The sequence below is a fragment of the Tympanuchus pallidicinctus genome, unplaced genomic scaffold, assembly GCF_026119805.1.
Source record: "Tympanuchus pallidicinctus isolate F22 unplaced genomic scaffold, pur_lepc_1.0 scaffold6, whole genome shotgun sequence".
NCBI classification, from domain to species: domain Eukaryota; kingdom Metazoa; phylum Chordata; class Aves; order Galliformes; family Phasianidae; genus Tympanuchus; species Tympanuchus pallidicinctus.
Window position 1 is genome coordinate 4,252,717 of NW_026294780.1, and position 72,089 is coordinate 4,324,805.

Genomic DNA, 72,089 nt, shown 5'->3' on the forward strand with positions numbered 1-72,089 from the left:
TATTCTTTTACATCATTGTCTCAAAGCTTGCTGGGGACACAGATGAACAAGTCCAAGCAAGTCCTGGGCAAGGGTTGTGAAATCCTTTGTCTAAGGAACATAGATGGACAAGGCCAGGGGCAATGAGAGAGAGAGAGATAAACTGAGAATAAGATATGAGATTAAGATTGAGATTAATGGCCAGCAAGCAATCTTTTGTGTGGGCTTATCTCGAGGAAGATGGCCATCTCAGGAGTTGCTGCACATGACTCTTACCCAAGCGCCCAGGAATGCCATGCTGGCAGAAGAAGAAGGATAAAAAGAGGACCTACAACCATGAGGTTGTGTTTTCTGGCAACAGATTCCTCATGAAGAAGAAGAGGTTTCTGACATGAGAAGCCTCACAACCTGCCTCTCTCCCTCGTGGACTTGCTCTGCGCTCTACCAGCATGCTGAGGAAGAACAAAGGTGTCTGACATCAGATTTCTCACTACAGAATTCCTCTCCTGGGCCTGCTACCTGAGTCCTGCTGCTTCCTCCCGAATTGGCTCTGTGACTTCTTCCCACTACCTGCTTGCTGCCCAAGGCTGGTCATGCTGCTGCTGCTCTCTCCCTGCTGCTTTTGTCTTGAACCTTCAAAACGGAGTGCAACGGGACCGCTGCTGGATCCTGGTGGTGACTATCCCTGCTTCTTTCCTATCTTTTCTATCACCCTCCTTCCCTTCCCTGTCACCCTAATTCGTAATAGCCACTCTCCTCCCCTTCCCCATCTCCCTGATTAGGATTTGTAATAAAATGGTCGGACCAACATATTTGAATCATTGTTTCTTAATCTCACGCTGGGTATGTTATATTAAAAGAACCTCCTCTCCCTCCTATAAATTGGAGCGAGACACATGGGAATGCATCCAGGTGGGTTTTGAATGTTTGAACCCATTGCTCCTTGTCCTGTTGCTGGATGGATGTCAGTGAGAAAAGCATGCCTTCATCCTCCTGACACATACCCTTTACATATTTATAAACATTAATGAGGTCACTCCTCAGTCCCCTCTTTTCCAAAATACAGAGATCCAGCTCCCTCAGCCTCACCACATAAGGGAGATGCTCCACTCCCTTAAGCAATTTTGTGGTTATGTGCTCGACTCTCTCAAGCAGTTCCTTGTCCTTCTTGAACTGAGGAGCCTAGACCTGAACACAGTACTCCAGATGCCATCTCACCAGGGCAGAGTAGAGGTGGGGGAGAACCTCTTTCGACCTACTTAACCAAACCCCTTCTAATACACCCCAGGATGCCGTTGGCCTTCTTGGCCACAAGACACAGTGCAGGCTCATGGTCATCCTGCTGTCCACTAGGACCCCCCAGGTCCCTTTCCCCTGTTCTTCTCTCCAACAGATCTGTCCCCTACCTACACTGGTACCTGGGGTTGTTCTTGCCCTTGCCTTTGCCCTTATTATATTTTATTAAATTTCTCCCTGCCCAGCTCTCTGTCAGCCACTCCTCCCAGTTTTGTATCATCAGCAAACTTGCTTACCGTGCACCAAGTACCGATCCCTGAGGGATGCTACTAGACACAGGCCTCCAATTAGATTCCATCCCATTGACCACCGCTCTTTGTCTTCTACCATTCAGCCAGTTTGCAATCCGTCTCCCTGCCCAACTGTCCAGACCTCACTTCCTCAGTTTAGCTGTGAGGATGTTTGTGAGATGGCATCAGATGCTTTACTGAAATCAAGATAGACCATATCCACTGCTTTACCATCATTTATTCACCTGGTTATTTCTTCTTAAAAGGCTATCAGTTTGGCCAAGCATTACTTCCCCTTGGCGAAGCCAAGATGCCTAGAGACAGTACCAAGGATAAGTTGTTCCACCACCATTTAAGGGATGGAGGTGAGGCTGACTGATATATCGTTACCTGGGTCCTCTCTCTTGCCCCTTCTGAAGAGTGGGTCACAGGTTTTTAAGGGATGCTGAAATTTAATTGCAGGAAGTTGTTTAGTTTAGGTCTTGCATATGACTAGTGTGACTTGATCCCAGAGATTAATGAAGACCTAAATAACTTACATTTTATCTTCACTCAAACAGCTTATCTATTTGAAGATACATATACTAAGACCTTGTAAAAACCAAATATGCTTCAGTTCTGTATATTAAGTAAATACTAGACAGCAATCAGAGCAAAACTCTCTTATGCATAAATATTCATATTAAGATATTTTTGAACTCTTGTAGTACTTGGCAGAGTTCTTCTTCCAGTAGTGCTTCATGTTCCCCAAATCCCATCACTATTTCATATGACTGACAAACACCTCAGTGAAGCTTTATAAAGCAACATGGCAAGTTTTGCACTTTATTACCCTTAAAGTAGCAGTGAATCTGTACAGGAACAGCTAGGTATTTTCCACACAGTTACAGCACAATGAATCTAGATGTACCTCTATATTTTAATGGATACATCTGTTCTTTTTTGGCCTATAAATTTCAAACTGATTCTAATGTTGAATTCAGATAAAAATTGTTTTTAACACATTTATGTGACGAGTTTATGTAACTTAACAGCGGATTTCATTCTTTATAACTGTTTTTGAAAAGATGATTGCTGCTACAGTGACATGTCATATACTGTTTAGCTTTTCTGTTGTTAACTCTACCTGATCCTTACAATTACTATTATATATAAAGATGTATGTATTTCCTCTTTCAGCATATTGAAAATATTCTGTCCGAGATAATGGAAATTATCCACTGGCAATGAACATATTTTATTCTTCTCATAAACGTTGGGCAAAAGATGAAGATTTTATGACAAATTCAAAAAACTTTGTCCCTCACATTTATAAAATGCTAATACAACAATGTATTCCCAAAGGTTCTGAAGGAAATGGGTGATGTGGTTCCCAAGCTGCTATCCATCATATGGAAAAAAGTAATGGTTGTCAGACAAAGTCCCTAGTGACTGGAAACAGGCAAAGAGCACTGCCATTTTTAAGGGAGAAAAGTAGATCTGTAGAACCACAAGCCAATGAACCTCACCTCTGTGCCTGGGAAGATCATGGAGCAGATCCTCCTGGAAGGTATGTTAAGGCACATACAAGATGAGGAGGTGATTTGAAACATCCAGCACAGATTCACCAAGAGAAGATCATGCCTGACCAATGTAGTAGCCTTCTACAATGGAGTGACAGTATCTGTGGACAAAGAGGAGGCAAATGTTGCAATGTACCTGGATTTCTTCAAGACTTTTGAACATGGTCCTACACCACATACTTATCTCTAAATTGGAAAACTATGAGTTTGAAGGGTGGACTATTCAGTGGATGAGGAATTGGTTGGAAAATCACAGACGGAGGGTTGTGGTCAACAGTTCTGTGTCTCAGTAGTGGCTGGTGATGTGTGGTATCCCTCAGGGTCTGACTTGGAACTGGTGCTATTCATTATCATCATCAGTGAGAAATATGAAAAGACTGAGTGCACCATCAGCAAAATTGCTGATGACACCAAGCTGTGTGGTGCAGTTGATAAGGAAGAAGGGATGCCATCCAAAGAGACTTAGACAAGCTTGAAATGTTGGCCCATGTAGACCTAATGAAGTTCAACAAAGCCGTATGCAAGATGATGCACTTGAATCGGGGTAAACTCAAGTATGTCTGCAGCCTGGGAGAACAAGAGTAGCCCTGCCTAGAAGGACTTAACGGTCCTGGTAGAAGAAAAATTTAACATGAGCAAGCAATGTGCACTTGCAGACCAGAAGCCCAAAGGTATCCTGGGCTGCATCAGAAGAGGGGTGGCCAACAGGACTGTCGCTCTCTACTCTGCCCTCCTGAGACCTCATCTGGAGTACTGCATCCAAGTCTGGGAACTCCTACACAGGGAACAGGTCAGGTTTTTGGAGGGGGTCCAGAGGAAAGTCATGAAAATGATTAGAGGACTGGAGCACCTCTCTCTCCTGGTTTTCTGCTCTGGAGAAGAGAAGGATGTAGGAAGACATCATTACAGCCTTCCAATATTTAAAGGGAGATTACAAATATACGGTATACAGGCTTTTTTTTTGTTTTTTGTTTTTTGTTTTTTAATGTTGCCAATTTGTTCAGTACATTACTTTTAGTGTAAGCATTTCCTGATGTATTTAAGCTTACATTGTAAGGGAAGTAAGCAAAGGTAAATAAACATTGAAACAATTTATATTTTACACCATTGTATAAAACTAGGTTAAATTCATATGGAGCTGTTGATGGTAGGAAAGGATCTATTTGGTTACTTTCCTATAAAACTCAAAGAGCTCCTTGCAGGTGTTTATTTTCAAGCTAGCTGGGTACAAAGATTTTTATAAAGTAAAAATAGTTCTCTTCAGGGCAGCCTTCAAATTTCCAGCTTCTAAACCCAGTTTTGCTCTTTGTGCTGAAAGTCACAATTAGACTTCCTATAGAATAAAATACTTCTTACGATGCCTAACATAAAAAGAACCAACCTCTCTGTGTTTCAGACAAAAGATCATAAATAAGTAACTGTGCCTTTTATTTGCATTTGTTTATAGATATTCAATTTGACTTTTAGATATATTAGTTGAGTTGATCAGTATTAATAGATACTTGATTCAGAGATTAAGCTTTGAACAGCAGAAAGTAAGATCTTCTGGAAAGTAATTTCTTGAAGAATTTTCTAAACAAAATATCAGATAAATTTACAGACCACATAATAGCCTATGTTTACTTACTTTCCAGTCTTGACAGAACACATTCTTATTTGAAAAGAATAGCTTACAGTACATTATATTAGGAGGGGTGTTTGTAAATACAATTACATACACGGGGTCACAATTGCAGCTGCCCTTAGGCCTCTTTTTTCCTTTTTTTTACTCCATCAGTCTGTTCCTGCATAAGGAACATATAAACCTCTTTCAATTCCCTGGTTTCCAATGGGGATAAATGGCTTGATAGTTCAAAGCAACTCATCTCCTTTTCTTTGTTCCAAAAATTCCTGACTGAAGCTTAAAGATACTGAGGATGGCAGTGTGGGAGACTGTTATTTCCCAGTGTAGATCCATTAGAGAAAACTAAAGCCACCCAATAAAATAGGCTCCTTTGTTCAAAAATCTGTAAAATAAATATTTCAGAATACTTCCTTTTTCTTCTTTTAAAGAGATGGCTGAGGAGAACTAATAGATTCCTTTCTTACCGAAGACACATGCAATTTAGATAATGTCTAATGTATGATCAATACTCATCTCTCAAAAATTCAGAAACTGAGTTAGTAGATTCTTATTTCTTCAAGGTATGTTTTATACTATAGAGCTGTAAAGATATATTATGATTCCTGTAAGCATATATTTCCTTATTGACAAAGTCAATTTAAGTTTTTATTCCAATTGTCTTAGATTGTAATAAGATGCTGTGCCACACTATCCTGAGAAGACCCTGATATTAAAAATACTAATAAAAATGTATAGTCTACATACTTTTGTTTCTTCACTTTTTTTTTTTCCTTCCCTTTCTACTCCTCCAAAGATACAAAATTATGCTCAGCAAAGTGCATACTTTCATACAATAAACTGGATGGAGTTTGTGTTTCCCTAGCTTGATCTCATGTCCTTGAATACTGTGGAAAATGACGTGGTGAATACACTTACATGGGTAATTCTTCATTAGGCCTATCAGTACCTGAAAGAGGTGTCTACAACAATGTATAAAACTGTATTACTACAGAGGTTTTCCAATTCACCTTGGATATGTCCTTTTGTGTTGATAGTTACATGAATAGCCAGCAGTGCTTTTATGTGGATGATATATGACTTACATATAAAACCATGCCAGCTATGTATCTTATATCTACTATAAATGAAATATTAGGCAAGTCTTCAAAAAGTTGCTTTTTTCCTTTTTTTTTTTTTTTAACCTGATCTTTCATAAAACTATTTTACTGATAACTTGAAAGTGCAGTCGCATTCTAAATGCAAACTTGCATCTATCAGAGAGTTTTTACTGGCTCAAAATCGTATTAAAAGATACTCATTTTTCTTTTATCATATTTCTGGTTGTATGGCAGCTGATATGATGAAATGTTATTGAGGGCTTATATATGGAATTAAAGCAGTAACAGTTACTGAGCAACACTTTTTTTTTTCCACCCAAAATTAGTCTGGTTATCAGTTTTTTTATAACATGATGATCTGACCATGAATTTTCTCTCTACTGTCAAATTTTGAAATTTTTGTAGGAATTGTGTTTCTTTTCAAAATGTTCTCAGTGGGAACACAATGAAGCTCAACAATTTCCTATTTCATCTTTCAAATAATTACTCATTAATCCAAAGTTTTGTAGAACTTTGGCAACTTAATAGCACAAAATTTTCAAACTAAATATTAACACTCATTGAAACTTCTGCACAACATTTATCTGCATGAAAATAGGTTGTAATCTCAACATTCCATTTTAAACTAATTTCTAAAACAATGGAATTACTGAAATTGATGGTCTTCTATGATGGGGTTGCAGCATTTGTGGATAAGCAACAAATGTCATCTACCTGGAATTATACAAAGCATTTGATTCTGCTCCACAGAACATATGAAGAAACAAAATTGAAGAAATGTGTATTTGATGAATGGACCATTTGCTGGATAAATAATTGGTTGGCTGGTCATACTGAGAGATTTGCAATCAGTGGCTAAAAGTTTCAAATATAGATCGTGACAAGCAGGATTCCCCAGGGGTCGGTATCCTGCCCTTCCCCCTTTCCTTCCCCCCATTTCCCCTCCCCTCCAGCTCCTGCCAGGCTACAGGCACTACTTAACATGTTTGCTGATGATATAACAGTGGGTAGGTTTGCTGACTTCGTCAAGCTGAATGGTGCAGTCAACACAGTGAAGGGAAGGAATACAAGCCAGACAGACACTGAAAATCTTGAGAAGTAGACCCATTAAAACATCACAAGTTTTCAACAAGGCCAAATGCAATGTTCTGTACTTGATCCATGGCAATCCCAAACAGGACTTGGTTGGGCAGAGAATGGACCGAAAGCACTGCCACATATTGCCTGTGGGAAGGGCACAGTGACCAAGTTTACAAATCTCCTCAGATTAAGATGAAACAATACTCAAGGTTTATACAAGAAATGAACAAAGAAAAAGGAAAACAAAAAACAAAAAACAAACAAACAAAAAAAACTCCACATCTTCAGTAGATCTCTATAAAACTATTATCCTATATGCACCGGTCCTCTCACAGTAATATCTACGTAAGCTATGTGGCGTTATTGGAAACTGAAATAAACTTTGTGTTACTTAACAACTTTACTTAAAACTTTTTTTCTCTCTTTCTTTAGGGAGAAAGAGAGAAGGAAAAGGAGAGAGAAAGAAAGAGAATGAGAATCAGCAGGCTGTGCAACCTAGCCCCTATTTATAGTAACAAAGATAAAGGGAAGGGATGGTCTCCTCTAACCCGTAGTTATAGTTGGTCCCAGTTCCAGGATTGGTTGAGACCACAGACACAGACCAAATCAAAGGAAGTTACACCAACTCCCCCATGACTTGACTGTTTCTTGGGTTCTGTACTCTCCCAGGAGTGGCTGAGACATTAGTCAAATTAAGAGAAGAGACACCGTGCTTAACTCTCTGTGGCTTAACTCTCTCTCTGGGTGTTGTCCAGGCTCACGTTACTGTCACTTGTAGATCTTCCTTTCAAGCAGCTCTGAGGAAAAGGACTTTGGGGTTGAAAAGAAGCTGAAATCTATGTTGGATACTCTGCCTAATGTTTTGAATGTGGAATGACTTCTGGACATAGCCAAGTCTAAGACATGATTGCTACCAAGAAACTCACTTCCAACCAACCAATCAACCCACCAATCAGAAAAAATCCCCAGAATAGGATCAGTTGCTGTACTTGTATGAGAAGGACATGATATAGCTCTTAACATGGCAGAACAGTCATGGATACTGGAACCAACTCCCTAGCTCTATTGATATTGGGTTGGTCCAAATCAGTAAGAAACAAATAAAATTTTGAGCTCTCAGTGGTGGTAACTAATAAAATCTGAGATGAATTATCTTCACTGTTCTGTCAATTCTTGTGAATTGAAACTTATAGTTGTTTCATTTATATAAAGAAGAGAACACACAAACACATCCATCCCCTATACAAAGATTCTTCTTTTTATTTATAAATTTTATCAGCAAACATTTGGAACGTTTATGTTTACATTTTTATTTCTTTTCCTCATATTTTCCCCTAGTTTAGCTGTATTCCTTTGTCTAAAACTGCTTTAGAATGACTGTTTTCTTGTCCAGAGTTTGGAAGCTTTTGAAAGACTTAAGACCTTGAATTGAAAACCAGTGTGTATCTTCCTAATATTAGACACATAATTTTTTTTCTATTCTTAGACATATAATGTTTTTTATAATATTTCATATATGTAGGCCTTTTTGTTTGTATAGTATCTTCTTTTTGTTTCCTGAAATTGGAATAAGGATAGCACAATTTTCATATTCCAAGCTCTTTAGCTTTAGATGTGTATCTTGAAATATCCTTTGACTATGCTCAAGTTCAATCACATCCAATCATCAACTTGAATCAGACATGCAGGCGTCAACACGTCTGATATGGTCCTTGATTTCCCAGGTGATGCTAACATACTACAAGATATCAAACCAACAGCAAATATGCTGCAACAGATGTGAATAAGAAAGCTAGCTCTCTTGCCAAAAACCCATGAATGAGGTTCAACAAGGCCAAGTGCTGGGTCCTGCACTTTGGCCACAACAACCCCATGCAGCACTACAGGCTTGGGGATGAGTGGCTGGATAACTGTGAAGAGGAAAGGGACATGGGGGTGTTGGTTGATGCTCAGCTGAACATGAGCTTACAGTGTGCCCAGGTGGCCAAGAGGGCCAACAGCATCCTGGCCTGCATTAAAATAGTGTGGCTAGCAGGAGCAGGGAGGTGATCATCCCCTGTACTCAGCACTGGTGAGGCCACACCTAGAATACTGCGTTCAGTTTTGGGCCCCTCACTACAAAAAAGACATTGATGCCCTGGAACGTGTCCTGAGAAAGGCAACAAAACTGGAGAAGGGTCTGGAACACAGGTCTTACGCAGAGTGGCTGAGGAAGCTGGGATTGTTTAGTCTGGAGAAGAGGAGGCTCAGGGGAGACCTCATTACCCTGTACAACTGCCTGAAGGGAGGTTGTGATGAGGAGGGGTTTGCCCTCTTCTCTCAGGCAACAAGCAGGACCCAAGGAAATGGCTGCAAGTTGTATCAGAGGAGGTTTAAGTTAGACATAAGGAAAAAGTTTTTCTCTCAGAGAGTGGTCAGGCACTGGAATGGCTGCCCAGGGAGGTGGTGGAGTCGCCGTCCCTGGCAGTGTTCAAGAGGCATCTGGATGAGGAGCTACGAGAGATGGTTTAGTGCTTGTGGTAGCAAAGGTAGTGGGAAGACAGTTGGACTAGATGATCTTATAGGTTGTTTCCAACCTTGTGATTCTATGATTCTATAATTCTATGAATAACAGAAAATGCAGATTGATAGTACTTTCCTCCTCCTCTTCCCCTCCCTCTTCTCTCTCCCCCCCCTCCCAGGATTTAAATCATAATTCTTTTAATAAAATGTCAAATTGAAAAATATTTTTTTTCATTCTACAATAACATAGGAAAATATAAATTGAATTTCCACAAGCCAGTTTCAGTGCAGGGGGGTATAAAGAAGAATCTTCATTTTTAATTCATCCAATACTTTCATCCAAGTAAATTTCCTTTTAGCAAATTCAGAAAATTTGCTGATCTGTATTCAGTGCAGGAGTAATTCATAGTTTAATATTAATTCATGCAGTTCGTACTCATCAAGAATGTTGGAATACATTTTCCAGAGATGCCCCTGAAAAGAAAAATAAGCTTGTTTTACAACTTTGCAGGCACATAGGTTACCTTTCTGAAGACTGCATTCTCAGTCACTGGTATGGAGAAAGGAAAAGAGGGCTTATGTTCCCCATGTTTTGCCTAATGTAAAGGTTGTCTTCAAAGTTTTTCAATGAGCATAATCAGATATTTCCTGTGTATGATTTCCTTGGCTTTATAATCTAGCCTGTGTAATCAAGGGATGGTTTTTCCATTAAACTGGCTCTGTCTACACTTTAAAGCAGGCATAAATATGCAACTTGCAAAACAAGATATATCAGGCACATGTGTTTTTTATGTTTTACTGCAGAAATCTATGCAAGAGTGTATTTACTTTGAATGAATAGAAATGGATGTTTTTTTCTAGGCATGAAATGAAGAACATACGGGACCAGATGATGCATATCTCAGTGTCCTGAAAGAAGTGGCTGATAATCCACTTTGCATCACATTTTAAGAAGTTACCTTCCAATCCAAGTCATTCTATGATTCTATGAGAAGTTGTGGCGGCCCCTCACTACAGGAAAGATGTTGAGGTCCTGGAACGTGTCCAGAGAAGGACAACAAAACTGGTGAGGGGTCTGGAGCACAAACCTTATGAGGAGCGGCTGAGGGAGCTGGGATTGTTTAGTCTGGAGAAAAGGAGGCTCAGGGGAGACCTTATTGCACTGTACAACCTCCTGAAGGGAGGTTGTGGTGAAGAGGGATTTGGCCTCTTCTCCCAGGCAATGAGCAGGACACGGGGCAATGGCCACAAGTTATATCAGAGGAGGTTCAGGTTGGATATAAGGAAGAACTTCTTCTCTCAGAGAGTAGTCAGGCACTGGAATGGCTGCCCAGGGAGGTGGTGGAGTCACCATCCCTGGCAGTGTTCAAGAGGCATCTGGATGACGTGCTGCGTGATATGGTTTAGTACTAGTGGTGGCAATGGTGATGAGGAGACGGTTGGACTGGATGATCTTATAGGTCATTTCCAACCTTGTGATTCTTGTGATTCTGTCAGGAGCTGTCCCTGAAGACTGGTAAAAATCAAGGACTTTGACACAGTCCCCCACAACATCCTTATGTCTAGAATTCCTCTCCTGGCCCTGCTACCTGAGTCCTGCTACTTCCTCCTGGGTTGGCTCTGTGACTTCTTCCTGCTACCTGCTTGCTACCCAAGGCTGGCCATGCTGCTGCTGCTCTCTCCCTGCTGGTTTTGCCTTGGACTTTCGAAACGGTGTGCAGCAGGACCGCTGCTGGATCCTGGTGGTGACTATCCCTACTTTACGGAATTCTTGCTTCTTTCCTATCTTTTCTATCTCCCTCCTTCCCTTCCCTGTCACCCTAATTCATAATAGCCACCGTCCTTCCCTTCCCCGTCTCCCTGATTAGGATTTATAATAAACTAGTCAGACCAACATTTGTACCACTGTTTCTTAATCTCATGCTGGGTATGTTATTTTAAAGGAACCTCCTCCCCTTCCTATAAATTGGAGCAAGACAGTGATCTGTCAATTACTATTACAGAATTATACCCTGAAATCATTTTAAAAACAAAACAAAACAAAACAAAACAAACCTGTAAGAAAATCATAAACTTATTTATAAAACATTCAAAAAACAGGCAAAGTGAAGAAATTAATGATGGAAGCTATGAAGAAACTAACCAAATTTGAATGGATATTGAACTAAATATACACTTATCCTCAGTTTGAGTACTCATGCTAGACAAAAACATACAGTTGGCTGATTGATCAGGTTCAAAGTATTATAACAAATAAGTTTATTATAACAAATAAGGTATCCAGTCACTAGTCAGGTTTTGCAGGGCTCCATTTTCGGGCCAGTTCTCTTTAATGTTTTCATAAGTTTCTTATATAGGACTTGAAGGTACACTAAGCAAGTTTGCGGATAACACTAATTTGGTGTTGTGGTTTAACCTGGCAGACAGCTCAGCATCACATGACTTCACTCACTCCCCTCTGACCCCTCTGGGATGAGGGAGCAAACTGAAAACAAAATAGAATCTGTAGGTTGAGGTAAAAACTAAAGCAAAAAATGCAGTATTAACTCTATATGCAATTACCAGCCACTCATCTACCAACTAGCAGCTTAACAGGACAATGACCTGACCAATGCACAATAGCTGATAATGTGATATCTCACCACCCAGCAATTAATGCGTGGCCAGATTCTGAACAGCTTCTTTCTTCACCCAAGTGCCTACATCTTTAAAGTCTTGTCACATAGTTTCAAGTGGTTTGGAATAACCCCTTGCCTAATTCAGGCCAGCTGACACCACCTTAGCACTTAATGGGGAATGGGCTCCCCAGCTGAGTGGCCTAGACTAATCCTGGGTATGCTCCTATTACTAAGCAATAACCAAATTAATTTTATAAATATATTTTCCTTTGAGGTGGCTTAAAAGATAAATTTAAATAAAAGATAAATAATAAATTTTCCTAATTGCCTAATTCTGCTATAAACTACAGAAAATAGTTTATGAAACATGTCAAATTTGTGTGTTAAGCCTAGTTTCTGCTTACCTGCATAGAGCATCTTGAAAACTGCAGAAGTGAAAATGGTATTATGAACCTCAAAGTGAGGTAGAGTTCTCAGTCATAAATATATTGAGCTGTAGTAAGACAAAATAATTTGGCAGAAGATTGTTTGCTATTGTCTGCAAATGCTCTTTCTGCTATATTGGAAAACTAGGGCATTTCTCTAAGCTTCTAAAAAAAATATATATATATATATATATATATATATATATATATATATATATATATATATTAAACACAGAAGGAGAACCTTCTTTTTCCCCTGTTATTCTCAATTAGTCTTGCTATATAGTTGATGCACTTCTAGGTCCAAAGAGACCTACATAATAACAGAGCTCTAGGGGCCAAAAAAAAAAAAAAAAAAAAAAAAAAAAGGGCCTGCCTGTCCCAGTCCAGCTTACAGAACACTTCTCACCCTACAACAGCTAGGTTGTAGCAGGGCAAGTCTTATGCTGAGCAGGTGATGAAAGTAACACAGCTGAGAGAGAGTTTGACACCTGGTTGTCCTGGTGGATAATAGGGCAACCATGAATAAACAGTATTCTTAGGGCCAAGAAGACCAATGATATCCAGGGGTGCATTCAAAAGAACATATTAAGCAGGTTGAGAGAAGTGATCTTCTCTCTCTCTACTCTGTTCTGGTGAGACCACATCTGGAGTACTGTGCCCAGATCTGGGTTCTAGACTCAATAAAAACTGGAATTTCTACAGAGAATCCAGAAAAGGGCTACAAAGATGATTAGGGGACTGGAGCATCTCCCTTAAGAGGAAAGGCTAAGGGGCTGTTTAATTTGGGAAAGGGGAGACTGAGAAGGGATCTTATCATTGTGTATAAATATCTAAAAGGGAAGTATCTTTTGGATGGGGCCAGGCTCTTTTCATCAGTGTCCATGACAGAACAAGGGATAATGGGCACAAACTGGAACACAGGAAGTTTCATACAAGCATTGGAAAAACTTACCTGCTTCGAGGGTAACAGAGAATTGGAATAGGCTTCCCAGAGTTGTTGAAGTTTCCTTCTCTGGAGTTATTTGAAACCTGCCTGGATGCTTTTTTTTGTGAAACCTACTGCAGGGAACCTGCTTGAGCAGGGGGTTGGACTTTGTGACCTCCAAAGGTCCATTCCGATACTTACAATTTTGTAATTCTGTGAACTAATCAGAAAAAAAAAAAAAAAAAAAAAAAAATTATACTTTCAAGGCATATTAGCTAAGAATATTATCAGTTTACCATTTCTGATAATCATACACAATTCAATTCTGTTTCAAACTGAATTGCTTAATATATCTTCTATTTAGGAAATGTGGCAGTGAGGTTCACATAGTAACACTTATTTAAGAAAATGGGAATCTATTTCAGGAAGAGAAAACTCAAAGAAAAAACTGTTATGTGAACAAGCTAGAATAATTGAAATTGTAATCATGATGTTTTACAGAATTAAAAGAGTATCTAAGTAAGTTTCAAGGTGAACAGGTCAAACAAAATTAAGCAGCATACATATTGTCAGACTGTAGAGAACATCAGATAATTTTATCTGAAGAAGTGCTATAAGCAGCTATGCACAAGCTCAAAGTAACATTGTAAAGCTGTAGCTAATGCATACATATAAAAAGAAAATAGAGAAGTATTAGAGTTTCAAATAAGTAGATTAATATTATGTGAAGAACAGATACAGTAAGACTCCAACTATAAATTTGGATCGAGATCTGAAGAGATAATTTAGAAAGCAAACTGAGAAGTTGGAATAAAAACTCTGAGAAGAGCTACAGTAAGAGTTTTCACCTGTATGATATTTATGCATGAAAATGTTACACCTTAATGATATTTTATAAGTATATAGAGCAGAAGAATATCAGCAGAGAACTGTAATCTCAATTTCTGGCATTGGTGAAATGTCAAACCAAACAAAAACAATATGACTGTTGATAGAGCACTCCTTTATCTTCTTTTTGCAGTGACAGTAGTCTAGAAATTTCCTTAGGGCTACGATTAGTAGAAGATTTTTTTTATTATCTTAAATTGCTTGTTGCAGAAGTTACTATCTGAGGTTCTCTGAAAGAAGTTCCAGTCATGGATGTCAAGTAGCTGAGTAATACAAAAGTTGTTTTATTGTTCATAGACAAACGTCTATAAACCCTCTGTGGCCAATATTGCAGGCGATTTCAGAAACAATTTTTTCTTTTTGAGAACATAAGCAGAAAAATAAAAAAGGCTCTTGAAGATAATCAATCACTTTTGTAAGTGTACATAAGATTATTTAAAAGCATTAATGTTTATTTAAGTTTGGGGTTATTTTCCATCAATATCCTGTGTAAAACATGGTCAAATTATATATATATATATTTAAATAGTTCAGTATTAAGAATTATCTACAAACCTAGACAAAATCTATCACATTGTTCCTAACCTTTAAATATGAAGCTGGGGCAAAAAAAAGAACAAAACAACTTCATGTAATGCAAGGTAAAATCATACAGAGTTACACAAACAAAAACATATATTTGCACAGTGATTAATGTACAGAACACCATTCAGTTCAGCTGTCCCAGAAAGGATATCTATCTTCTTCTAAACAACATTTAAAAACATTCTTTCAAAGCCAGCAAATTCCTAAAGAAACTCAGGATCTTTAGCATAGGCATCTTATTTCCCACTTCCTATGCAATGTATGTATTGATTCACACTGAAACACTTATTAGAAACATTAGAAATATTATCCTCATTACTATATCATCAGTAAAGCCTAGCTTCTCAAACTAGATAAAAGAACCAAAAACATGACTTATGAAGATAGAGTAAACTACATAATAGAGGAATTCTGTATTTTTTGTTCTTGTTTTTTTGTTGGTTGCTTCTGTTTTTCTCTGGAAAAAAATAAAAGCTGTCCTGAGACAAAGTCATCAAAAAAAAAAAAAAGAAGACAGTGTCCAGAATGTAATCAAAGGGAATATTTTATGATCATTAAATAAACATGAATTTAGTTTAGATATTGTCTGCAAAGTAGTTTAATAACGAAAAGTATTTCAGAGAGAGGAGTCAAACAGAATATGTGTGAGAGAAAGAGCCCTGCAGACACCCTGATCAGCACTGAAGTAGGACAGGAGGTGCTCCAGGCATGGAGCAAAAGTTCCCCTACAGCCTGTACGGTACCACCTGGAGCAGATTCATCTCCTGCTGCTGTGTCCCTGAGGCCTTAAACAATGAACAAATGAAGTAGGAGACTACACTTTGTGAACTCATAGGGGTTTTATTGTATATGGACAAGTTGTTCAGGAAACAGTGTTCTTGATTTTCTCTGCTCCCTGAGAACCTGTAGTAATTTTATCATATGGAGCTAAAACTTTAAAACCAAGCACTTTTTGAGTTTACCAAATATGGAATCATCCAGTAAGATACATCTATTTATCTATCTATCTATCTATCTATCTATCTATCTATCTTTTTTTTTTTTTTTTTAAGCTAGGAATCATATTGCCAAAAAATAATGAAACCAGTATTTTCCTGTGCCAGTAAAAATATCAGATTCCATAGGGAAAAAAAGGAGTGAGCATGAAAGGATATATAATATCGTATAAGGACGGGGCCAAAGCTGAGTAAGGCCCTGCAAAGACATTATTAACCAACTATGAACCACAGAATAGTAGTGAAGAATGGAATGGAAATTGGAAGTGATCTGTGGAGTTCACCTTATCCAATCCTCCTGCTCAAGCATGGCCACCTGTTGCCCAGGACTATGTTCAGGGAGACTTCAGCACTTGACTGGATAACCTGTGTTTGGTCACCTTCATGGTACGCCATTATCTGATGTTCAGAGGAAAGTTCATGTCTGTTGTCTCTCATCCTGTCACTGGGCACCACTGAAAAGAACCTGGATCTGTCTTCTTTGCATCCTCCCTTCAGTTTTCTTAGGGCATGAAAGCCCTTAGTTCCAACACACACTGGGAAGAGCAACTGATGACATCTGCACTGACAAATGCAAAGCCTTTGATATGGTCCCATACAATGCCCTTGTGTGTAAAATGGGCAGACATACATCTGATGAATGGACTGTTCAGTGGATATGGAGTTGGCTGGATGGTCACATCCAAAAAATTTCAATCAATGACTCAGTGTTGAGGAGGAGACCAGTAATAAGTGGTGTCCCTCAGAGGTCTCTATTGGGCTTAGTATTATGTAACATTTTTTTCAGTAGAACTGAATGTACCCTCTTCAGTTTTCCAGATGAGACCCTGCTCTCATGGGATCCCACCTGAAGTACTGCACATAGCTCTGGGGTTCCAAGCACAAGGGAGACATGGATCTACTAGGTCAGGTGCAGAAGAAGGTCACAAAAATGAGAGGACAGGAAAATTTCTCCTGTGAAGAGAGCCTGAGAGAGATGGACTAATTTATCCTGGAGGAGGTTCCATGGAGACCTTACTGTGGGTTTCCAGTTCAGAAATGGGAACTCTTTAACATGGTATGCACAGATAGGACAGGGTATAATGATTTTAAAGTAAAAGAGATTTAGATTAGATATAAGGAATAAATTATTTGCTATGAGAGTGATGAGAAAATGGAATAAATTGCCTATAGAAGTTGTGGATGCTCCCCTCCTTGAAACTGTTCAAGGTCAGGTTAGGTGGGACTTTGAGCAACCTGATTTACTGGAATACATTCCTGTCTGTTATAAGCGAGCTGGAACTGGATGATCATAGAAGTCACTTCCAACCCAAACCATTATATAATTCTATGAGAAACACCCAGAGCCTTCTTTTCTGAGAGTCCCAGCTCTCCAAACCTTTTCTCATAGGAGAGATGTTCCAGTTCCTTAACCATCTTTGGACTTTTCTCCAGTAACTCAGTATCTCTCGTACTTAGAAGCCCAGAACATAGTGCAGTTCTGTCCACATATAACAGGTAGGTTATTTGTTGTATTTCTGATCTTTCCATTACATCTGAGAATGTGGAAGACAGATGATCCCTTGCTAATTAACATCCAAACACAGTTGCATCCAGTGTAAATCCCAAGTTGCAAGATGCCCTAGCTCTGGAAGCATTCAAAGCCAGGCTGGATGTAGTTCTGGGCAGCCTGGTCTAGTGGTTGGTCACCCTTCATGTAGAAGGGGAGTTAAAACTAGATGATCATGATGGTCTGTTCCAACCTAGGCCATTCTATGATTCTGTGATTCTTGGATCACAAGAGGAAAACTTTACAAGCAAAGTAAGAGCAGTCTATATAATGTATTGGTCTTTTCAAATGTATTTATAGCATTACCAGAATATACAAGCAAGAAACCATTTCTTATTTTTTGAAAGATTTTCTCATTCAGAGTAAAATGAATCTTGTGAAATAATGAGTCATAAAAATCTTATGGCCACATTTTGGTAATCAAGTATGTAATATTAATAAAATAGCAAATGCTAATAGTTGACCAGAAATACACTGTTTGTTTATAGACTATATATACGTTTTAGGCTAGCAAAAATCTGCTATGATACATTATTATCTTATCTATACAGACATACTGACCAATTTTCTTAATATTTTATATTATTATCATGAAACATCACTGATTGAATTGAAAATGATGAGCCAAAATTTACAGAGACCTAAACGTAGGGCTTCTAAGGCCTTTTATAATGCCAAGAGAAATATAGGCTCTTATTACTTTGATAGTGCTGAACATTACTGATGGTTACTGTCAGAGGACAATTGACTTAATGGAAAATTCTAGTTGAAATAACAGATTACTATATGACTTAAATATTTACAAAGATTGATTACATTCTTACAGCTGAATCATATTGCATATATCACTGCTTAATCATGAAAAAGCACTCAAAAACAGCTGTTCAGGTCTGTCAGGTAAATAGATAGTGCATTTGTTCAGGACTTTTAAAAAACATTTTAGGAGAGGATTTCTTCTTTCTCATTAGTGCAAAGAAAAACAATACTGTGCACAACATCTATCAACTCTTTCAGTGCCTGATGAATTATCAATGTAGAAACAATGCAGTAATAGAATATCATACTTACATTTTCCAAAGGGAGTCCTTGCAGTGTTCATTCAGTTATATCGAAACAATATATGAGAGTAGAGCGATGCACTTCTAGTGGAGTGTAAAGTATTGAAAAATAATCTGAATTAGAAGTTATAACATTATCTGCAAAGTGCTAACCTGTATGTAATTTCTATACTTTGTATATAGTAAGTATCTTTTAACTTAATTTTTCAACTCTGTGTACTGTACCCCTCTAAAACTTTCAGGTGATCTCAATTCAAAGGCAATATGGTGTACTACATCAGAATGCCTTTAGTTAGTTTAAATAAATAAAAAAATAAAAGTACTACATTTGGTGTTTGCTCCTCTCTAATCTTGTATTTGTTTATCATGTTTACATGCTGCAATATCTGTTTTTCTGATCTTCATTTGCCTAATGTTTCTTAAACGGCGAGGCTTCTCTCACATGAGCACTCAGAATTTGTAGAAATGAAAAGTACTAATAGAATTAGCATTCCATCATTGGAACACTGGGATAAGGACACTATCCTGTGAAGCAGTGGTTATTAGACTCTAGAAGCTTCCCTATTTTTCAGGTCATCATCAACACTGCTTTCAAAAAAGTATTTCTGATATCTGTGCTATGCCTTATTTATTATAACAATAAAAAATACCATATTATCAGATCTCTTGTAACAGTCTTACAGATAGGTATTATTACACAAACAGACCGATTTCATTCCTGAAATTAAACCACAGAGGTTGTGATATGTTTCATATCTAAATCTCTGTTTTTTAGAAATTGAATTTTGTCAGAAATGTTATAAGTAAGCATTCTGTATGCCACAGAGTTCAGGATGAAACCCCACACAGAGTTCAAGATGAAACTGAAGATATTATTATAAGTAATGTAAGAATTCAGCTGAAATTGAATGTGTAGGATTATATAGAGTAATCCATAGTTATTTATGACACATATAGGACGACCTTATGCATATAGGGACATAGAGATGACTTGGATAGTTTTGACACCCAAATTTCAACAGTGTAAGATTACGGCAGACTGTATCCTACTTTTCCAGTTTTATCAAAGCTTAGAAAGTTATTTGTCTTCTGTAAGGTCACACACAACGTTAAGGTCAGATGCTATCAGAGTAAATAAAAGTACTATTTTTGTCCTGTTTTAACTTAAAATTTTGAAAAATATTGATGTGTTTTATCATTAAGAAGATAAATTAATTCAAGTAAATCTCCCTGGATTCCTTTTGTGAGTCTAATAATGTATTTTTAATTGGTAATTAACCCAAATAATTTGATGTAATATTAGTTGTTTCATCACTGTGTTTTTCTCTTGATTTCTTCTTTATTTCTTGTAGAGTAACTCTTTAATTTCACTTACTTATGAAGAGGAAAGCTGTGTCATATCAGAATGTATATCACATCAGATCAGAATCAGCAATTCCAAGGTTTTCCCTTCCTTTTTAGCTGATCAAGACTGAAAACAAAAAAACAAACAAACAAACCCAGAATTCATGCATAATTCAGCTCCAGAATTTAAGTATTTTCATTAACTCTCTAATTTAGTTTGTCAGCTGAATTTTTATTGATGTCTACCAGTGGACTTCTTATTGCTATGCAGTGGCATAAGTAGTTGAGAAGCTCACTACCACGCTGTGCAAGGGCAATAGTTGCTGTATTTCTAATCAAAAGTCTTGACAGTTCATTATTACAAACTATCATTCAAATTAAAATTATATAAAAGAGCATAGCAATTCTCAAAAATTGTCATTTAAGCATATCCTTGTTAACATAGAAAAATGTTCCTGCTTGAATTACATTAACTCATTAACATGTCCATTAAATAATTTCATGATTAATATATAGTAAGAATAGTTGATTTACCTAATTTGCAAAAAAATAAAGTGAGTTTCATAATGCTCTGGAATTCATTCTTCAGAGTCAAATGCTAAATCTGTCAATTAAAATTCATAGTTTTATGTACCAAATTCCTTTTGTTGCACTTTCTATTCAACTTGTAAGTCAGATTTCTAGTACAAAGAGATATATATAATGTGTGATTTTCAGTGAATCCTGTCTTCCATAGCCACTCAACCTCAGCAAAGTGATTGAAGCATATCCAAGTAGAAAAAGAAAATATATTTAAATTTTATCAAGCAAAGGAAAAAAAGCAACAAACTCAACTACCAACTAAATTTAGTTTTGTGCTTCCTGTGTAACTGCACTATCCAGTGGGAGATATAGTGAAAAGCAAATTGTCTCTTAACTTTCTAGATGTCTTCTGGAACTAGTAATAAAAGCTCTGATTGCAGTCTTCCAAAGAACACTGGCCTGCCAAGTCAGGTTCTTCTAGGTACTTAGATGTACTTTTTCGCTTTAGCTCCTAAATCTGTCCAAAGTGGAGGTGGTTGTTATTCAGACTAAGCTAGACCTGGACATGGATCCTTGGCGAAAAACAGCAAGAGTGTTGTCAAAAGGGGGAGGTGATTTTTAAATTCATCTGCCTTTTAGAGTTTACTCAATCCAGCATCTTGATAGTTGAAAAGCTGCGCTAACTCCATGTCCCCATGTATAATGAGCAATGATGCTGAGCATATGCTAGCAGTAAATATACACATGCACATATATGTGCATTTAAATATATGAATTACCACTGTGAGATGAAGAATATGCTAATTCTTTGAAAGAAATGGAAGCATGGAAAAAAGATATGGAGGAGATATGAAAACAAATTGTGCTATTAGTTACAGAGATGTAAATGTGCAAAACTTCAATGAAGTCAGATGTACTGTAGTAGATTTATGTGATCAGACTAAAAGCAGAATGTACCTGAAAACTTTGCAAAAACAATAAGCTGCCCTTCTATCACGTTCTGTATGCACTGTATGCCTATTTTAAAGAAATACCAAAGCTTCCTGATTTGATGTACTAGTTAGATTGCAACCATCTTGGTCAAGCTGCATTAAAGAACACAGACAAGAAAGTCACATTAGATTTCAACAGAATGAAGATAAATGACTTGGTGCATTTTAGAAGGAAGCAACTGTGGAATGGGAATGTGGAATGCACTGCTGATAAGCATAGCTATGGCATGTGGTCAATGTAAAAAATGATAGAAGATAAATCTTCATCCTGGTTTCCTTAAGGATACATGAGATGGCCTACATGATATTAGACAAACTGAAAAAAAGGACTTCTAAGGAAAATGAGTTGTCTAACTCTATTCTTTTCAGAAGAGGCTAAAACGTGTAAATCTATACCTGAGAAAAAGAATGAATGCTAAATCAAGCACAATAATACAATGGATATAACTGGAAAAAAAAAAAATCCATGTTTATTTTTGTATTTATTTGAAGGCTTACATGCAACAGACTCTGCAACAACAGTGATGCACTTACATACAGATTCATTGCTAAAGTTAGAGAACATGCCTATTTTATACTGCCTGTGTAACTTGCCCTGTTGCAAAACATAGGGTAATAGTAAAATGGAAAAATGTTGATACAACTTCTACAGCAGTTATTTCAGGCCATGGTTCACAAATGGCCATTCCCAGAACAAGAGTTAGATGTGACTTGGGTTCTAATATTTTCTAATAAAAAAATGTTTGTAAAGTCATTTAGAAGAGATGAATTTCAGAAAGGTCTACATTGTATGACTGATTAATCCCATTATATATAAAAGTGTTTTTGTTTCTGTTTTTGGTGCTGTGAACCTGTTCCCACATTTTTCTGCTAATTTTATTTATTTATTTATTTATTTATAATTAGAGAGAGAGAGAGAGAGAGAGAGAGAGAGAGAGAGATGTATATAAATGTACATATTTGTGCTTGACCAATATACTTTCTTCTCTTTTTCAATCTGAAACATTTAGTAAAAATACTGAAATAGAATGTACTTCAATCTGGGGAAAAGTACACTGGAATTTATTTAGAAGCAGATTTTTTTTTTCTTACTACATGAACTGTTCAGTAAAATACATTAACAGTGAAATAAATGTATATATGTATAGATTTATATGTTCCATTAACTCCAGTAACATTTATCAGCCAAAGAGCGTAATTGTAAGTAACGGGATCCAAGATATGGAAGTTTTGTAACATGATTCATCCAAAGAGGAAAAATAAAAGAAAACACACAAAACAAAACACCCAATACCTTCATTCCAATCAGTTGTGTTCTTACTGCCTTGTTTCTGCTTCTGCATTCCTCTTCCATCTTTGATCCATTTGACCATTTGTTGTTAGATTTCTCTGTGGAATGATAAGTAGTTTTGGATTACAACACAGTCTTAAAATTTTAACTCCAATTTGTGCTTGATTTGTAGATTTTGGCTCTCATTTCTAGCTAGAAATGAGAAATTGCACTTCACCACAGATAGATGTGAGCCACACGACGCATCCTGTTTGTCATGGTTTTGTGATTTTTGGTTTTCAGTATTCCACATCATAAAATCATGTGGGGCACTGGAAGTTTAACTGTCAATGCTCAAGTCCTGGGAACCTGCCCAGAAGAGAAGAACTACATTCCCCAGGGGACTTTGTGGTCACAGAGAGGAGATAAAACTCCAGGCAAGGTCACCTGATGTGCTCTTCTTTGTCTGCTCTTCTTCGTCTGCTCTTTTTCAACTCCCTGCTGCTCAACCAGGCTGCACATCTCACCTCAGTGTTGTGGTGAGGCCTATCCACCTTTCAGACATTCTCTCTCTCATTATTAGCTTCAATTCTGATTATAGTTTTATTATAGTGTGTTATCTTGCATTCTGATACTATATTTATTAAAGTAGTTTGTTTCTCCTCAGATTGTTGCCATTGTTTTTAATTATTTTGGAGTCCCCTGTTCCCGTTTTTTTTTCCGGAGGTGCGGATTTTGTGAATTCCCTCCACTCCACTAGTCACAGAACTCGGCCAAACCAGCCCGTAAAACCATTGACACTGTTGTAAATTTCCCCATCCCAGACTTTGCAGTTGAGAGAAATTTCACATTTCAATTCTATTGATTCTGTATTCTGGCTTTCCTCTTATGCCACTGTTAATTTACAGCCTACTTGTCTGACATGTGTTAAAGTGGTGCATCAACCTCTACCAAATATTTCCAGTTTGCTGATATTAAATTAGTGTTTGGAAGCATCTCTAGATGATTAATAACTGCAGTTAAGCATGATAGTATCACTTCTGTAACTTGCAAATGACATATTATATATATATATGTATGTATGTATGTATGAGTACATACATACATATATATGTAATTGAGAGCATCTGGAGAAGATTATTAGCTCATTTCCATATCTCAGCCAAGTCAATATACAGTTGATTCCAAGTTACTCTCAGAACATGTTTTTTTTTCCTCCTGCGTGACTTATAGTTGTTTCTTATAGAAATGCAATACCGTCTGAAAAAGACTGTAATTTTTAAAGGCAAACCTTGGACTTTCTAACCTTTCCATATTTATGAATTATGTTCTTCCATCCTGCTGCCTGGTATTTTCAGATTCTGGTACTGAAGTCATCCTGGCCTTGGATCTGAAAATGTGTTTTGTGGTGTATTTTCTCATTTTCATGATTTTGTAGCATTTCAACTTGAGATCTACATATTTCAGGCAATTTTCCCATGTTCCCATAATCTTAGCATTCATTTGATGCACATTTTCAAAGTTTATGTCCACATACAATATTTAGCATTTTCTGGTGCTTTAAAACCTTTGGATGCCTTTTTCCCTAATTGCTGTGATTCTCACCTCATCTGTCATAACTTCCTTTTCTATAGAAGTTTGTATTTTCCTCTATCAGAAGTTATCTAAGCCTTTTGAGTGAACTTTCCAGATATTTTTTCCTCTCTTGTCATAGACACAGGCAGCACAGATGCCAGGACCACAGCACATCAGAACTGGAAGTGGGTACCGTGACACAAAGTACACTTGTTTACATGTGATCTCCACTCTTAATTGGAGCTAGTGTAAACACTAGCTTCTGCTTATCATCAGTGTATGATCAGTTCAGTTTCTCAGTCATTACAACTATGTAAAAATTGATTAAAACTTCTTGAGAAATACAGAAATAGAAGTGAAACAAGACTGAAAATAACAGAGCTTACATTCCTACTTGGAGTAAAATACATAAGAATTTTGGGAATAATGTAAGAATTTTTAATGTAAAAAGAGTCAAATTATTCAGGTAGGAATAGAGATATCTGAGCGAGGTTAATAAGAGGGATGAAACTCACTACTGCTAAAACCAAGTATCAATAAATACTAAAGCAAACTAGCCTTGAATCCTATTAAGGAGTACTGACTGTAACTGATAGCAGTATTTTGTAACATTGTGATGGCATTGCCAGACACAGTTTTACAGAAATATGTGAACAATGTGAACACAAAAGGGCAAAAAAGATGGATGTAGGTGCCTTTAAGAGCCATGCAATTAGCAAAAAGTTGCCAGACAAAAAGGTACTCACCCCCACCCCCCCCCGACTACCTGAACCTCAGCAGCTGACAGCCTCCAAGATTTATAGAGCCCTCAGCATGGGATGTAGTCACAGCTGTGGTAGAACATTATTAAAGTCTAACAGTTTTGCAGATGTAGGGATGACAATAATCAGCACTGTAAGACTATTAGCAAGAAGTGCATTGCTGATGGACAAATGTAACGAACTTAACTTTGAAAAATTAAAACTAGCCTGATCTGTCAGTGATAGTTGATCACAATGAACTCTAATTTCCTCATACACACAAATATATAGCATTGCATTTACGTATATTCAGTGTCAACATTCCTAAAATATCCAAATGTTGTAAACTACTAGACTACAGATACAGAGTATTATTTTTATTTTCAATTTTAGCATACAGTAAACCTGTATTTAGACTTTACAACATTCAAGGCAGAAGGAACTTATCAACACAAGTCTCCACAGGCAGCAGCTCCCCCAGCCCTTTTTCCCCACTTCATGTCTGATCCATGGGTGCAACTCCATGGGCTCCTCCATGGCTGCACGGGGAGATTTGCTCCTCTACAGGCATTTCCTGGGCTGCAGGGAACTGCTGCTCCAGCCTGAAGCACCTCCTTCCACATTGATCTTGGTGCCTCAGGGCTGCTTCTCTCCCATCTCTCAACCTTCTCTCCCATGTAAGCTCTGGCAGTGGTGGGTCACTTTGGAACAGCTGGAGCTGCTCTGCTCTAACATGGAGCACTGCTGGGCTCTGTTCATAGAGGCCTTTCTGCAGACCCTCACCTCATTAACAAAACCTTCAAGATATAAATAGTTCTAGATGGAGTTTTAAGATTAACATGCCTTTGAAAATATCATTAAAATGCTTTAGTGATAAGTTTTATCTTTATGTAATTAATCAACAAGGTGAACAGCTGTTTGGTTTTAAATTGCTGAGAAGTCAAAATGTTTTATTTGTGAAGGGCAATTAAAAAATTTGCCACTGATTAACTCAGCTCTAGGAAAATGATTTATGAACTTTTAAATTGTTATAGAAATAAATTAATTTAATATATATGGTGCAAATTCATGAAAAAATGAAAATTGATCCATGATACATTAGAAATATAAAGACTTTTCTAATAATGTATGAAGCAAAAATTAGAAGATCTTTTAATTTATTTTTTCTTCATTTTTGCTGAAGTCGAGAAAAAAAAGACTGACTGAAAGTTACTTCTCTCTATTGCAGTATGGTTTCCACATACATAAACTAGCATAATATAATTTACCTTATTCTATAAACTTCTTAGAGTCTGGTTGTTAAAAATTAAAATGCCTATAGCATACTCCTAAACATTTCTGATAACATCTTTAGTCAGAGGTGTCATATGAAACTGGTATCTAGCTTACAAATCATGCAGTCAAATTTACCTGCTAAAAATAACTCTAATAAGAACACTGATAACACTAATAATTACACATGTAGCCATACAGCACTTAATTAAAATCTGTCAGAATTTGTAGATATATAAACGTATTTGTATTTATACACTTATATATGTGTTGTATGTGTAGTATATACGTATACTTCGCTAGTATAGTCAAAATTCAGACCTGTAGAAAGGAAGGAACCAATTTCTTATGTGTCAATAGATCCTAACTCAATGATGACTTCAGTTTTTTGTTTGTTTGTTTGTTTATTTGTTTGTTTTCTTTCTGCTACACTTTGCATTGGCTTAATTTAGTATAGTTTAGTTTTCTTTTCAATTGGTCCAGCACAATGTTACAGTAGTCATTGAAAATATATTTTCTAACTAAATAAATTCCCAAATCAATGAGAATGATTCTGTGAGAATAATTTAAAATGTATGTATGTATTATTTCTTTTCTACTTATCTCAGAATCATTGCACACTATTCCAGAGCCTCTCCAAAATTTGCAGAAAGCAAAACACTGCAGATGCCCAAGATATCTGCAGGAGTGTAAGACATCACCAAGGAAAGTGCAACATTTGAGTTTCTCTGTTCTTTTATTTATAACTTTCATCTATTTCTAAACTGTCTTACTTTCCTAGGTCTTCAATGTCCTCACATTTCACAGAATGTGAAACAAAACTTTCATCACTATAGCCTCTGATTTACAATTATGAATTAAATGCTATTGAACACAAATAGAACATGTTTAGATTCTTTGCATTTCAAATCCATATTTTTTTCCTTTTATGCATTTAAGCTATAAGTAATTTTGACTTCCGTAAATCCAGAAAAGCTGTTTTAAAGTCATTTATAGAAGATAGGTACTTCTGCATCTTGAAGTACATATTACAACAGAGTTGTATGTCAAGAAACTTCAGCTGCTATGAAATATCCCTATTTCATTACTCCTGATGAATTCACTGGAGAGTGGAAATCATGCAATTGCAGAATTATTTAGATTGAAAGGGTCTTTAAAGATCACCTAGTTCCAAGGCCCCTGCCCTGAGCAGAAACATCTTTCACTAGATCAGATTGTTCAAAGCCCCATATAACCTGGCCTGGAAACTTCCAGGCATGGAGCACCCACAGCTTCTCTGGGCAACCTATTCTACTGCTATACTACCCTCGTGGTGAAGATTTTCTGCTTAATTTCTGATCTAAGTCTTTATAGAAGGTATTTATCCACAATACAGCCCAATGGCCAACCTGAAACTCTGAGTATTATCATGTTGGTGACAGGGTAAGTCAAGATGAAAAAGATTAAAAGTAGTGATGGGGACAAATAAAAGTGGAAAATCTGATCTCATAACATAGACGTTTTCAAATACGAAAATTTTTCTGGAATTGCTTTCCTGATCTGAAACATTAGTCACAAAATGTTGCTAGAGTTCAGGGTTGATGATAAGACCTACTTCTCCTATGCCTCTTCTTCGTGTATGAATACTTTGCCATTCTGTATTAGTAGCATTATGTCCATCAATTTCTAGCATTATTTTGTTACAAATCCCTATATATTTCAGTTTACTAGATTAATCCAGCTATTTTCAAAATATGCGCATGCGTTACTTATATACTATTAGGTGGCAGCCCTGCTCATGGCAGGGGGATTGGAACTTGATGACCTATAAGGTCCCTCTAACCAAAGCCATTCCATGATTCTGTAATGTATATGTCTTCTATTTCGATCCAGGAAATTGTACATATATATATACGTATAATAGTTCGTTAATAAAAATAAATATTTCATCTCAGAATGTGATGATTTTCCTTCAGATTGAGCTGAAATATTTTCTGCTTGCATTATTTTACTAGAGATAAACAAACATAGATTCTCCAAAAACTATTTTAAATTAAATGATCAAATTATTCAATTCTGAAAAAAATATGAACAAATGTGTTTGGTTTTGTTTTGTTTTTGTTTGTTTGTTTGATTGTTTGTTTACTTTGTACAATGTTTAATTTAAAAAATATCATATGTTGAATTCTGACTTAATTTTTGGGACCCTGTTACTCACTAAAATAATAAAGTTAAGTTCTTGCTCTATTCATCTTCTGCAATTCTTACTTCCAATGTTTTTTGTTTGTTTGTTTGTTGTACATTGCCAGTAGGGTCTTCTTTTTACATTAATGGCAATACTTCAATGATCAAAATTTCTTTGGCATGCAAAATTAAGCTGGTATTCTATTCTGAGTTTAGAATGTAATCTGATGAATGAGTGAGCACCAGGCAAAAAGGGCTGTTTCCAGTGTTGTTTTCTCAAACCTCAGGCATATATTGGAAAAAGACTGAGTCAAGTAATATTTTCTCCTCGTCATATCTGATGTGAAATTGTGAACTGGCCAGCAGCTATTCAAAGTATTGTCAAAAGCCATATTTTAAAGTGACAAGTCCCATTTGTAAGCACTTCCTCAGGGTTCTTCTTGACATTCCTATATTTTGAGAACTTGGCCTACCATTGAGATTCTCTGTAATCAAATATTTCTCAACAGATTCTCTGTTGGATTGAAACTTATTCTCACAAACAGTGTGAACATTTGAGGAGAAGCCGTAGAGGCTGCCTTGACTAAATGTGTTGAGATGGAAGGAATTTTAATGAAGGCTTCCAGTTGAATAGATTTTTGAACCACTGAATGTTGTTAATATTGAAGATTTCTGGAGTACTTAACCTCAAATCCAAGTAGATGATACTATCAAGATTTACCTTTTATTTTCATTGTTGACAGTGAAAATATTATTCACTTGATATACTACCGAAGACACAATGTTTGAGGGAGTGAAAAAGATTGGTATTGTGTTAGATTTTTAGATTTTTGTATAGTATAGAAGTTGAAACAAACTGAGATCACTGAAGAACTGTGTTTAAATTACTGTTTGGAACTTCTGGAAAGTCACCTTATGAGTCAACCAAATTACAACTAAACTTAACACATTATCTATTGACCAGGTGCAAAGCATTCAATTGATAGAAAAGTTGACTGCCAATTGGTGCAACACTGAAAATAATTCCAGAAATTAGAAAATAACATTATTTGAAAATTATTTGAAAATACTTAGCTCACAATGGAGAATAGGTACCATAAGAGAAGTTCATTGAAAAGGTAAAACTGTCAATAAATCAAGTTTACTAAGAAAATTATATGTTTTTCAATTTTATTTTAGTTTTTATGTCATGTTAATGAATTATTTTCATTCAAAATATTATTTATGGACATTTTGTCCATAGAGATAAATGTCTGATTTTCACATCTATTAAACATTACTTGCATTACTTCATTTCTCTAGCTGGACAGAAAATTGGATTAGAGTCCATATACATATTTTTATATTCAAATTTTGAGTCTGCAACCTCATGTGGGATGTATGAATTATTATTGTTGTTGTAATGAATTAATAACGAAATAAAAAAATTGCAGTGTAAAACACAGCATCAACATCTGTAAGGAATCAAGTTTCACTTCAAAGAACAAAATTTGAGTCTTTAGGCCAGAGTTTTAGTTAATATTTTATCCACAAATAAAATGTGTAAAGGGTAATGCTCAAGTATGTAAGTATGTAATGTGTCACACTAACAGCTTCAGTGGCTTCATAAAGAGGTAATAATCTTAGAACGTTTTAAGCATCCCAGAGGTAATAATTTTAAATTATACGTAATAGTGACCTGGGTAATCTGTACATATTTTCCAATTGTAAATTTCCCATAATAATAAAACTTTTCTGCTTTATCTTTTTTTCTTGCATGCTGATCTACAAAATTTCTCTCATCTAAGCATTGCTGCCAATTAAAAAGGGAGATTCTAAGACGCATTAATGAAATAAATCACCAGGCGCGATTTAAAGTAAGCTGTATAACACCTTCTACCACCATGTACTTGCTCCATCACCCTAATATAATAACCTTCACCTTTGTTCTTCAGCTTTTTTGAGCAGACATCCTGAGCTAAATTCAGTAACTCAGGGCTCAGAGATCAGCTATTGTTAGCTGAGCAAAAAGACTTTGCTTGCGTATAACACTACGGTGCTTTTCATGCAGTGGAAGACTAATTAAATGATAATAGACTACAACTGCTATGGGCAAATTTCCTTGCATATTAGTTTCTGAAATGCAAATTATGGTTATAATTGGCAGCAACATGACCACTCAAATACCAAAATTGTTCTCCCTCTACCACCAATTCAGAGTATATCTTTTTTCTTTTTTTTTGGTCAAAAAGATATTGCTACTTCCTTGTTATACATGCTGCATAAATTACTAGCACTAGGAGAGTAATGAGTAGCTTGCAATGTCAGCTAGAGATGAAACCGTGCAAAATCAAGTGGAAGCCTGTGAACATGAATCTCAAGATACCTTGGTAACGCTTAGAAGTCCTACACCTCTTAAATCTTGACAGGAAGATTAATGATTAAAAGCTCAGTTGTGACATTCATTTATTACAAAGCCAACACTTGTGCACCCATATACACTCTAGAATATTGCACTCAGAAATGTCAAATTGAACTTTCCATTTCAGCCTCCCAATTGGTTTATTAGTAAAGTCCTGTAAACGACAGGAATTTGTACTTGTTTTTAATTAAGGTAAATTGGGTGAATATGAATTTTTAATGTAGTTTTTCTCTTCAACTTCTATACCTAGTTTTGCTAATTTTGATACATAATATTGAAACAATTTTGGTAACATGATATCACTTTGGTATATTCACAGACACAGAACAGAAAAAAATAGTTGGAAAGAATCACCTGGTCCAACTGCTTGACCACTTCAAAGCTAAACAAAAGTTATTTTTTTAATTATTATTACTGAGGGCTTTATTATTTTAGGGCATTATAAGTGAGGACATTATTATAGTATTATAATATACTATAATATTATCCAGTTCTCTTTGATTAGTGGCAGGCATGGGACATAAACCACCCCTCTAGGAAACTGTCCCAGTGTTTAACCACCCTCACAGAAAAGAATTTTTTCGTCATGTGCAGTCAGAATCTCTGTTGGTGCAGCTTTCTGGCATTTCCACAAGTCCTGTCGTAAGTTACTAGAGAGAAGAGACTGGCAACTCTGCACTTCCCCTCTGCAGGAAGTTACACAATAAATGCTTTAGCAAAAACTTTGTCAAATTTCTAACCTTTGGAAATAACTGTGAATGACATAATAAAAGTTAACATAATATTGAAGTATTTTAAAAATGTGCTAGTTTCTCAGTAATATTTCTGAACAAATAAGAATAATTTTGTTTGTAGGGTTTTTTTTTTAATTTGTTTTTTATCAATGACTTTTCTGATTGTTGTTTTAATTTCGTGTGTTGTTTATTTGTTCGCTTGTTTGGTTTTTTTCCTGTTTCTATTTTACGGAATGTTGTCAAAGTGAAAACCTGGAATTAAACAAGATCCAAGATTTTGTGGTGGAGTAATATTGATGATGCTGAAAGCACATTGTCCTTTCTGGAGACTAATCCTTCAAGATCAAATTGCTAGATTTCCCTTAAATACATAGGAATGCTTTATGATAAACTTGTTAGTTTATATTCAAGTGATAGACACGGTCTTATTTCTGGCTACTGTGGTGCAGTCTTTGAGAATTCATTAAAGTTATGTGTAAGAACCCAGTACTTTTTCTAAGCTATGTCAGGAAAAAAGTACACTTTATATTTGCAAGATTTACCCGCTTTATTTGTCATTAGCTTAACACTCACAGGAGTGCCTCTTCCTTGATCAGAAAGATTTTGAAAAATAGAAAATGGAATCAGAACTAGTAGATTCCAACAGACCAAGCAAGTAAGCTAAGTATATTTATAACTTAAAAAGATATTTATTATTTGCAAACAGTAATATTGCCTGCTGCTTCTAGTTTCCTTTCTATGGCATAAACATCTTCTAGGCAGAGGCCTATATGAACTAATATTATTACACGCAAGAACCCAAATTGTTGTTTAATCGAGAATTCAGCTTAGAGCTATGAATACATGAGAAAAATTAGTCTTCATTCCACTGCAAGATTTTGTTTACAGAATTTAGATATTGAGCATTATGGAACTACTCAGGAATAGAAAAGAACTCACATACAGCCAGTTTAATGAATCATATGCTTCACTTGGCTCTCTGAGTTTATCCATAGCTCCACTAGATCAAAATATGATACTGCCCAGAGGTAATTGTTTGTTGAGAATTTTTGTGCCAGGTGCAATAGAGGTTTAGCACTGCTGCTTTGCAGGAGTAATGTTTTATAGTAAAATTTTTCATAATGTCCAATTCTAATTCTGTATCAGTAAATGACATAAAAAGAAATAAAACATTATCTTCAAGTTGTTAAAGTTCTTTAACATTTCTCTTTTTTAATAATTATTCTTTATTTGGTAACATCTACTGAAGTTCCAAGTTGAGCATATTTTGACATTAGCAATCTGCAATGTCAACATTGATTCACTGGTCTCCTGTCTTTCTCACTGCCTTTACTAAAATAAATTAAAAGCTTTCTAAGCAAGTTTTCAGCTTTTTTTTTTTTTTTTTTTTTCTTAAATAGAAATAGCTTATGCATTTGAACCTTCATTACCTTTATTAAAGTGTTCACTTCGTTCACCTCCCGTACTCCTTTGTTCAGGTATCTTTAGCCACACGCAGGCTGTTGGCAGAATGCATAAAACATGTTGTAAATACAAGAGCTTACCTGAAAATAATGCCTCCTATTTTATTTTGTTTACCCGTGGCATCAGAGGCAAATGTTGGTGATATGACAGTAGAGGTTGAACTTTTCTGATAGTATTCCATCACACGTTATTGCTATGTGACAGATGGCAGCAGAGGGACAGTCTGAAAAAGTGGAGTCTGACACAGAAGTATGTATGAAGCAAAGGTGTGTCACTGAATTCCTCCATGCAGAAAAAAGGACACTCACTGACTTTCATTGATGTTTGCTGAGTGTTTCTGGAGATCAAACAGTGGATGAGAGCACAAGAAGGAGATGGGTGGTGTGTTACAACAGTGGCAACTGTAACAGTGGGTTACCTCCACTGGTGCAGATTCTTATGAAGCATGCAAGTTCTTGTTCATTACTGGCAAAAGTGCATATCTAAATATGGTGACAATGTTGAAAAATAGCATTTTGTATCTGAGAATTTATCAAACAATGTTACTGTGCTCTCTTTATCTGTTGTGTTTCCATGGAGATAAATACAAAAGCGCTACTTTTGGAGCGACTTACATATGTCACTCATTTATTGGCTAGCTCATATGTGACATGTATGGTGAACACATAAATTATACATATATAAAAAAATGTAAAGGTATTGAGACTTCAGCAAACTAATGAAACATCAAAGCTCCACATTCAGACAGTGTACTTGGTACAACTCTGGTAGCGAAGCAGCATCAGTCCATGCAGAAAGGCCAGCCCCAGGGTCATTTCACAATGCTATGAAGCTGCCATCAGCTCTACTGACATGAGTGCTGATAACTTGATTTAACAATGCCTTACTTGACATTCTTTCATTTTTCTGTTAAGTTTTTTACGTCTTTCCATGCTGGTGTTTTTCCTATTGAATCATCAATCTACTAATGACCAAATATTGACAAGATATCTGCTGCAATTTTAATTTTTTTGACATTTCTGCAGACCTTCTCAAACCTGTTTCTCATAACTGAAATTCTTTTTTGCTGTTTGAGCCAAGGTTGTGAACTTGTGTGTGTCGTATACAGAATCTGGGCCGTCAAACCTTGCTAAATAGGAAACAAAATATTTATATTTAGTATGTAAAATAAAGCAATTTACTTCATGATTAAAAATATACATCTCTATGGTAACTAATTGCTACCCCCTATTTAACTGATAACTGGTTTACTGTCATAGATACTTCTTAGTTTTACTTTTAAGTAATATTCTGGAAGATAATTATTGCATACAAACCTCTAATCACTTATTATGAATTTGTAGAGATACAATTTGAAAACAAGTCTCTAGGAGTTTTCTTCTCATGTTAAATACGGTTAATATAGCAGATCTGAAAAACTGTTTTTTTCTTCATTTGTTCTGTTGATTGCAGTAATAATAAAACTAATTGCCTGTAATCTACTAAAGTATAATTATACCTAGCTTAATTTAGACAAAGATGTGGATATTGTAGAATTAGATAGCATGAAATATTATATGAATAATTCATAAGGAAAGATGATTAATGAGACCATTTTGTAGACTTAGTTTGAACAAATATTCCAACTGAGTTATGACCACATTGTGTGGGATTAAGTTTATCTCACTTTATCTGTCTAACAAGCAATAAACTAAAGCTAAGTTGACATCTTAGATTGTCTCATCATAGCTGAGAAAAAACCAGCAACAGAACAGGCAGGGTAAATTATCTACCAGGTCTTATGGGTAGTCTGCCTGTGAGAGCATTAATCACCATCTGAAAATAGCTAGAGACATTGGCAGACATAAAAATAATCTGTCAATACTGGGCAGCAGACAATAAATAGCATTTTCCAAAGCTTATGGAATGTTCTTCAAAAACTGGAAAAATATCACTTAACCAGCATTCAGAACATAAGGCTTTTTAGATTCATCAGTTCTATGATAGGTTTACAGGTTCAACTAAATGAAAGAAACATCACTTATACAGGTCCTGTATTTGAATCTAGTGATTAATAGTTAACTGAAATACAAATGAAGAAATTGTTTTAGAAGGATATTGGATATAAAATATGAGATAATTTGATATAAAATTTATAAATTTATAAAACTCAATTGCTTAAAAACATTCTTCTTGAATACATACATAGACAAACAATATGTCTATGTTTAAAGAAATAACTAGTTTGCTTAGTTATTTTCACTGTATTTGAAAAACTGTCGTGGTTTTGTAATTTTTTGGTTTTTGGTATTCCACACCATAAAATCATGTGGGGCACTGGAAGTTTAACTATTAATGCTCAAGTTCTGGGTACTTGCCCAGAAGAGAAGTACATTCGCCAGGGGACTTTGTGGTCACAGAGAGGAGATAGAACTCCAGGCAAGGTCACCTGATGTGCTCTTCTTTGTCTGCTCTTCTTCTTCTGCTCTTCTTTGTCTACTCTTTTCAACTCCCCGCTGCTCAACCAGACTGCACATCTCACCTCAGTGTTGTGGTGAGGCCTATCCACCTTTCAGACATTCTCTCTCTCATTATATTTGATTTATTAGCTTCAATTCTGATTATAGTTGTACTATAGTGTGTTATCTTGAATTCTGATACCATATTTAGTAAAGTAGTTTGTTTCTCCTCAGACCGTTGCCATTGTTTTTAATTATTTTGGGGTCCCCTGCTCCCGTTTTTTTCCAGAAGCATGGATTTTGTGAAATCTCTCTGCCCCACTAGCCACGGAACTGGGCCAAACCAGCCCATATACTGTTGACAGAAATTCAGAAGGAAAAAGTTGCAAAATCTGTTTTGTTTTATTTTTACTCTCTAAATTAAAATATATATATATATATATATTAAAGTTAAAAAAAATAAAAGAAGATAATTTGTTATCTATACATTTATTTCCTAAGGACATTGAAAGTCAGAAAAGGAATATAAAATATCAACACATTGAAAGCATAATTAACAGATTAGCCAAATATAAAATAGACAAAGAAGAACAGCATAGTGTTATCAAATGTATCCATTGTAATACTTTTTCTCGAAAATTGCTTTTAAAAAATAGCTTTTTTTGTACTTTTTCTAAAAAGACTCTTCCTCACCCACAAAATACATTTTAAATTCCAGAAATTGTAGAATGGACTGGGTTGAGATAGACAATAAAGATAATCTAGTTCCAAAATCCCTGCTGTGGGCAGGGCTGCCACCCATCAGATCTGGTTTCCCTGGGCCCCTTCCAACCTGGCCTTGAGTGCCTCAAGGGATTGGGCATTCTTAGCTTGTGTTGGCAATTCATTGCATTCACTTGTTTTATTTACAGAATCACAGAATCATAGGTGTTTGAAGTGACCCCTGGAAATCATATAATTTAACTTAGTTCAACCCCCCACAAAAGTAAGCTCTGTACCGTAGGCTAATAAGGAAAGTGTCCAGGCAGCTTTTGAATGTTTGCAGAGAAAGAGTCTCTATAACCTCTCTAAGCCACCTGTTCCAGTGCTCCGTTACCCTCGAAGTAAAGATATTTAAATGGAATTATGTTCCAGTCTGTGCCCATTACCCCTTGTCCTGTTGCTGAGCACCTCCAAAAAGACCTGGCCCCATCCTCTTGACAAAAATCCACAGAAAAAACATTAAAAACAAACAAACAAACAAACAAACAACTTTGTTTCAAATGTGATGAAAAGTTAGACATGTTTGATTCACATCTGTTTTAAGAAAAAAATATATCATTTCAAACCATTTGTAATAGAACCAACATTAGAAGTTAATAACCAAGTTTAATAATGTGTGGCAGAAACACTGAACACAGTGATAGTTCATCCTTCTTTTCTGGTCTTTCCAGATCAGGAGAAAAATGTGTCTAATCATGTGATAAATTGATATTCATAATGATCATCATGTTTGATGTCTTACTAATGACTTGCGCTGTTAATCTCAGTATTGAAAATACACTGATCAGGAGTTGCTGAAGTCACCAAGCCAACAGAAGTGAGTCTGCCACAGCACTCTGCACTCAGGTTGAGGTTGAGCACATACTCTCAGCAGGCACATGTACACACAAAAAACATAGTTACAGATAGACATATTTACAGCTGATTTCACACATTGTTCTGCAGACAAGAACAGCATCTGTGGCTCCACACCATTCCTCTTACTGCATGGGATGAAAACTTGTCAGTAGGAAATATTTAAATATATACGCTTACTTACATATATCTATACAAGTAATATGGACCCCTTCAGTATGGAGGGGTGGCTTTAAACCATCTACCAAGTAGCTGATCTCTTGACATGAGTCCCTCTGTCACCTCTCAAATGCAGACACACACATGCACAGAGGTCTTGCTGGTAGCAAGGATTATTTGTCAAACAGCCCAGCACATTGCCAGGCTGAACACAGCTAGCTGAACACGTGAAGCATATGTCTGTCAGGGCACTGTGGCCTTTTCAAGGATCGTTTTCATTGGAGCTACACAAATAAGAGGACACGGAAATAACTGGGTGTCACAGAGTTATCTCTAGATCTGTGTCCGTGATCTGTGCCTTGTGGGCACAAGCCCAGAGGAGACAAAAGAGAGAGGGAAAAGAAAGGGTACTAGCCATTTGCATTTGCCCAGCCAGCCTTGGCCCCATGACGAATGAGGCAAGGCACTTGCGGGCTATGCACTTCAAAAGAGAAGAGGGGGAAAGGTAGGGAGATAGCAGATGGATCTAAAAGAGAAAAACAGTGGCAATGATCTGAGGAGGAACAGTAATTTACTAAATCCAACAAAATCAAACAAAATGAGAGTGAAAAGAGTGTCCAAATACAAGGTCTTATGCTGGTAGACTACATTGGAAGCACATGCTTTTCTCCACAGCAAGCCGAGTGAGCGAGAGGGAGAACAACCGATGTTCTGCCAGGAGCTCCACCTTTCTTTCTCTGTGCACCAGGACCTCTGGGAATGCTGCTCATCTCCTCCACTCTCAGAAGCCAAAATGCCCAAAAAAGGTACTCCATGGAACCAGAACATTAATTCCCACTGTTTTACATAATGCTATGATGTGGAATAACAACACCAACACCAACAAAAAAAATAATCACAAAGCCACAATACCAGGGAAAAAAATAAAACAAGAAATAAGGCTGTTTACTTGCTTGTTTTCTACCACAAATATTTTTCTTTCTCGTAAGAGGAAACAACATACTAAGATTTGGAAAAATGTTTGTTAACAGATTTATTCAGTTTTCAGCTTTGGTTCATCAGGTTTAAATTCCTGTTGAAAAACACACTTATTTTTTGTTCATATCATTCTTTACTTGATTTGATACCTTCACTATAGAATCAGCAGATGCCTCCTTCAGGAAAACTCATGGAAAAAATCTTGTAGTTAGTTGTGTTAATTCAACACTTGCTTTGAGGTTTTGTTCTGCTAGTACATAAACTGAATTTAGGAGGCTTACTTTTAGATAAGGAGAAGCTTACCTTCCTGTCCCGCTCCCTTTCCACTTCCAAGCTTCCAAAGCAAGTGCGTGTGCTTTTTCTTGAGTATTTTTGCTATGTGTATTGAAAATTTATTTTACAGAGTCTGCTAACTTTATTAAGGCATTTCTTTTATCCCTTTGACACTGTCTTCAATAGATTCCTACTTATGTTCAATAAATACAGTCATAGCTTTACACTGTATGATGTATTTAAAAATATATTCTAAGTAGTGTGTACATTAAAAGTATAAAATATCGGTACGGCAAAATGTGAAGTAACATATATTGCTGCATACTGATAGTGTCTCCTGTTTATTTTATAGGTATTAAATTCCTTTTACCTCCCTGGTGTTTTAGCTGTTCAGTTTTTTTACAGTGCTTACAAATCATACTCTTTTCACTGCCTCTCCTTCATCTAGAAACCACTGTCTTTTATCTGAAATGGCTTCTCAGTTCAGAAACTTGTCAGTCTTATATCACATGCATCTAATTTGCAGGAGTGTGAACATGGTTTTATTCACAAAATTGAAACTCCTATCAGTATTATAGGGTACTGACTACAAGACCTCTTTCCCCAGGAGGCCTTTATTTCTCTCACATAATCTTAGATTGGATTCCAGTTATCCTTCTAAATCAATACAGCTATCACAGTAAACTCTAGCAGCCTTGGTTAACAATTAGTCATTAAGACTAAAGGACTATATTTAGTGATTTTATAACTGATAAGTCTTGCCATGTCAGAATGAGACAGATTGGATTCAAGTTAGTTTCAGACTACTGAAAAAAAAGTGACTTTTCCTGCTCATTCTTTATTCTCACAGGACCTTTCTAACTAAGGAGGTAGCATTTCCTTTTGGGTTTCCCTTGCTTGAGAAATTCTTCATTCTAATACTGATAATATCTTTCCATGCTGAAAACTCCAGATTGTCTTATTTTGATTAGACTTATCATTTTGTCCACTAGAAGACTAATTGGCTTTTCATTCCTTTCTCCTACTCAGAGAGTAGGAGAATCTGTTAGAGTTGTACAGTGCTCAAATCTCACCCAGAGACAAGCTTCTGAAACAGTCGAATCTCTAGTACGAAATATTCATTTTTTTAGTTGATGCTATATTTGTGTTCCCTTCCTTTTGTTTTCAGATGGGTTTCTGTTTTTGTTGGTTGGTTGGTTTTGTTTGTGGGTTTTTGTGTCTTTTGTTTCTTTCTATTTTTTTTTTAAGCAGACTTTAGTAGTATGAGAGTTTGCTATCTCTTGAAACAATCTTACTGTCATAAAACAACTATGATGGTAAAATTCCAAAATTATACAACTTAACCCTGAATTCTTCAGCAAGAACTTGGAGAAACTTCTACAATGATTACTTTGTGTAAATACTAAGTATGAAGTAAATATCAATTATAGTTGTCCACAATATCACCTCCCATTACAGCATATCTGTTACAGATTCTGTGGTTGCAGCAGGACACTTCCATGGACTTCAGCATTATGATTACATCAGTATTTGAATGAGACTGTTCAGTTTTTAATGTGTCAATAATTATTGTCAGTAGTGGTATGTACACAATAAGTACTTATGGTTAATTCTGCTTTGTTATCTTCCATTTTGAGAAATGCACATCTGAATGTCCCTAAAATGACTCTGATGAGTGCATACTGAGAATATTTGCCTATTTGTGAACTTACTGAGATCACTTCCCTTCCCAAGTGTGACTTATTCCTGATTTTTTTTTGAATGAAAAACTGGTATCATATAAGCAACATCTCAAGTTTGCAAAAAGCAGTAAGCTATTTTCTTTCTGCCCTTCTGGCAAAGATAAGACGTATTAGAAAGCATCAAAGAAGAAATAAGAGATTTCAGCAAAACAAAAAAAGGAACAAAGTAGGAACCCAGGTAAAGCCTTATGGATAAACAGAAATAATCCTTTCATAAGGATCTTATGAATCCTTACTCCTTCCTCCAAATCCATAAAAAAATTCCAATATTTCCCTAAAATGGAATTCAAAGTAGTCCCTGTAGCAACCTCTATGAATCTTGTCTTTATACACATGAAGAAGAATTTAGCTCTAAATCTTGACGCTTCAGACCAGACCAGATGCCTAAATTTAAACATCACACTAAGCAGAAAGATACATACTATCATATGACATATTGGGACTCTGCTTAGTGAACTGACAAATAAATAGTAATTAAATAAGAATAGCAGTTTAGAGACTTAGCTTACATAGGTGATGCTTATACTGAGCTTAGGGTGATGATTATACTTCAATTTGCTGAATCAGGAGCTCAATCCTTCCAAATTTTCCTCCAATTTCTTCTGCAAGGATGTTAGTATATGATGACCCTAAAAATATATTTTCTCAGATTCTGAAGATATCTTAGGTCTTTTATAGGACGCATTCAGAACACAACTATTGCTGTTTCTAGCAGCTGAACACCAAACTTTTCTGAACATTCAGATATTAGACTGATAAATTAGTTTCACTTTTGTATCACATCTCAGCACGATTACTAGCCTTCAATGAACTCAGTGAGAATAGTCGAGATTCTGTATTTTGTTGAAAATACTATGATAATATTCATACTGAGTGTTGGTTGCTTATATTAATTCCCTTTTCTATCTGGGCACATCAAATATAGAATTCTAGCTGATGTGGTTGCTTTCCTTGTGATTTTTTTTTTTTTTTTCATTTTTAATCACCAGACCAATCTGGAGGTAAGACTAAGTTAAAATGAGAGTCTTACTAATAATATTTCACCGATACTGAAACAGAAAAATTAAAATGACAGAAAAGTGACAGAGATTGTTAACTAGGGCATTCATCTATGAGGAAAGAAGGAAAAAATCTCTCTAATATCTATTCCCATTAATATTTAAATATCTCACTTGAGTTATAGAATGATTTCAAGTTGCAAATATCCTGCCAGCAGCAAGGACAACTACCAATAACTGAGGCTGTCCAAAGCTTCATCCAACCTGGACTTGCACAATTCCAGGAATGAAGCACCGACAGCTTCTGAGTGTAGATGAGAATGTAGATGAGTGTAGCTTCTCTCTTTTAGTGCCTTACCACTCTCTGAATAAATAATTTATTACTGATGTCTTATTTAAATCTTCACTATTATTAAATCTTCACTATTTAAATCTTCACAGTTGAAAACCGCTATCCCTTGGTGTTATCACTACTCTCCCTTATAAAGAGTCCCTCTTCTGCTTTATTGTAGGCTCCATTTGAGTACTGGAAAGCCACTACAAGGTTTATGTGGAGCCATCTCTTCTCCAGGATGATCAATCCCAGCTCTTTTAGATTATTCATAGGACAGATGCTGCAACCTTCTGTTCCTCTTCATGACCTTCCTCTAGACCCACTCTATCAAATTTATTTTACCTTGGATCAAATGCAGTACTCTAGGAAAGGTCTCACAAGAGCAGAGTAGAGGAGAAAATCAACTTCCTCTCTGTGCTGGCCACTCTTCCTTTGATGCAGCTCAAGATGCAATTGGCTTTCTGGACTACAAGTGAATACTACTGGCTCATGGACGGTGCATGAAAGATGGTGAAGGGCCTGGAGCATCTCCCCTATGAAGAAAGGCTAAGTGAACTGGGTCTGTCTAGCCTTGAGAAAAGATGACTGAGAGGGGTTCTAATCCAGGTTTATAAATATCTGAGGTGTGGGGGCCATAGTGGTGAGGCTGGACTCTTTTCAGTGGTACGTGGAGACAGGACAAGGGAAAACGGACATAAGCTGCAGCATAGGAAGTTCTGCACAAATGTGCGCAAGAACTTCATTATGGTGAGGATGACAGAGCACTGGAACAGGCTGCCCAGGGAGGTGGTGGAGTCTCCTCTGGAGATATTCAAGACTCGCCTGGACGCCTACCTGTGTGACCTGGTGTAGGGAACCTGCTTTGGCAGGGGGGGTTGATCTCGATGATCTCTGGAGGTCCCTTCCATCCCCTACACTTCTGTGATTCTGTGATTCTGTGATGTTCAGTTTTTCATTCACTAATACCCCCAAGTTCTTCTCAGTAATGTTTAGCCTTGTTGAACTTCATGAGGTTTACATAGACCCAACTCAAGACTATCAAGGTCCATCTGAATGGGATGACATCCTTTCCTTGCTGAATATCAGCAGCAACACTCATTTGGTGTCATCTACAGGCTTGCTGTTTGTAGATATTAAGTAATATTAATCTCAGAATAGACCCCTGAGGGATAGCACATATCCAAGTACACCTGGGTTTCCAGGTATCAAGCTGTTGACTACAACTCTTTAACAGGACAATCCAACCAATTCTTTATACACTGAGTGGTGCATCCTTCAAATCCATGCCTCTCCATTTTAGTTGCTTTGATTCGGGATAACAATTTGTTACGTGAATCACTGACTGTTGAATAAAGAAAAAGGATGCAGGTATAATAATAAAAACATTGATAACTATTAGTATCCAAACGAGGGCTATGAAGATGATGGTGAAGGTTCTAGAGGGCTAGATATATGTGGAGTGGCTGAGGTCACTTGGTTCATTCAGCCCAGAGAAGAAAAGGGTGAGGGGAGGCCTCATGATGACCAACAGCTTTCTCATGAGGGTTGTGAAGGGGCAGATAATGGTCTATTCTGTCTGTATCAGGGATAGGACCAGAGGGAATGGCATGAAGCTACACGAGTTACACTAGCTACATGAGATCTTGTAGTGTTATCTAAAGACAGATATTTCTCAGTTTTAGAGACATAATGAAAGTTAATTTTGGAATGTTGTTACTTACAATAAAACAATTTTTTATATATTAGAATAACTGATAACAAAGGGAAAAAGTTTACATAGATCTTTTTTAGATTATTTGGTTTGCTTGGTTTAAATTTCTTTTCCATTCTGACTCTTTTGATTGTGATTGAAATTGGAATTCTTCCAATTCTGAAGCCAGTAGCAAAAATACATATGAATTTTCCATTCTGTCAGGTTTCCAAAGCTCAAAGATTGAAATTAGACGCTTTTTTATTCATAGTTTTCTGGGTTTGTTTTCTTTTTCATAAATAAGTGCAGTGTAAAAATCTTTTTCTATCCTATGGAAATATGACTCTGTAATCATCTTGCTTTGAGATCCTGAGTTTTTTTTTTTTCTCTTGCCCTCTATATTTTTTAACTCATTTCAACTACATATGGCAACTAATTGAAGGTTTGTGTGTGCTTACCTCTGAAGATATTTTGTAAAAATTACACGTGTATCATAAGATGAGAGAATACAAAAAATAAACAGCATTAAAGTCCTAGTCCTAAACTCATACCTTGGAAGACAGTAGATAATTTACATGATAATAAATATGTTTTAGATGTCTTAGTCATAAGAAAAATCTTTACTTGGGGCTTTTATTTATCCTACAGCAGAGAATACAGGGGAAAAGAAAATAAAATGTCTAGCAGATGTTACTTGTGGCTTTAGTTGCATAAAGAAACAAACATGGCACTTGTCAGTAAGTGTCAAATCTAGATTTTTGAGCTCCTCTTACTGCCTTATGAGAGTTAGTCAAGAAACTGAGAACTGTCCCGTTAGGCAGATGATTTATGTTTTGTGTGTAAAATTCATCACTTGCTTTTGTTTTTTCCTGTCAGTTCATGACAGCTATATTCCTAAATGTTTCACTCTTGCTCCTGTCTTAATTTTTATTTCTTTTACTTTATCCTTGCAAAGTGTATCTGTAGTATCTATAGTTTCTGTCTCCTCCTCCGTTCATTTTTAGACTCTTGTTTGATTATTGTCCTGGTTGCTACAGATTTCTTACTTTCCTATTCCTTGATATGGGAATGAAGACAGGGCTCCAACAGTATTGTCTTTTCCTTCAATTAAGTGGCCTTTTAGTTTTTTTTCCTTAGGATCTTGCAACTTTTTCCACTCTTTTTGTATAATTGTTTGCTTGATATAGCCATTGGTCATTATCATTTCTTTTGGTCATTATCCCGCTCTTGTATTACACCAGACTGTCATCCCCTCCCTTAATTCCAGTCCAGCCATAATAGCTTGGAAGTATAGCCTGCAAAATCCATCTCTGCTTAGAGGAATTGCTTCTCAGCCATCTGGACGTGCTGACAGAAGTCTGTAAGTGTAGGGAGAAGAAGGTAAGAAAATGATACAGGTATCTTGGCAATAGGAGTTGGACTCTCATGAAGGCTGTGTCCCAAAGAAGTTTCCTATTAAAGCAGAGGAGCTCAAATCGCGCAGTTGTTAATAAGTGAATAGTTTTTTTTTCATTGTTTGTTTGTGTGTTTTTTACTTAATACATTAAATATAGAATTCAACTATTTAGTAACCTAGAAAATTATTTGACTATAACAGTATAAAACAAATGAAACAGTACAAAAGTAATAAATTCATGAGGCACAAATACATAAAACCAGGATTCAGAATTTCAAGTTAATATATGACTTATTTTCTGTGTATTTCTCATGATCTTGTGTAGAAAGAAGCTGCCTCTCAGTTACATATAAATTTGTAATTTGCTATGTGAGAAGAATATACTCTTTGCATATGGGATCTTCCTCTGTATATTAGTATTCAGACTGAGCTAGAAATCCACTCTAGAAATTTAGCTCCATAGTGGCCTGTTTCTTTGTCATAAACAAAGGGTTTTAAAGATGAGAAAATGTGTTTTATATGAAAGGTTTTTTTTTTTCATTTTTTCATTTTTTTCATTTTTTTTCATGTTTGTTTTCTAACTTTCAGTTAGAAATTTTGGGTTTACTTTGATTATGCAGCCAGCAAGCATAATTAACTATTCAACACTGATTAACTACTACAATGATTTGATAACTCTAGGCTGGGATGTAGAATCTTGGCTTGCATTAAAAACAAGAGATATAACATGTTCGTCATTTCCTTAATCTTATACTTGAAATAGGTTTCACCAAAAATAATGCTTTATACTTATTTCCATGGAAACTACAACAGATAAAAAGAGCACAATAACACTGTTTGATAGAACAAATCCTTATGTAAAAAATGCTAGTTTTCACCATAGTCACCATCATTATGTGTGTGTTTTTGCCAGCAATGGGCAAGAGCCTGCACACCTCATAAAAATCTGCACCAGTGAAGGTGACGACCAACATTGCTTTCACCACTGGTTAAACTTTGCCATCACTTCCTTACTGTACTCACATCCACTGTTTGGTCTCCAGAAACATTCAGCAAGCATCAGTGAATGTCAGTGAGTGCCATTTTTTCCTCATGGAGAAATTGTGTGACACACCTTTGCTTCCACCCTTTGGAGGGCGGACCAATCCCCCCCTTCCCCCCGCCCTGGATTTGGGAGGACATAGGCAGAGACCTACTACTCCAGCTGGACTATCATAAATGGGGCTGGATAGGATTCACCTGAGAGTGCTGAAGGAACTGGCGGAGATGATAGTCAAGCCGCTCGCCATTATCTATCAGCACTCTTTGCTGACTGGTGAGGTCCCAGAAGACTGGAGGCTTGCCAGTTTGACTCCCATCTATAAGAAGGGTTATATAAGGAGGATCCAGGGAACTACAGACCTGTTAGCCTGACCTCGGTGCCAGGGAAGGTTATGGAGCGAATTGTCTTGATGGAGATCATGCGGCATGTGTGGGACAACTGGGGGATCAGGCCTAGACAGCATGGGTTCACGAAGGGGAGATGTTATTGCTTCTATAACTACCTGAAGGGAGGTTGTAGTGAGCTGGGGGTCGGCCTCTTCTCTCCTGTGACTAGTGATGGAACTAGAGGGAATGACTTCAAGCTGCGCCAGGGGAAATTTAGGCTGGATGTCAGGAAATACTGCTTTTCTGAAAGAGTCGTCAAGCACTGGAATGGGCTGCCAGGGAGGTGGTGGAGTCACCGACCTTGGAGGTGTTCAAGGAACAGTTGGATTTTTTTTTTTTTTTTGTAATGAATAGGATAGAAATTTTGAAATATATCTGAGCATGAAAGCTAATGTCTCTTATTAAGCAGTATATATTTTGTTTATTTGCTTACTTTTGTTAAATAACTGTAGCATCTGAAACTTGACTCTTTTAATCAACCATATTTGGACTTTGAATGTAGTCTGGCTTTATTTTTTGCAGACACAACCATTAAGTCTTTCTATAGCAACTATAGAATCTGAGACTACACAAATTTCTATCTTGTCCTCAGTGAGAATGGTCAGCTATATTATTGATTCAAAAAGTGAGAATGACATGGAAGCAAGGGATGAGCTTATCAGATAAGATTCTGTTACCCTGTCCCACAGAAGAGCAAAAAAACTGCCTGACTTCATCTCCTATAACAAAGATAAAGAGATACTAGGGCAATAAATTGCCAAAGATTATTGTTCTGTCCTTCCATCTGTCTGTGGTAAAAGATTGAGAAAGGCTAGAATGAAGTTTCAACACCATACAACTACTTGATTCTCTGCAATTATCTCTCATTAACTCATTATTTTTAAATAGTGAAATTAGTGTCTTAAAAAAAAAATTGGACATTTCTTATTTAATTTTTTTTTTGTGACTTGAATTGAGAACTACTGTAATTTATTTTGACTCATTTAGATTTCTTCCATCTTCAGGCAAAATAAATAACCTTTTTCATAAAGTATTTCATCTTATCCTCAAAAAACTTTTCTGATAAGGGCAATGAGTCTTCTCATCAGTGTCTGTTCAGGGAGCCAAACTGCATAGTCTACGTGAGACCTTTAATTTTTAGGTAGCAACTGTGCCTCTCATCCTTTGATATAATAGTACTAATGTTCTTTTAGTGTTTAGTGTAAGATCATCTTCTCAAGACAAATACATACTAAAAACCACTAGTGTCTCTCTGAAACAGTATGAACAATTTCAAGTATTATCAAATATGACTTGGAAATTGCAAGAAATATTCTTCTGATTTTTCCACATTTCATTATAAATATTCTAAAAGATTATGTATTCGATTTTTTATCTTGGCACCATTCAGGAACAACTACTTGATATAACAACCTCTTCTTCTGAGTCATTTTACAGAAGTAAAAAAGTTTTCTGATGGACCTTCACAAGAAATTTGATTTATCTTTGCTAAAAGGTTTTTGTCACACTATTTAATTGCAAGTATGCCTGATCAGTGTATGATATATACTGTTGCTGATGAATAGGGCTAACTGTGTGTAACATTCATGTTTCATCTAAAATACAGAGTTTGTGTCATAAGTATGAAATAAGTAAAAAGTTCCCAAATTTGAAAATATAGTCAACTGTGCTTTTTTAATGCAGTTCAATTATTTTGTGCTATGCACAGCAGCAAATCAGTATTTGAAAAATTCAACACATCATGCTAAGAACTGATTTGAATCCTTAAAAGATTATTTAGAGGCTGCAGACCATGCTTATAGTTAGACCATCAGAATTATGATAAAAAGGTAACAAGAGAATGTTCCAGAATAGTTTCAGTTCTAAAGAACCAGTTCTAAAGAACCAAGGTGACTGAATAGATGATGAGAAATAATCAATAATCACTAGGAAAAAAGAATTGTTCTGAAAAATATCCTGAAATTCATGTCCCAGGAAAAAAAAAAAAAAAAAGAAAAAAAAAAAAGGCAGATTTATTTAAAGTAGTTGAGATCAGAGAAATGATTCTGAAAGTATGTAATGCTGTACAAAATTGTTCCAGTATTGTTCATGTTGCCCTAGCACTCAAGATCTCTACCAAGCCAATTGCACATAGTAGCTGATCACAAATTGATATGCAATAGAAATAAAGTAAATTATAGTGCTGAAGTTGAAGAAAAACTCCTTTCATCAGATACTAGCTTTTAGAAATCAGTTCTGTTATCTTCACTGCTGAAAAAATTAAGGTTAAAATAATTTCAGGATTTGGGGGAGGTGTGTTGGGGAGGGAAGGGATCAGAAATACAGATATTCCTGCAAAATCTTTTATAAGAAAGAAGACAGATTACCTAATAGATCTGTAATTTGGACAAGTGTATAATCAGTCAGCAAAAAAATGGTTGCTTAGATCAGACCTAGAAAAAAGGCTGAATGACCTGTTATAACTGTAGTGAAAGTCATGCAAGGGGTTTCCACTAGCCAGGGCCAGTGATGAAAGAAAACACATCAAAAAGTGTTTTGTTGATACAATTTTATAATGTTCTCATTTGTTGTTTTCTGTCGGAAGGGAAAAATGAAGCAAAACTCACAGCAGGACTGCCAACAAAATCTTAATACAAATTGCCTGCAGTAAGAAAAAATCCCTGTCACAGAAAGAGGTGTGTTTAAATTTGAGACATCAGGGACCACTACAGTTATAAAGACAAATGCTGAAGCAATACAGTATAATGTAATTTTCAGTGATTCACTCAAATGCAGTATTTTTTTTTTTTACCATGAGCCAACTGTGAAAGTATATCATGTACTTATCCCATAAGATAAAGCTTAGATAAAATGCAGGTAGATTCTCATGGAAACTGGGTGATTACTCTGTAAATCTTTGTATTACCTGGAAAAATATTCCAGCAAAAACTGTAGCAAGAATAAAAGTTACATGGAAAATAAAATTTTACGTTGTGTTTGTTTTTTTTTTTTTAATTTTAATTTTAATTTTTATTTTTACTTATTGGAAGAGATACTTCACGAATTTTCTGTTTCCTCAAGTCTAACTTATTCTTTTGCTTTAAATTATGATACCTTCATAGGTAGCTAATAATAACATTTTTCCTAAAGGCAAAGTAGAAAAAAACAATTCAAAAAAATACATCTATGAAGATTTGTTTTGTTTTGTTTTAATTATTATCAAGTGTAAGAACTTGGAAAAAAAATGTGAATATTAATATAGCTACTCCATCTGGGGACACAGGGGGGTGTCACCAGTGTGAAGTAGAGGGGCAGGGTCACCTCCTTTGACCTATTGGCCATGCTTCTTTTGAGTGAAGGTCCCTATAAGATAAGTCTGTGCGCGCTCTCCTGTTAGGTAGCTGAAGCACAATTAGATCTCTTTGTGGCTTAGACTCAGCTGTCAGAATCTTCTCAGACATCACCTACCACAGCCTCTCACCATCCTGGTGGATCTCCTCTGGATTTGCTATAGTAGATCAATATCTTTATACTGGGGAGATTGCAATAGTTTCTGCAAGTGTTGAGTAGAAGAATCATAGAATCACAGAATCATAGAATGGCTTGGGTTGGGAGAAACACCAAGGATCATCAAATTCCTAACCCCCTGACAAAGGCAGGGCCACCAACTTCCAGATCTGGTACTAAACCAGGTAGCTCAGGGCCCCGTTCAACCTGGTCCTGAACATCTCCAGGAATGGGCATCCACAGCCTCTCTGGGCAGATAGTTCCAGCACCTCATCATTCTCTCTGTGAAGAACTTCCCCCTGACATATAATCTAAACCTTCCCTCCTTGATGTTAAAACCATTCCTCCTTGTCCTATTACTATGTACCCTTGTAAAATTGATTCCCCTCCTTTTTGTAATCCCCTTCTAAAAACTGCAATGAGGTCTCCTCATCGCCTTCTCTTCTCCAGGGTGAACAAGCCCAGCTCCCTCATTCTGTCTTTATAGGAGAGGTGCTCCAGCACTCTGGTCATCTTTGTGGCTCTCCTCTGGACCCTTTGCAAAAGCTCTACATCTTTCCTGCAAGGGGGGCCCCAGACCTAGATGTAGTACTCCAGATGGGTCCTCTAGAGGGCAGACTAGAACTATCACTTTCAAGAATTTTTGACATTGCTGTGGCTGGTATAGGTTGATCTTCTGTCCTGAAAAAGCATACTGCTGATTCATGTGTACCTTGTCTACTGGGGTCCCAAGTCCTTTTCAACAGTTTATGTCCAGTCAGTCACCATGCTATTGAACTGCATGGCATTTACCCATTTCTGGACCTGATTTTTGAAGTTGCCTTTACTGACTTTGCTCACCTGTATGAGGTGCTGTGGGTTAGCATACTGCTGGTGAGAACACTGTCTACCCTTTGCTTATGCTTCCTTGTTTTCCGAACTCGTCTTCTATTGGGATGTAGTACCATTCCTGCTGCTAGTGGATTTAATCTTCCTGGAGCCTGTGTCTATTCAGAAGCACTCTAATCACATGGGATATTTTGCCACATCTCTTTTAATCTCACTGGAATTGTAGCCCTTCATTGCTACTGAATTTTGAAATCTTCTACTGTTGCTCATACTTAGGCATTTGAGCAGTGACACTTCAAATGGATCTCTAGATGTTGCGTGTTGACATGAGAAAAATGGAGGTGCTTATTTGCTGCTCTCCCATTCTTTCTTTCCTCTTTAATTACCATACCTTGGCTTGTACAATTTAAAGCCCCAATGTCCAGATAAGGAAGCTTTCAGTCAAAGATACACTTTCCTTGTTTTGCCAGAAGAACCTCTGAATATTCAGCAATCCTAATTTCTTAGAGAGGATCCCCAGGTTATAAGAGGGGAGGATCTGGTTGTCTGCAAAAGCTTTGTGTACAGGTGCTGACCTGCAGAATATTCCTGCCACTTAAAGAATGTCTTCTTTTCATCAACAGTCTAAGAAAATGCCAACTGGATCCACTCCATCTAACTTTGTCTGTCCTTGAGTTACTTGCTGTTATGACAAAAAATAAAAAAAATAAAAAAAATAAAATAAAATAAAATAAAATAAAATAAAATAAATTAGAAATAAGACACTTTTACAATTTTCAGACTTATGATATAGTTCATATTTCTCCACATCTTTCTGAGAGCAGACTTCTTTTATCACCTTCCAAAAGTCATTATTTTCACTAGGCATAGAATTTGAAGCTATTTGAGTCCTAATCTAAACCAACAAAGCTATCTCTATTATGCTAAACATTACTATCTCTACTGATTAAAAAGGATAGTATAACAGCAAGGATATGCATGAAGCTAAAACATGTGACACAAGGTGAAATAATTTCTTCAGTGTCATCTGGGAATCAGTGAGGACATCTCTAAAGGCACTTTATGATTGTCTGTGTGCAAAGAGGATTGTCCCCAAAATCCGTTTGTTTTGGAAATTATTTACTCAGTTGTTTACTATAAATTTGGTTGTCTAATGATTTAGAAAGAAGCTGAAATATTCAGGTTTTTCTTTTGAAATTGAAAACATGGCAGCCAGCTTGTGAAAATGTTGAAGAGAAATAGATGTCCTGAAGATCAGGACAGCGTGATCCTAAATAAATTATCCTAAATTTTTAAATAATAATTCAGCTATAATTGAAATGAGTTACATTGCTATTGAAGCATTCTACTGCACCAAAAAATTAGTCTATTTTATTGTGCCTTTTATTAAAAAAAAAAAAAATCAACAGCAACTTAAAAAATCTTAACTAGTAGCAGTAATGAGCTTTGTTGTTATTTGGTGTTGAGGAACTGACTATGCCTATGAGGAATTCATTATAACTGTTAGAGAAAAATGCTTGAGGGATGCCTTCTTTCAGACAGTACTTCAATGCAATCTAAAAATTATGATGGTAGATAAATAACGAATAAATAAATAAATAAATAAGCATCCCCTGTAGATACGAGCATGTGGTGATCTGATGCTGTAACTGATGCATTTTGCCCTCACTGTAAGTTACAGCATCCCCTCCAACCATTAATTACCAGAAAGCTTCTACCTAGGGGTAAATGCATTCCCATGAAATGAAACTGAATCAAATGTAAAAGGATATGGCACTAAGGAAATACATCACTTATCATTCAGCACTTGAAATGCTTGTTATGTGCATTAGTTTTACTTGGTGAGCAATAAGGGCATTATTAATATTCACTGGCTTTTCTTGATACAGCATAATAGCAAACAAATTAGTATTATGTAAAGAAGATAAAGAATGTTTGCTTTATACTCTCAGAGATGCAGTACTTTTCAGATTTAAGCAATCTATAATTTGCAGCACTGTAGACAAACTGAAATGAACAAATAAGACAAACCTTTTGAGGTTTTACACTGAGAACATTTTGTTACACTGATCACAATTCTTAAATTCTGTTTGCATTTACAGTGAGGCAGTGTATCACATTTAAGGTTATGATCTTTCCTTCATTAATTTCTAAAATATTCTTTTGAAAAACAAAAGCAAAAAAAAAAAAAAAAAAACATAACAAAAAGAAAATTAATAATTAGAACAAAATTAATTTTATAAGAGCTAATTTATTTCTGATCTAGAAATGAAATAATTAATACAATGTCATGAATTGTACATAATGTGAAATGCTCCACAGATAAATTTTCAAGGTATTTGATTTTTTTTCTAGACTTCTGAAATGAACAGAGTTGGATTAAATGATTTATCAGAATTCCTTAAGAATTTATTTTTCCTTATTGATTATGTAGAATATAATCTGACAGCATGACAATCTATATGAACTTACACTTCAAATAAAATAATTTGATATATTTAATATTTAAAATTTAAAAGTAAATATTAATGTAGTAATATCTCATTTTAGAAATAATTAAGCAAATTCATACTCTTCTAACTTTCCTGTTAAAAAAGGCAAGGTTCAATTAGAACAGATATCTTGGCATTTGCTGAAATTTGTAAACTTTTGAAAGTGTTTCAGTTTGAGCATCCATCACTTAAACAAATATTCATACTCATAAACAATGTGCCTTTTTTTTTTCATAAGGAAAGCATTTCTTGGCTTAATAGCAAGATTTCTCTTTTTCCATCAACTCCTACAGGAACTTCACAAAAAAGAAACAAGAGATTTGATTTAAAAAGGTAACCTAGATTCAGTTAGTAGACCAGAGCAAGATGTTTCTGTGATCTAGTTATGCCAAAATATTTACATATCTACAAATTTCATTATACAGATACATCTTCTTGAGTTTGATTCAATAATATAGAATATAAAATTTGCTATCTTATATAATAATAGAGAAAGGCACAAAAATATTACCAAAAAGAACTCTAAGACTGTACACCTTGTCAGACTCTACTGGCATTCTTGATGCATGATAGGTGTTTAGGCTGTAACCAGCCTTCTCCAGTGTTATTAGTGTCTAATCCTGATAGAATGGCCCAGCTGATCTGGAGGCTGCCACATTACTTGAAGTTATATGCAATTCATTTACAATACTATTCTTAGGATGTTCTGGCCCTGAGAGCCAGTTGAGGGAGACAGATAAATCAAAGAAAGACCATGAGTTAGGAGAAATAGCCCAGGAACTGATAAACTATGGCAGAAGGATGAGAATCATGGGGAATAATATTAAATCTAGTATTGCTGCTAGTAGAATGGAACAGTGAGGTAAAAATTGTCCTCCCTTCATCCTAGGGGCAAGGAAAATTATGTTATGGGTCAAAAGTATTGAGAAGAAGGCCTTTCATGATTTGATGGACAAACTGCCTGCAGCAGCATTAGAAAAGCTTATCCAAGTGTGGTTAGATAAACAGAATGTGCCCCTGGGGAATAAGCAGTCCACTTGGCAAAATAGAAAGGTAGAGCTCTGACTCTATGGATAGTTCCAAATTTTTAAACCATCTATGCTGGATCAGTTATGACCAAGCTCCTTTATCTGATTTTATTGTAGGAAACTCAGATGGTGCTAGAGACGAGGACTGTTGCATGCTAAACTAGAGTGCCCTCTGGTGTTTGTAATAGTCGTGTTACTGTTTTTGATTTTAAGGATCACGTGAAAACCCAAATTTAAACAACATGGATCTTTGCAATTTAGGCTACAGTCTTATAATATTTAAAGCTGTAAAATGGCAGTTGAGTTGATGGAGCATCCACCAGCCCACATGTTTATCTCAGCAGTCAGCTAATGTATCTGTGTTTTGTTTGTCTGGTGAATGTTCAGTTGATGATATACTAATGATATTTTTTCAAGGAGTGCCTACACCACTCTTCCTTTTACAAAATTATACTGTATTAAATTTTTTGACATTAATGCCACAGGCTTAAACTTTTATGACATAGAAATTTTATCTAAATATTTGTCTTCAGAGACTTACTTTTTGAGGAGAATACATTTCACAGGAGGAAATATTTATTTATTTATTTATTTATTTTTAATCACACTGAAGCAAAGGTGAATATGGAGAGTGAACAATTCACATACAAGGATACAATGAATATAACCAAATTGTGGTATATTAAATCCTACCCTTGGGGCATTTTTTTTTTTGGAACCACTGCCTACACTTTGGTGCTAAAAATTTCTACACATGGCCCCCTTATCACTGGCAGAATTATGATTAATGATGATTTGAACATCCTTAATAACTTTAAGGAAAAAGTTTCTGAAGCATATTCTAGTTTATATGTGTAATCCACATGTTTTATTTCTCTCATGGGGAGGCAGTAGGATTAGTATTAAGTTTGATAGGGGTTCCAGGATTGATGATACGTAACTGTTGTCAGTTGGAATATGTGACATTATGTGGTTTTGGACTTTCATTCAAAGGTTGGATGAGTATCACTTCTACAAATAGAAATCATATTGTCATTTGCATGCTGTTTCTATTTTGTATCCCCCTTTCATGGGTAAAGTCTATGCTAGCTTGTCCCCTTTCTTTATTTTCTGTGTGTTTTAAATGAATCAACACAACTGAAGATGAACTGTGAGATATTTGAACAATGGTGTGGAGGCCTGCGCTAAAATGAGGAATCACAGGAAGTCTGTGGAGTTGTTTCAAGCTATGCAACTGTCAGGCTCATCGCTTGAATACTGTGTTGATTCCTGAATTCCTTTGAGCATTGTGCCTTCAAATGTTAGTGTTTGTTATAACACGATTGTATCTTGCTTTTAAGAAAAGTGCTTCTAAGACTCTTGGGCTTTGGTATATATTATTTTTCTAATAGAAGTCAGATATATTTCACTGGGCTATGCAGTAATGCAGATTAAAAATTGATTTTACAGTAACGTTACTGATGAAGTGATACGAAGGAAACTGTTCTCTTCTTCAAAGCTAGACTTGTCATATTATGTTTCAATGTTCTTATTGCCTTCTTGCCATCACATTCTTTGCTGAATGAATTCAAATGAATGTATGTCATGGTTTTATGATTTTTGGTCATCAGTATTCCACACCATAACATCATGTAATGCACTGGGGGTGGGGTTTAATATCTGCCAAATGTTCGTCCGACGGAGAAGAACTACATTTCCCCAGGAGGCTTTGCGGTCAGCAAGGGGATGTAACTCCAAGCAAGGTCACCTGAGCTCTCTTCTTCGCCTGCTCTTTGCTGTCTGCGCTTCACTATCTGCGCTTCACCGTCTGTACTTCAGTCACTCAACTGGACTGCACTTCTCACCCCAGCATTGTGGTGAGGTCTATACAATTCAAACAGACTCTCTCTCTCTCTCTCACATTGTATTTTACTAATACTATATTTAGTAAAATCATTTGTTCCACCTCAGATCAATGCTGTTGTTTTCAAGTATTTTGGGGTCCCCTGCTTCCCCTTTCCCAGAGGCGCGGATCCGCAGATCCCTCCGCCCTGCTGGTCACGGAACTGGGCCGGACCAGCCCATAAACCATTGACAATTCCTCATTAAGATTATTAAGACTCAGGAGGTAGGGGAAAATGGCTTATAGATATTGAAATTATTATTTTAGATATTTTCCTGTCTCTAATTGTTAACATAGTACTGTCATAGGTATTATGATCTCCAGAATACTATCTCTTATTTTTCTTCATCTTCATTGTTTCTCTTCTTCTACTCTATTTGCTGTATTCAGCTTGTGGGGGATGGAGATGCTAGCTTTCGACACAGATCACCTATGGTTGTTAAGTGCAAGTGTTTCGAGCAGTGAGATGGACTTTAGCAGACCAATGTAAAACACTTTATCTGTGGTATGCCTGGAATTGGCTCACACACTTGCAAGGTAAGACTGTCATTTTGACAACAGCTTGAAGGCTTGGTTGGAGGATGGAGCCCCGTGTAGACAGGACAGCCTTGCTCTGTCCAAAACTCCCCTATTTGCTGCAGGAGAATTGACTGCAAACTTGTTTATGTTAAAGGTCTTTACTGAAAATTCTTTTGTTGCAAAATTGCTGACAAACTTGTGATAGCTAACAGGTATATTTAATGTGTGAAAGAGGATGCCTGAGAGAAGCTCTCACTGGCTTTGAAACTTTGATGCTTTGAAACTTAAGGACAAGCACTCTCACAGAACAAGGACCTCTCTCCTCTCCCCATTGACTGGACCAATGCTGGAATCCCAGCTGGTGATCTTTTTCTCTTTCCCTACCCCCTTGCCTCCCTTTTCTTTCTTTTTCTCTTGTTAAATTGTAAAGTAATGCAAGGCTCGCTTTGATTTCTTATATGTTCACACAGTTTAGACAGACATAATTGTAATACTTTTAAGGTAATTGTAGTACAGAGATTCTCATTAAAATTGATGACCGTATTTGGACCTTGAGTGTCATTTTACCTTAATCTAATAGGTAAATTTGTGAATCTGGTCATTCCTCCCTCCCTTCTGTAGTGGGATGTAACAGACTTTCAAGTTTGTAACATTTTATATAAGCTACATTTAATGACTTAAAAGTCATAGCTTCCTTGCAATGCTGTAGAACGCATGTTAGATGAAGTTGTATTATTGAAAGATATTGCATGGTTAAGAATAGTTTCAGAGCTTGTAAATATTATTACATGGTTGTTTTGTTGTTGTTTGTTTGTTTTACTTCTGCAAATAAAGGCTTAGTTCTCAGCAGGTTTTGCTCTTGATTTTCAGAACTATGTGCAGGTTTCATATGCTGTTAGTACTACTGAGGAAGCATACCTAAAATCTGCAGAAACAACTCATTTAAAAACTATGAGAACATCCTATAAGTCAAGTTGCAATTTCATTTTCATTCCCTTGGAGAACTTTTCCTCTGTGGAACATTATGGAAAATAGAAGGGAGAAAAAGAAGTCTATAGAGATCCTAACAGGGGACTTATTCCCATCAGAAGGTTTGTTGATGCTCAAAATGAAAACAAACAAAATCAAAACAAAATAAAGAAACAGCAGCTAGGGCAGAAATAAGACACTGGGTAGTGTGCACATGAAAACAATATTCATACTTTCCTGCACAAGATAGTTCACTGGTTACAATTTGTCTGTAACTATGATGCAGATTGACATACCAATAACAGAATTACTTTTCAGCTTGCTGCCCAAATGTCTTCCAACACAAAGGGCCAACAATGAAATCAGAATTTTTTGGAATAAACTTTTGACATTTAGATATTTCAGCTTGGTTATTTGGTTATTTGCTACAGAGATTCAAAATATGCATCGCTATATCAGAAAATCTTTATTTAGTCTTGAAAAGAAAAAAGTGAAATTTAATGTTAAATTTTAAGTTTTACATTCTTTCTCTTGTTATGCATATGACTTTCTCACTGTTACTCCTGGACTGAACTGTAGTGACCTGTTCGTCCAGACTAATAGTTACCTTCTAGTTTTATTTGTGTATATAATAGAATTTATGACTTCTGAAATGAAATATGTAGGTTTAGCTAATATTCTTAGGGACTACATTTCTAGATTATGAGGGTTTGCAAGTAGGAATCAGTCTGATGAGAGTCAGTGCAGGTGGTGACACACTTTTTCTTTGAATTATGCCCTTGGAATACAAACAATACTTGTCCTTCCCACAGAACCTGGCTATACATCTTGTTTGTAGTGATTTTTTTCCAAAAGCTTTTCACACTTAAAATTCTCTGATTTTTTGCTCACTTCTGTGTCATTTTTTTTTTTTTTTTAAACTACAGACAGATCTTTTTAAAGGATGTACGTAATGTTCCAGACAAGAATATCGTGCCTGAAAACTGATTTTTCAGTTACATTTAGCAAAAGTATATAATATTTAGATCTGCTCTCTAAAATGGAGTCTTCCATGTCAAGGCAAAACTGTTAACATGATTCTTTGTTTGGGAAAAAAAAAAAGTTAATGCAAATTCTGCATAAAATGCTTTTACAAAACATATTTCTCAATAGAACAAAAACAGATAGATCTTTAATCCTATTTGTTGTTTTCAATTTGCAAAGCTTTCCCAGGAGACTACAAACTTTACTAGTTAATGGCACAGACTTGTGCTTAATGTGAGCTGATTAAATTCTAGTTTATAGTTACCAATTAGAGAAACCAATTACAGATCCAAACTGTGTCAACAGAGATTGACCTAATCTGATCCTAGGTAATCTGTTACATAAACAAATTCTGTTTATACAGAACAAATTGATTTTGAGCTAAAAAATATACAATACACAATGTAAACTGTAGACTGTACTTTTTCTATGAAAATGTCTTCAAACGTATTATTTAGAATGATATTGCAATGCAAAGGGTTACCCTGGAAAAAAAAGCATGCTTGGATAATATGGATAATAATAATTCAATACAGTAGCTACTATTTTCTGCTGAGAATCCTTTGTATTAAGCTGGTTTTTTGTTTTTTTTGTTTTTTTTTTTTTTTTTTGTTTGGTTTGTTTGTTTGTTTCTATCAGATAAACTATAACGTAAGCATTTATTAGAAGAGATTTAAGAATATAGGTTTAAAGTCCGAATTTCAAAAGTTTACTGTATTATTAGAATTGAGAAGTGTATGGTTACTCATGCCAAATATATGAATATGCTAGCAATTTCTGATTTTTATTTTATTTATTTATTTATTTAATATCTTTAAGTTGTGAGTGGCATAACTTTGGATTTCTCAGAAGATGGTGGCACTTACAAAGATCGTAAATTTATAACAATATATAAAAAAGTCCACATGTTTATGTTTTCTTGAATAGCAAGAGACTCAAACACAGTACTGGGCAAACAAGAAAACAAACAAAAATGAATAAACAACAGCAACTAGAAGAACAAAAAAAAAACAATGCACCCTAATGCTGGATATGAATTCCATATAGCAATCCTGTCACAGGGTGGGAGAAGAAGATGAAATCTATGAAATCAAGATTGTTGATTTTGAAAACAGAGGGATGAAATCTCTCACAGGAGAACAGAAGGAAGACAGTGAATAAAAAAATCTTGGTGAAACTTTATAGAAGCTGTACACTTCTGAAGGTAAAATTATGATAAATCATCTGACGATAAAAGCAGTAGAAAAGACTGAGTTAAGAAAGTAGTACTAGCAAGTAAAAAAACTAACCTTCAGCAGCAGTTACTTTGTAAGGAATATCTGGTTGTCAGCTGAAGGGTATTCTTATTATCTCAGATAGAGAGAGATGAAAACCAATTGGAGAGAACAGTTCTCTAATTCAATCTAAGCAGATTCTGACTCAAGTTGGAAACCATCTGCTTTACAATAGAGTTACTTAAATTATCTCATTTATCTACAAAATATTTGTCAGTAGGCATTCCTAAGTAAATAAATAAGACACACCAAATATCCACAAATACTTTAAGCTCCTTCAGTTCTATAAAGAAAGAAGAAATATCTTGCTAAATGCTAATGTGCATGTTTTCATTTTATTTTAATTTATTCAGAAGGCAGATAATTGAATACTACATTATATTATACTATAACATGGAAAAAATGTACAGCAGAGTAAGGAACAGCAAGGTGAAATCCCAGTGCAGCTTTTAAAAGAATTACTTCAGTCTGCAAATTTATATTTTTAGTGAATACAGATGAAATATAAAATACAGTAAAATGTGATAGCCAAGGCAGTGTGTGGCGTGGAAACTGTACAGTGGATGAAGTGCAGTTCCTACATTTATTCCTAGATTCTAGATGATCTATGTCAGTATATTATATCTATTGCATTTTTGTGCTCTCCTAGTAATTTCTCCCTGCATCAACGTGGTTTTTTTTGTTGTTGTTGTTTGTTGTTTGTTTTTTTTTGTTTGTTTTTTGTTTTTTGTTTTTTTTTAAAGAATGTTTGCAGGGCTTTTTTTATATTGAATAAGAATTCTCAATCTTTATTTCAAAACTAATGGAGTTCATGCAAACAAAAAATGGATCTTATGTTGTCATTATGGTCAAAGAAAGATGGGTGAATTCTAACTTCCTAATTATTCTATAATTAGATAGTTACTTGCATTCAGTGCAGCAGAAGTATTTTTCAATTTACTTATAGCAGTGTTTTGAACTTGATTTGTAATTCTCTGTGATGGAAAAATATAAATATTTAAGATTCAAGAAGTCTTCTGACTAATAGCTTGCAGTCTGTGATTGTTTCAAATCCCCACTTCTGAGCTAAGTTAGTACCAGGTATGCATCTTATACAGGCTGCCCCAAGAGCCACCTCTGCTTATTGTTAAATGTAGCAGTTACCAAGCTGCTTGAGGAGTCCATCCCTCTCAGCCATGGATACTCAGACTTATTAACATATAAATGATTGTCTGGTGTCAATTCTTCACAAGAGTGCACATCTGGCTCTCTTAATAAATGAGATTCTTCACCTCTTTCCTTTCTTTAAAATGAGACATAAGTGGGTTCTCTGAAACCCTGCAGGAGACAGTAGAAGGGGATTTTGCTACTTAGCGGTCTTTCCCTAGGATCACAGCTAGCAAAGTTTCATTCTGATTTTATTTAGATTGTTCTTGTGTTATAGCATGCTGACATTTCTGAGAGCTGTAATTGGAATAACTTAAAACAAATTCAGTCTGGGCATACCTGAAGTATGTATTTGAAAACATGTACCATCTAAGCATTGTGAGTTAATTATTTTTCCAAGATATACTGCATGACAGCAATCCAAACTAGATAATAGAATTTGCAGTTATATTTGCATGTAAGTATTCTTAAGCACATTCTGTGTATGTAAGTGTCCATACGGGTAATTTGAACTGAGTGCACTCTTTGGCACTGACACAAGCCAGTGGCATACAGCTTAAATCTACATGGGTAAAACAGACACTGGATTGATTCTGTGCCACCTGGAAGCTACTAAACCTTCAAGTCAGGAGCCTGATTGATCTCCCATGTCTGATGGTTTACAAATAAGCAAGCTGTGGCTGCTCTCAGACAATTGCATTCCTCCTTGATAATATTTTGGGTCAAAATATGAAAACAGGCACAGCTTTTACATTACTGTCTGCATAGTTAAATCTAAAATGTGTGGTTGAATTGTGTTTATAAACAAACGTTCAGAAGATTCAGATACCTGGTAAGTAAATTAAGTAAATTCTATGATTATGTTAAAAACCACCTCTCCATGTCTTTTCTGTTGCTTGTAATTCAAAGCAATGATATTTGAAAGCATTTTGTTAAAAAGTACAGAATGGATTTATTTAGCTATCCTGTGTTGACAGTGGGATAGTAATATATTTGGGGTTTGGTCTCCATAGCAGTGATGATATCAACATCCATAGCAGTGATGATATCAACATGTGTAAATTTAACTGATTGGAATAACATTTCTGTGTTTTTTATGCTTATAGTCTGTCTTTTCTTTGGTAGTTGGCTCATGTTATCACACTTGGGTTACTGAAAGTGGATAAAAGCAGAGAGAGTGAAAACATTCTGCAAAACATCACATAACACAGAGTGATAAGTTTTGCTGTATTCCCTTGTGAAATATTACCTTAAGCATCAGCAACAATCACTTTACCACTACTGATTAAATTAGCTCAGCTCTGAAGGTTCCCTTAAATTAAACAGGGGATTTCAGTATGTGGATTGAAGTAATAAAGATAAAATACAGAGGAAAGCCAAATGTTCAACTGTAAGGGTTTACAGTTATTTATGAAAGAGACCAGTAGGAATTCATAGCAAGAATTTGAGTCATCCTGATTTATTTGGCTTACTTTCATATAGCAATCACTAGACAGCAAACCTCAGTGTTTAGAGTAGAAAGCAGTTAATAGTAACAGCTTGAAAGCATTAAAGATTTTGCACTGTCTACTTGAGAGAATGTTGAGCCTACTTTCTATGTCAACATATGATTGAATTGTATATTGGGCACAAAATGGTTTATTAGCTGTTAATTTATCTGAGAGATGGGTCATATGAGTTTGTCTTATAAATTGCTAGAATGTGGTGAAACAGAAGAATTAGTAAAATATTGCCTCATAAATGTATACATTTTCCATACATTTTTTTATTCTTCGTTTATGCTCAAAGTGGTGAAAACTACACTCAAATTGATATCTTAATTTGTGATTATTGTGTAAATAATTTGAAAACATGCCACTGACTTTAGCATATTAGTGCTTATATCTCACCAGAATACAAATGTAATATTTTTCTAACTTTTTTTCAAGTTTTGCAATGACATATACCTATACTTAAGTACATATAGGTATACTTAAAATCATTTAGAATTTCCTTATGAAAATGCTATAAATGAGAACAAAAGCTTTAAAAAAAAAAAAAAAAAAAAAAAAAAAAAGTGTTCTAGCAACTTACCTTTAACTTACCTCTTTTTTTTTTTTTTTTTTTTTTTCTTTCCCTCCCCAGAAAGAGAATACTTAATCTATTATGCAAAGTTACCATGAAACTATTGGTAATACTACGGCTGATACAACCCAGGATGTCTAGGATGAGCAATTGGGATCCCAAGTTCTTTTCCACAAAGAAAAGAACTGTCCCTGTTTGGCCAGGCACCTTTCTGTTCTACCATATGGATTATTCCACTCCAAGATTGTTTTCCTGCCCTGAACATCTTGGGATTCCCTGTCAGATCATTTCCTCTGTTTGTCAGGGTCCATATAAATAGGAACACTATCTACTTGGATGTTTATTGCCCAGAATTGTCATCATGTGCACACTTCATGAGAATACATCCTGTCTTAATACCCTTATCTTTAACAAAGATAAATAGTAATGTCACCAGTAGTGATGAGGAATAGAATTGGCAATGAGCAGACAGCCTGACTTCATAGCACTGATGTGCCATGTGCTACTAATGTACAACTCAAAACTAGTTTGGCTTTAAGAATGGTTTTAGGGATGTTTGAGTATCATTTCATGATATATTTCATAATGCTTGAGTATCATTTACAGACATACTTAACTTCAGTAAGAACCTGTATAATTATTTAAACATTTCTCATTATGAGAAATAAGATATATTAGAAATTTCCTCATATATTAGAGCTGTGCAGAACTGTACAGATATTCACATCTATCCATGAGTAGCAAGATTCAAAGGAAGAGGGCCAAAAGATGTGTTCAATTCTTCATGAACAAGTACCATTGTGGTCTTAATTGCCATTTAGATGAATTAAGACATGACAGGTTCCTCTTGTTCCACTGTGACGTTGCTCAGAATCTTGATGACAACATGGGCATTCTGCCAGCAGTGATACCTTAGTTGTTTATAAGTATATTAAGATCATATATATGCTATTTGCACAGCAAGGGCTGCAGCAGGAAATAAAAATATTCCCTGTTGTCTGTGTGCATTTGTAAGGTCTAGAAAATGTTGTCATCTGAATACCTCAGCACTGCATTTATAACACAAACTGTTGTAGGAGCCATTAGAGAAATCCCTCAAGGACGACATGATATACACATCACCATGGCTTTTCTTTTTCTGAATCTTTCTTGTCATTACTCCTGAGAAAGAGATGGAAATGGGTCCCTTGACATTTGAGTGGTGTCAGATGGCAATACAAAGAGCAACATTCTCAGCATACAGTGAGGATGAACTCACTACTCAAGCAATCTCAGAATTACAGCATGGCTTCATACTTGTAGTGAGTATTCAGGCTATTGAAAAGATACAGAAAATTGTATGTGTACAAAAAAAAAAAAAAAAAAAAGAGTTCTAAATATTGCTTTGTCTCCTTTTGATGAACATGTAACTCCCTTAGCTCCCTTTTTCTTGATAAGTTATCTGCATGTATGAAAAAGTGACTACCCTTATACCCAGGAAAAAATCATTTTTTAAATGTGACTATATTTAAATGGATTTCTACATTAGAATTCGATTTCTCCTCTCCCCTCTTTTTCACCCCCCTCCTCTCCCCTCCCCTGTACTGCTATCTTGATCAGTGTGACTACAGGGTGGAAATTAAAATGAAAACAGTTCTTCCATTGCTGCACACCAAACAGAAGAAGTCAGTAATTACAATTCATTAAATGTTGATATAGGTGATATTTTCAGAATTTATGTCACTTTTGCTTCTACTGACAGAGAGAAAAAATAAAACTTACCCTAGAAGTAAACATTTCCTTCATCACAAGTTTCCACCCAAAGGCTTGTTTTCTTGATAATAAAGAAGACATATAAAAATTAGAACAAATGTAGTTTAGGGATACAAAAATTAAGGTAGTAACAATATTGATACATGCATATTTTAAAAGGTAAATTTATGTATGCCAATAGACAACCGTTTACATATATATTTTAAATATGTTGCAAATTTATTTCAAAAGTAATGTATGTACTTTATAAAAGTCATATATTTGTAGGTTTAGAAAAGTATTGTGTATCATATTCACTTTACTAAAGAAATTGTGAAACAAATATGGGAAAATTTAGTATATTTTATGCACAGCTGGCATGGTATAAGTAGCAGAACTGTGTAAGACCAGAAGAGCTCTTAGCTTTTTTTTATTATTAACACTGTGTTTGTCAAAATTGGTTCAGTCATGAGAAATAATTGTGGATGAGTGCAGCAGCCACAGCTTTGTTACACGAAAGGAGCGTGGAGGATAAAAAGAGGAAGAAATTACTCCTTTTTGGAGGAAAGGAAGACAAAACTGAAGGCAATGTAGGAAGACAGGGAGACAGGACATATAGGATTGCAGGAAGGAAGAAAAGAGATAGATTCTGGTTGTAAGTTGTAGATCCTGGGGGAAAAAAATGTGGAACAGAATTCTTGGAATTTCCATTTTTAATATATTAGGACTTTATTACATATTAGTAACAGCCTTCAGTTAAGAGACTTCAAGTTTATGGTGATTTTTTCATTCCACAAATATCCCGTAATGAACAAGAATGTATCATTACACCTAAGTACAATTATGTTTGAGAGCATCTGCATTAATTTCAGAACTTACCTTTAGAATCTGAAATGCATTCACTCTACAAATATCCATAAATACATTCATCACCTCTCTCAAATATCTTTGTTTTCTAAGCTTCTGTTGTAATCAGTGAAGAAAGAATCTTCTAAATTCTGTCAGCAACTAATTTAGTCTGTTGCTACTTTTGGAGTTTGCATATTTTAAGCATTGCTATGCATTTCTCTTTCTCACAAGTTTCACAAATACACAGTTTAACTTTAGTATGAAACCTTCAGTCAAAGAGTGTTGCTCCAATTCCAGTAACAGCTAGTATCTCACAGGATTTAGCATCCAGAATGGAAAAGTTTTCAAAAATTTTAGGACACAGCTTTACCTGGTGAGAATGGTTTACAGCCAACTGTGAAGTGAATGAGAATAATGAGTGAATGCTTGGCATTACTGGTGTAATTGCTAGTGTAATTTTTTTTTTTTACATTGTCAACGGTTTATGGGCTGGTCCGGCCCAGTTCCGTGACCAGCAGGGCGGAGGGATCTGCGGATCTGCACCTCTGGGAAAGGGGAAGCAGGGGACCCCAAAATACTTGAAAACAACAGCATTAATCTGAGGTGGAACAAATGATTTTACTAAATATAGTATTAGTAAAATACAATGTGAGAGAGAGAGTCTGTTTGAATTGTATAGACCTCACCTCAATGCTGGGGTGAGAAGTGCAGTCCAGTTGAGTGAATGAAGAACAGACAGCGAAGTGCAGATGGCGAAGCGCAGGCAGTGAAGCGCAGATAGTGAAGCGCAGACAGCAAAGAGCAGGCGAAGAAGAGAGCTCAGGTGACCTTGCTTGGAGTTACATCCCCTTGCTGACCGCAAAGCCTCCTGGGGAAATGTAGTTCTTCTCCGTCGGACGAACATTTGGCAGATATTAAACCCCACCCCCAGTGCATTACATGATGTTATGGTGTGGAATACTGATGACCAAAAATCATAAAACCATGACATACATTCATTTGAATTCATTCAGCAAAGAATGTGATGGCAAGAAGGCAATAAGAACATTGAAACATAATATGACAAGTCTAGCTTTGAAGAAGAGGAGAGAACAGTTTCCTTCGTATCACTTCATCAGTAACGTTACTGTAAAATCAATTTTTAATCTGCATTACTGCATAGCCCAGTGAAATATATCTGACTTCTATTAGAAAAATAATATATACCAAAGCCCAAGAGTCTTAGAAGCACTTTTCTTAAAAGCAAGATACAATCGTGTTATAACAAACACTAACATTTGAAGGCACAATGCTCAAATTATTCCAAAATTCAGTTCAAATTGAGATATCCTCTAGTTTATTTTTACAAAATAAACGTGGATTTACTTACTCCTAAAATAACAAAACAAAACAATTTTGTTACAATTATAATAAAAAAATAAGTTGCAAAAGTCCCCTTTGAAAATAAAAAAATCATGCAACAGAACACAATATTGTGATAGCAGTATCAATTCTGGTTGGAACAACAACCATTTCTATGTGGCACAGCATAGCACCACAAATGTGTTCTATGATTCAGCCCCAGTAATACTATATCCCTGTTAGCATGATTAATTAAACCAAACAGAATAATCCTTGTATTTAACTATCCTGCTGTTTGCTACAGCTTTGAATCAGTCAGGACTAGTTAAGTAAATCTGCACTTCCTTCAGTTGCACAGTGTGGGCATAACCTGTGACTCTCTGCTATTATGGTATAATATGATTCCCAAGCCACCATCTCATTACCTTTCACACAGACCATTTATTTGTTCACAGTAGAGGGTAATGCAGTGTAAGAATTGGTCAGGAATTCTTCAGTGTCATCATTTTTTTTTCAGGAAGCAAAAAATATTTGTCCAAAAATACTATGTATTATTTTGGAGGACATCTCTTTTAATATTTATTCTTCAGTTAAATCATTTAAAAAGAAATTTAAAGTTCTCAAAATATAATTCTTGAAATTATTGAATGGATGTTTGTTATTTCTTACTTATATATAGTGCACATCTATTAATTTTCCCATTGCTCCAGCTCATCAACTGAAACCTAAATTTTTGGACGATAACTGTTTTCTTTATTAATACCCTTTCAAGACAAACAACAGATGTAAATAGGCAGAACTTTGAGGTGTTTTTACACTGCATAATGTCTTAGATCAGTTTTTTTTTTTTTAATGCAATATTTAAACCAATTATTCAGTGTTTCATACATAAAGAGCTGTGTTTTTTGTTTTGTTTAGTATCTCTTAAGGTAAAACAGCAAGTAATAAAGCTGGAAATTATTCAGAAAAACTGGTATCTGGATTCACTTTTTTTTCCAGTGTTGCTATAGAGAAGTTGAATGACCAAGTCTGATCTCCCTGTCTTGGCCAAAGAAACAAATATTTCCAGATGGACATTTATTTCAAGTTGAGAATTGCACACATTAACTGATCAGAAGATGTCTATTCAACCTGGGAGCAGTGCGAGTTGTTGGGTATCCATGCACAGTGTTGGAATGCATGGGGGCAAATTAACAATTCCAGATGGACTCAGATGGATCTGAGAGCCTAGTGCAATTGGCATAACGCTAGAAATCCATGAATGAGCAATAAAATTGATCTCTACTTTATATTTCAGCACTGACTGTAAATCTCTCTGTATTATCTAATGTATTATTTAGGGACAAAATTCAGATAGCTAGGTAGAAGTGTTGAGTGCCATCTCACATACTCTGGAGTAATCAAGACCATATGGATCCATTCAGCTAATATAGGCATCAAATCAGAGTGAGTCTCTATAGATAGCCTTAATTTGTAATATGATTTATATTAAACACTAATTTCAGACATACATTTCAATGTTTTCTGTTTATTGACTTCTTTTTAATCTGTCCTTAATGATATTTCAGCATAAACCTTGCGTACTTTCTGCTGTTAAATACTTCTTTTGCTGTAAAATTGTATTCTTTCTGCAAGACCTGGTCTAGCACAAGAAAAAAGTTTTCATTCTGACAAAGAATTTTATAAGAAAATCTGAATTACTCTCTTAAATCTAGTATGAGTATGGAAAAGTGTAGTGCCGAACTACATATAATATAAAAATCTGTCTCTTACACAGGCCAATGGAGAATTTTGGAAGTTGTAAAACTTCTAGAGACAAGAGTTATCAATGGTTATTGCTAAAGTTCTCTGAATGTTTTCATCTGTTTTGCTATGAAGCTATACATGGCTATAAATTGAATGATACAGAGACTTCTGAATATTTATAATTCACCTAAGTACACTGATTCAGTTTATATGGAATAATTTAATTACAAGCATCACTAACATTTCAGTTACTTTGTGTTCTAGTGTGCTGAGTTCTATTCTGTTCTGACTAAACAAATGGGAATATAATGTAGAATAACAAAATAACCACTGAGGGTGGAATGTAATGCTTCTAGAAATTGTCAGGAATAATTATCCACCTGAGCTTTGAGAAACTTCATTTCTTCTGGCACTCCTCTATTTCCAGAAGCTGGTGATCACACCTGTGTAAGCTTGAACATATCATCTACGACATTTTCTTCAGCCTTCAAGTGACAGATGTTGGCTTGTATGGTCTAACTAGTTCCATGATAACTTAAAGCACTACCGAATGGATGGTATATGTCATTACTAATAACCCTTCAAGTTTACAAGGTAGATACTAATTTCACTTATTTAACTGAATTTAAAAAAAATAAAAAAGCATACCCATTTTTCTTCACATCTTTTCATAATCTAATTGCATTTCTTCTCATTATAAGAGTAAAAATGGATTATTATTTAAAAAAATCTTAGTACTGTATAAGGTGAATGAGAACTTTATTTTATTTTTTATTTTTTGTCCTGTGTTTGGTTTTCTTGTTTCTTTAATGCAGTAGGCTATTCTTACTCTGTTGCACATTACAGTAATGTATGTTCACTATTATTACTGCAAAGAAGACTTCAGAGATCTTAATTTTATAATTTCTTTTTGCATGCACTGTGGGTGCCCAAGTGTTGCCAGCAGGGTGGTGAGGACTGCAGAGCTCCTTTGTGATGTGAGAACTGCAACTCATACAGAAGCTCTGCACTGGAACAGTTACTTATTCTGTACCCATTTTCTGTCCCCCTGCACTGCTCGGCAGAGAGGGTAGCGAGGTTTGGAATGAAGCTCTGAACTCAAGCCTGGGAAATGGGAAGGAGGAGACACATTGCTTTAATCTTACTTTCTCTTTCTTACCATCCTACTCTATTTTTAATTGGCAAGAAGTTAGATTACTTTTCCCCAGTCAAGTCTGTTTCGGTCATTGTAAGATATTATTCTGTAAAACATCATTGTCTCAAAGCTTGCTGGGGACACAGATGAACCAGTACAGGCAAATCATGGGCAAAGGTCGTGAAATCTTTTCTCTGGAGAACTTTGATGGACAAGTTCTGGGCAAGGGTTGTGAAATCCTTTGTCTGGGGGGGGGGGCAAGGCCAGGAGCAAGGAGAGAGAGATGAGCTGCAGCTTCATAGCTGTGAAGTGGTCTTTTGTGTGGACTTATCTCAGGATGATGGCCATCTCAGGAGGTACTCACTCTTGCTCAAGCGCCCAGGGATGTCACATAGGCAAGAGAACAAGTAGGATAAAAGAGGAATCGAAAACCACAAGGATAGGTGTCTGACATCAGACTGCACACACTACAGAATTCCTGCATGCTGATTAACTCTCCTGGGCCTGCTGCCTGAGAGCTGCTGCTTCCTCCTGGATTGGCTCTTTGACTGCCTCCTGCTACCTGCTTGCTGCTCAGTGTTGAAATGTATATATATATATTCAGTATTAACAAACACTTTTCCATATACATTAACTCCTTAATTGCTTCCAACAGAATTATTGCTATCATTAGATAGTTTTTTAACAAAACTACTTTCTTTTTTTGTTCTATGTATTTTATCAAATTTCACAGAGTAAAAACAATACTTCTTTACTGGAGGGAGTACATTGAATCTGAAGAGATTTATCTTTTTTTTTAATTTGTTTTTTAGAGTTTTTAACAGTTTATCGTATTTTACATTTTTATCAGGATCTGTGTCAAGTTTCAGTATGTCTCTGATTCAGTTTAGATGAACAGAGGAAATAGTGCAGAACAGGCTACCGGGCGAGGTCAGGGTCTCTTGCAGATGATCATCAGAAGCCACCTGGATGTGGTCATGGGAAACCTGCTCTAGATATCCCTGCTCAAATGGGGAGTTGCAACAGATGGCCTCCAAAAGTTCCTTTAAACCTCAATCATTCAATGATTCTGTGAACAGAATGCTAAAGATGCTAAACTTATATGCAGATATTGTGTCTTTGTTTCTGAGTACTGCAGTTATCTAGATAAATAATGAAAATGCAAATTAGAAATGTAGCATGTATACCTTCTTCTTCACAGTGCACCACATATTTTTGCCTCCTTATTTTCACTGTGAGAAAACAAGGAAAATTCATTTTACATCTACTTTTCTACAGAAAATAAGAATTAAAAAAATGCTTTATGTACCCCCCAGTATTTTTAATGTCATATACACTGTGATGATAAATTTTCTTATAGAACAGTCTGAATAACAAGGATCTGATGATCAAATTTTGAGATAAATTAGATTAGATCAATTAAATCTTGTATCACTGATGAGTCTTAATTTTTAATCTAAGAGGGCTCAGATCCTATATACTTGTTTCAGATTTTTATCTGTCTCATAGCTGGATATCTAAACCCTATCTTAACCTGAAAAAGAGGTGAAATTTTAAGAGTATCACTTAAGTCTTTTGTATGCTATAAAGATAAGTGACATTCAAACGTCCAAAAGAAGATCAATAATGCTTTCCTAAGGAACATAAGATGTATAAGTATCTAAATCTCTTTATTTATATATATGTATAGTTATATATATATATAATTCAAATATCTTTATTTCTTGTTAAATAAAAGCTAAATCCTAAGAAAATAGCAGATAATTTCCCTTAAGATCCCTTAAGAATGTCTAAGAAAGCCTTGCTCTTATGTTGTGTCCCCAAAGAGGTAAACTTTAAATTAGATGAAATATAAAATGGATCTCAATAAAGATTTTGCTCAAGCAGCTAGTATGCCTAGGAGGATTTTCAAGTCATTAGGCCATGTAGTTTTATTCGTCTTATAACTGACAAAGGTTCTATATTAAGGGGAATACAAAAGGAGTTATAGGTAAAAAAATTGAGATTTCAACACAGGTATAGAAGTAACTGGAGTTATTTTAGCTTCATTAACTATCAGACTACATCCTTTCAAAATAAACTGTAGAGTTGATCAAAATGACTGAATCGGTATGAGCTGAGTTCATATTCCGTTATTCCCATGTTAGCGTGGCCCTAAGCCTTCATAATACATGAGACCTTTTCCCATTTCTTTTGGGAAACAAAAAGCAAATGAAATATAAGATTATTTATGAAACTGCATTTTTAATTATTTTGTCAACACAATGACAAAATATAACTGTGTTCCATTCTCAGTCACTAATATCTATGTGGCAGTTTTGCACAATTAAACTGTACAGTATATTGTTTCCAAAATTTTTTAGTTCAAGTTTAGTTCCCAGAGATGAGAAAATTTGAAATAAGTAAATATGTATTTTTAGTGGGTTCTTGAGTTTTATTTCAGAATTTTTATGGTAGTAGTCACTGCATTATGTATGCTTTTCTTTCTTTTTGATGTAATATTTTTCTTAACTGAAATGAATGATTACCAGTGAAAGCTTTAAAGGCTTGGAGATTGCATTTATTAAAGGAGCAGGAGGTTCTGACTTTACTGGAGCTTACTCTTTTGTTTTAAAATGTCACCTGCTGTT